A 72089-nucleotide genomic window follows, 5' to 3' on the forward strand; every position below is an offset into this window, starting at 1 on the left:
AACGAAGGTCTCAAAGAGCTCCAAATATCCACTTGCAGATTCTGCGAAAAGTCTCTTTCAAGACTGCTCCATCGAAAGGAAGGTTCAAGTCTCTGAGTTGAATACACACATCTTAAAGTAGTTTCAGAAAATGCTTCTGTCTAGATTTTATGTGAAGATATTTCCATTTCCACCATTGGCCTCAAAGCACAACGAATGAAAACTTGCAGATTCTATAAAAAAAAGTGTTTCAAAACTGCTGTATTAAAAGAAAGATTCAACTCTGTTAGTTGAATGTGTACAACACAAAGCAGGTTCAGAGAACACTTCTGTCTAGTTTTATGTGAAGATTGTACCATTTCCAACGAACGCCTCAAAAAGTTTCAAATATCCACACGCATATTCTGCAAAAACACTGTTTCAGAACTGCTCAAACAATGGAAGATTCAACTCTGTTAGTTAAATGCACACATCATAAAGGTGTTTCTTAGAATGCTTCCGTCATGTTTTTATGTGACATTGTTTCCTTTTCCACCGTGGGCTTCAATTCCCTCCAAATGAACACTTGCAAATTCTACCAAAAGAGTGTTTGAAAAGTGCTCTATCAAAAGAAAGGTTCAACTCTGTGTGTTGAGTGCACACAACACAAAGAAGTTTCTGAGAATACCTCTGTCTAGTATTTATGTGAAGATATTCACGTTTCCAACGAAGGCCTCAAAGAGCTCCAAATATCCACTTGCAGATAATATAAAAAGAATGTTTCAAAACTGCTCTTTCAAAAGGAAGGTTGAACTCTGTGTGTTGAAAGCACACATCATAAATAACTTTCAGAGAATGCTTCTGTCTGGATTTTATGTGAAGATACTTCCTTTTCCAACATAGGCCTCAAAGTGCTCCTAATGAACAATTGCACATTCTACAAAGAATATTTCAAAACTGCTCTTTCAGAAAAAGTTTTTCAACTCTGTGAGTTGGATTCACGCTACACAAACCAGTTTCACAGAACGCATCCATCTAGTTTTTATTTGAAGATGTTACCATTTCCAACGATGGCCTGTAAGTGCTCCAAATATCCACTTGCAGATTCTGGAAAAACACTGTTTCAAAACTGCTCTAAGAAAAAGAAGGTTCAACTCTGTGAGTTGAATGCACACATCAAAAAATTGTTTCTGAGAATGCTTCTGTCTAGTTTTTATATGAAGATATTTCCTTTTCCACGATAGACCTCAAAGCACACCCCATGAACACTTGCAGATTCTACAAAAAAAGAGTGTTTCAAAACTGCTCTATCAAAAGAAAGATTCAACATTGTGAGTTGAAGGCATACAACACGAAGCAGTTTCTGAGAACACTTCTGTCTAGTTTTTTTGTGTGAGATATTCTGGTTTCCAACGAAGGCCTCAAGAGATCCAAATGTCCACTTGCATATTCTGCAGAAACACTGTTTCAAAACTGCTCTATCAAAAGGAAGGATTATCTCTCTGAGTTCAATGCACACACCATAAAGGTGTTTCTGAGAAACCTTCTGTCTGGTTTTTATATGAAGATATTTCCTTTTCCACCATAGGCCACAAAGCCCTCCAAAAGAAAACTTGCAGATTCTACAAAAAGGGTGTTTCAAAACTGTTCTATCAAGGGAAATGTTCAATTCTGTGGGTTGAAGAAACACATCACAAAGCAGTTTCTGAGAATGCTGCTGTCCAGTATTTATGTGAAGATATTCCCGTTTCCAACGAAAGCCTGAAAGAGCTACAAATATCCACTTGCAGATTCTGCAAAATGACGCTTTGAAAACTGCTCCACGAAAAGGAAGTTTCAAGTCTGTGAGTTGAATGCACACATCGTAAAGAAGTTTCAGAGAATGCTTCTGTCTAGATTTTATGTGAAAGTATTTCCGTTTCCACCATTGGCCTCAAAGCATACCAAATGAACACTTGCAGATTCTACAAAAAGATTTTTTCAAAACTGTTCCATCAAAATACAGATTCAACTCTGGGTGACGAACGCATACAACAGAAAGTAGTTTCAGAGAACAATTCTGTCTGGTTTTTATGTGAAGATAGTCCCGTTTCCAACGAACGCTTCAAAGAGCTCCATATATATCCTTATGCAGATTCCGCAAAAATACTATTTCAAAACTGCTCTACCCAAACGAAGGTTGAACTCTGTTTGTTGAATGCACACATCATAAGGAAGTTTCAGAAAATGCTTCTGTCTAGTTTTTATGTGAAGTTGTTTCCTTTTCCACCGTAGGCTTCAAAGCGCTCCTAATGAACATTTGCAAATTCTACAAAAAGAGTGTTTCAAAAGTGCTCTATCAAAAGAAAGGTTCAACTCTGTGTGTTGCATGCACGCAACACAAAGCAGTTTCTGAGAACACTTCTGTCTAGTTTTTATGTGAAGATATTCACGTTTCCAACGAAGGTCTCAAAGAGCTCCAAATATCCACTGGCAGATTCTGCGAAAAGTCTCTTTCAAGACTGCTCCATCGAAAGGAAGGTTCAAGTCTCTGAGTTGAATACACACATCTTAAAGAAGTTTCAGAAAATGCTTCTGTCTAGATTTTATGTGAAGATATTTCCTTTTCCACCATTGGCCTCAAAGCACAACGAATGAAAACTTGCAGATTCTATAAAAAAAAGTGTTTCAAAACTGCTGTATTAAAAGAAAGATTCAACTCTGTTAGTTGAATGTGTACAACACAAAGCAGGTTCAGAGAACACTTCTGTCTAGTTTTATGTGAAGATTGTACCATTTCCAACGAACGCCTCAAAAAGCTCCAAATATCCACATGCATATTCTGCAAAAACACTGTTTCAGAACTGCTCAAACAATGGAAGATTCAACTCTGTTAGTTAAATGCACACGTCATAAAGGAGTTTCTTAGAATGCTTCCGTCATGTTTTTATGTGACATTGTTTCCTTTTCCACCGTGGGCTTCAATTCCCTCCAAATGAACACTTGCAAATTCTACCAAAAGAGTGTTTGAAAAGTGCTCTATCAAAAGAAAGGTTCAACTCTGTGTGTTGAGTGCACACAACACAAAGAAGTTTCTGAGAATACCTCTGTCTAGTATTTATGTGAAGATATTCACGTTTCCAACAAAGGCCTCAAAGAGCTCCAAATATCCACTTGCAGATAACATAAAAAGAATGTTTCAAAACTGCTCTTTCAAAAGGAAGGTTGAACTCTGTGAGTTGAAAGCACACATCATAAATAACTTTCACAGAATGCTTCTGTCTGGATTTTTTGTGAAGATACTTCCTTTTCCAACATAGGCCTCAAAGTGCTCCTAATGAACAATTGCACATTCTACAAAGAATATTTCAAAACTGCTCTTTCAGAAAAAGTTTTTCAACTCTGTGAGTTGGATTCACGCTACACAAACCAGTTTCACAGAATGCATCCATCTAGTTTTTATTTGAAGATGTTACCATTTCCAACGATGGCCTGTAAGTGCTCCAAATATCCACTTGCAGATTCTGGAAAAACACTGTTTCAAAACTGCTCTAAGAAAAAGAAGGTTCAACTCTGTGAGTTGAATGCACACATCAAAAAATTGTTTCTGAGAATGCTTCTGTCTAGTTTTTATATGAAGATATTTCCTTTTCCACGATAGACCTCAAAGCACACCCCATGAACACTTGCAGATTCTACAAAAAAAGAGTGTTTCAAAACTGCTCTATCAAAAGAAAGATTCAACATTGTGAGTTGAAGGCATACAACACGAAGCAGTTTCTGAGAACACTTCTGTCTAGTTTTTTTGTGTGAGATATTCTGGTTTCCAACGAAGGCCTCAAGGGATCCAAATGTCCACTTGCATATTCTGCAGAAACACTGTTTCAAAACTGCTCTATCAAAAGGAAGGATTATCTCTCTGAGTTCAATGCACACACCATAAAGGTGTTTCTGAGAAACCTTCTGTCTGGTTTTTATATGAAGATATTTCCTTTTCCACCATAGGCCACAAAGCCCTCCGAAAGAAAACTTGCAGATTCTACAAAAAGGGTGTTTCAAAACTGTTCTATCAAGGGAAATGTTCAATTCTGTGGGTTGAAGAAACACATCACAAAGCAGTTTCTGAGAATGCTGCTGTCCAGTATTTATGTGAAGATATTCCCGTTTCCAACGAAAGCCTGAAAGAGCTACAAATATCCACTTGCAGATTCTGCAAAATGACGCTTTGAAAACTGCTCCACGAAAAGGAAGTTTCAAGTCTGTGAGTTGAATGCACACATCGTAAAGAAGTTTCAGAGAATGCTTCTGTCTAGATTTTATGTGAAAGTATTTCCGTTTCCACCATTGGCCTCAAAGCATACCAAATGAACACTTGCAGATTCTACAAAAAGATTTTTTCAAAACTGTTCCATCAAAATACAGATTCAACTCTGGGTGACGAACGCATACAACAGAAAGTAGTTTCAGAGAACAATTCTGTCTGGTTTTTATGTGAAGATAGTCCCGTTTCCAACGAACGCTTCAAAGAGCTCCATATATATCCTTATGCAGATTCCGCAAAAATACTATTTCAAAACTGCTCTACCCAAACGAAGGTTGAACTCTGTTTGTTGAATGCACACATCATAAGGAAGTTTCAGAAAATGCTTCTGTCTAGTTTTTATGTGAAGTTGTTTCCTTTTCCACCGTAGGCTTCAAAGCGCTCCTAATGAACATTTGCAAATTCTACAAAAAGAGTGTTTCAAAAGTGCTCTATCAAAAGAAAGGTTCAACTCTGTGTGTTGCATGCACGCAACACAAAGCAGTTTCTGAGAACACTTCTGTCTAGTTTTTATGTGAAGATATTCACGTTTCCAACGAAGGTCTCAAAGAGCTCCAAATATCCACTGGCAGATTCTGCGAAAAGTCTCTTTCAAGACTGCTCCATCGAAAGGAAGGTTCAAGTCTCTGAGTTGAATACACACATCTTAAAGAAGTTTCAGAAAATGCTTCTGTCTAGATTTTATGTGAAGATATTTCCTTTTCCACCATTGGCCTCAAAGCACAACGAATGAAAACTTGCAGATTCTATAAAAAAAAGTGTTTCAAAACTGCTGTATTAAAAGAAAGATTCAACTCTGTTAGTTGAATGTGTACAACACAAAGCAGGTTCAGAGAACACTTCTGTCTAGTTTTATGTGAAGATTGTACCATTTCCAACGAACGCCTCAAAAAGCTCCAAATATCCACATGCATATTCTGCAAAAACACTGTTTCAGAACTGCTCAAACAATGGAAGATTCAACTCTGTTAGTTAAATGCACACGTCATAAAGGAGTTTCTTAGAATGCTTCCGTCATGTTTTTATGTGACATTGTTTCCTTTTCCACCGTGGGCTTCAATTCCCTCCAAATGAACACTTGCAAATTCTACCAAAAGAGTGTTTGAAAAGTGCTCTATCAAAAGAAAGGTTCAACTCTGTGTGTTGAGTGCACACAACACAAAGAAGTTTCTGAGAATACCTCTGTCTAGTATTTATGTGAAGATATTCACGTTTCCAACAAAGGCCTCAAAGAGCTCCAAATATCCACTTGCAGATAACATAAAAAGAATGTTTCAAAACTGCTCTTTCAAAAGGAAGGTTGAACTCTGTGAGTTGAAAGCACACATCATAAATAACTTTCACAGAATGCTTCTGTCTGGATTTTTTGTGAAGATACTTCCTTTTCCAACATAGGCCTCAAAGTGCTCCTAATGAACAATTGCACATTCTACAAAGAATATTTCAAAACTGCTCTTTCAGAAAAAGTTTTTCAACTCTGTGAGTTGGATTCACGCTTCACAAACCAGTTTCACAGAATGCATCCATCTAGTTTTTATTTGAAGATGTTACCATTTCCAACGATGGCCTGTAAGTGCTCCAAATATCCACTTGCAGATTCTGGAAAAACACTGTTTCAAAACTGCTCTAAGAAAAAGAAGGTTCAACTCTGTGAGTTGAATGCACACATCAAAAAATTGTTTCTGAGAATGCTTCTGTCTAGTTTTTATATGAAGATATTTCCTTTTCCACGATAGACCTCAAAGCACACCCCATGAACACTTGCAGATTCTACAAAAAAAGAGTGTTTCAAAACTGCTCTATCAAAAGAAAGATTCAACATTGTGAGTTGAAGGCATACAACACGAAGCAGTTTCTGAGAACACTTCTGTCTAGTTTTTTTGTGTGAGATATTCTGGTTTCCAACGAAGGCCTCAAGAGATCCAAATGTCCACTTGCATATTCTGCAGAAACACTGTTTCAAAACTGCTCTATCAAAAGGAAGGATTATCTCTCTGAGTTCAATGCACACACCATAAAGGTGTTTCTGAGAAACCTTCTGTCTGGTTTTTATATGAAGATATTTCCTTTTCCACCATAGGCCACAAAGCCCTCCAAAAGAAAACTTGCAGATTCTACAAAAAGGGTGTTTCAAAACTGTTCTATCAAGGGAAATGTTCAATTCTGTGGGTTGAAGAAACACATCACAAAGCAGTTTCTGAGAATGCTGCTGTCCAGTATTTATGTGAAGATATTCCCGTTTCCAACGAAAGCCTGAAAGAGCTACAAATATCCACTTGCAGATTCTGCAAAATGACGCTTTGAAAACTGCTCCACGAAAAGGAAGTTTCAAGTCTGTGAGTTGAATGCACACATCGTAAAGAAGTTTCAGAGAATGCTTCTGTCTAGATTTTATGTGAAAGTATTTCCGTTTCCACCATTGGCCTCAAAGCATACCAAATGAACACTTGCAGATTCTACAAAAAGACTTTTCCAAAACTGTTCTATCAAAATACAGATTCAACTCTGGGTGACGAACGCATACAACAGAAAGTAGTTTCAGAGAACAATTCTGTCTGGTTTTTATGTGAAGATAGTCCCGTTTCCAACGAATGCTTCAAAGAGCTCCATATATATCCTTATGCAGATTCCGCAAAAATACTATTTCAAAACTGCTCTACCCAAAGGAAGGTTGAACTCTGTTTGTTGAATGCACACATCATAAGGAAATTTCAGAAAATGCTTCTGTCTAGTTTTTCTGTGAAGTTGTTTCCTTTTCCACCATAGGCTTCAAAGCGCTCCTAATGAACATTTGCAAATTCTACAAAAAGAGTGTTTCAAAAGTGCTCTATCAAAAGAAAGGTTCAACTCTGTGTGTTGCATGCACGCAACACAAAGCAGTTTCTGAGAACACTTCTGTCTAGTTTTTATGTGAAGATATTCACGTTTCCAACGAAGGTCTCAAAGAGCTCCAAATATCCACTGGCAGATTCTGCGAAAAGTCTCTTTCAAGACTGCTCCATCGAAAGGAAGGTTCAAGTCTCTGAGTTGAATACACACATCTTAAAGAAGTTTCAGAAAATGCTTCTGTCTAGATTTTATGTGAAGATATTTCCTTTTCCACCATTGGCCTCAAAGCACAACGAATGAAAACTTGCAGATTCTATAAAAAAAAGTGTTTCAAAACTGCTGTATTAAAAGAAAGATTCAACTCTGTTAGTTGAATGTGTACAACACAAAGCAGGTTCAGAGAACACTTCTGTCTAGTTTTATGTGAAGATTGTACCATTTCCAACGAACGCCTCAAAAAGCTCCAAATATCCACATGCATATTCTGCAAAAACACTGTTTCAGAACTGCTCAAACAATGGAAGATTCAACTCTGTTAGTTAAATGCACACGTCATAAAGGAGTTTCTTAGAATGCTTCCGTCATGTTTTTATGTGACATTGTTTCCTTTTCCACCGTGGGCTTCAATTCCCTCCAAATGAACACTTGCAAATTCTACCAAAAGAGTGTTTGAAAAGTGCTCTATCAAAAGAAAGGTTCAACTCTGTGTGTTGAGTGCACACAACACAAAGAAGTTTCTGAGAATACCTCTGTCTAGTATTTATGTGAAGATATTCACGTTTCCAACAAAGGCCTCAAAGAGCTCCAAATATCCACTTGCAGATAACATAAAAAGAATGTTTCAAAACTGCTCTTTCAAAAGGAAGGTTGAACTCTGTGAGTTGAAAGCACACATCATAAATAACTTTCACAGAATGCTTCTGTCTGGATTTTTTGTGAAGATACTTCCTTTTCCAACATAGGCCTCAAAGTGCTCCTAATGAACAATTGCACATTCTACAAAGAATATTTCAAAACTGCTCTTTCAGAAAAAGTTTTTCAACTCTGTGAGTTGGATTCACGCTACACAAACCAGTTTCACAGAATGCATCCATCTAGTTTTTATTTGAAGATGTTACCATTTCCAACGATGGCCTGTAAGTGCTCCAAATATCCACTTGCAGATTCTGGAAAAACACTGTTTCAAAACTGCTCTAAGAAAAAGAAGGTTCAACTCTGTGAGTTGAATGCACACATCAAAAAATTGTTTCTGAGAATGCTTCTGTCTAGTTTTTATATGAAGATATTTCCTTTTCCACGATAGACCTCAAAGCACACCCCATGAACACTTGCAGATTCTACAAAAAAAGAGTGTTTCAAAACTGCTCTATCAAAAGAAAGATTCAACATTGTGAGTTGAAGGCATACAACACGAAGCAGTTTCTGAGAACACTTCTGTCTAGTTTTTTTGTGTGAGATATTCTGGTTTCCAACGAAGGCCTCAAGAGATCCAAATGTCCACTTGCATATTCTGCAGAAACACTGTTTCAAAACTGCTCTATCAAAAGGAAGGATTATCTCTCTGAGTTCAATGCACACACCATAAAGGTGTTTCTGAGAAACCTTCTGTCTGGTTTTTATATGAAGATATTTCCTTTTCCACCATAGGCCACAAAGCCCTCCAAAAGAAAACTTGCAGATTCTACAAAAAGGGTGTTTCAAAACTGTTCTATCAAGGGAAATGTTCAATTCTGTGGGTTGAAGAAACACATCACAAAGCAGTTTCTGAGAATGCTGCTGTCCAGTATTTATGTGAAGATATTCCCGTTTCCAACGAAAGCCTGAAAGAGCTACAAATATCCACTTGCAGATTCTGCAAAATGACGCTTTGAAAACTGCTCCACGAAAAGGAAGTTTCAAGTCTGTGAGTTGAATGCACACATCGTAAAGAAGTTTCAGAGAATGCTTCTGTCTAGATTTTATGTGAAAGTATTTCCGTTTCCACCATTGGCCTCAAAGCATACCAAATGAACACTTGCAGATTCTACAAAAAGACTTTTCCAAAACTGTTCTATCAAAATACAGATTCAACTCTGGGTGACGAACGCATACAACAGAAAGTAGTTTCAGAGAACAATTCTGTCTGGTTTTTATGTGAAGATAGTCCCGTTTCCAACGAACGCTTCAAAGAGCTCCATATATATCCTTATGCAGATTCCGCAAAAATACTATTTCAAAACTGCTCTACCCAAAGGAAGGTTGAACTCTGTTTGTTGAATGCACACATCATAAGGAAATTTCAGAAAATGCTTCTGTCTAGTTTTTCTGTGAAGTTGTTTCCTTTTCCACCATAGGCTTCAAAGCGCTCCTAATGAACATTTGCAAATTCTACAAAAAGAGTGTTTCAAAAGTGCTCTATCAAAAGAAAGGTTCAACTCTGTGTGTTGCATGCACGCAACACAAAGCAGTTTCTGAGAACACTTCTGTCTAGTTTTTATGTGAAGATATTCACGTTTCCAACGAAGGTCTCAAAGAGCTCCAAATATCCACTTGCAGATTCTGCGAAAAGTCTCTTTCAAGACTGCTCCATCGAAAGGAAGGTTCAAGTCTCTGAGTTGAATACACACATCTTAAAGAAGTTTCAGAAAATGCTTCTGTCTAGATTTTATGTGAAGATATTTCCTTTTCCACCATTGGCCTCAAAGCACAACGAATGAAAACTTGCAGATTCTATAAAAAAAAGTGTTTCAAAACTGCTGTATTAAAAGAAAGATTCAACTCTGTTAGTTGAATGTGTACAACACAAAGCAGGTTCAGAGAACACTTCTGTCTAGTTTTATGTGAAGATTGTACCATTTCCAACGAACGCCTCAAAAAGCTCCAAATATCCACATGCATATTCTGCAAAAACACTGTTTCAGAACTGCTCAAACAATGGAAGATTCAACTCTGTTAGTTAAATGCACACGTCATAAAGGAGTTTCTTAGAATGCTTCCGTCATGTTTTTATGTGACATTGTTTCCTTTTCCACCGTGGGCTTCAATTCCCTCCAAATGAACACTTGCAAATTCTACCAAAAGAGTGTTTGAAAAGTGCTCTATCAAAAGAAAGGTTCAACTCTGTGTGTTGAGTGCACACAACACAAAGAAGTTTCTGAGAATACCTCTGTCTAGTATTTATGTGAAGATATTCACGTTTCCAACAAAGGCCTCAAAGAGCTCCAAATATCCACTTGCAGATAACATAAAAAGAATGTTTCAAAACTGCTCTTTCAAAAGGAAGGTTGAACTCTGTGAGTTGAAAGCACACATCATAAATAACTTTCACAGAATGCTTCTGTCTGGATTTTTTGTGAAGATACTTCCTTTTCCAACATAGGCCTCAAAGTGCTCCTAATGAACAATTGCACATTCTACAAAGAATATTTCAAAACTGCTCTTTCAGAAAAAGTTTTTCAACTCTGTGAGTTGGATTCACGCTACACAAACCAGTTTCACAGAATGCATCCATCTAGTTTTTATTTGAAGATGTTACCATTTCCAACGATGGCCTGTAAGTGCTCCAAATATCCACTTGCAGATTCTGGAAAAACACTGTTTCAAAACTGCTCTAAGAAAAAGAAGGTTCAACTCTGTGAGTTGAATGCACACATCAAAAAATTGTTTCTGAGAATGCTTCTGTCTAGTTTTTATATGAAGATATTTCCTTTTCCACGATAGACCTCAAAGCACACCCCATGAACACTTGCAGATTCTACAAAAAAAGAGTGTTTCAAAACTGCTCTATCAAAAGAAAGATTCAACATTGTGAGTTGAAGGCATACAACACGAAGCAGTTTCTGAGAACACTTCTGTCTAGTTTTTTTGTGTGAGATATTCTGGTTTCCAACGAAGGCCTCAAGAGATCCAAATGTCCACTTGCATATTCTGCAGAAACACTGTTTCAAAACTGCTCTATCAAAAGGAAGGATTATCTCTCTGAGTTCAATGCACACACCATAAAGGTGTTTCTGAGAAACCTTCTGTCTGGTTTTTATATGAAGATATTTCCTTTTCCACCATAGGCCACAAAGCCCTCCAAAAGAAAACTTGCAGATTCTACAAAAAGGGTGTTTCAAAACTGTTCTATCAAGGGAAATGTTCAATTCTGTGGGTTGAAGAAACACATCACAAAGCAGTTTCTGAGAATGCTGCTGTCCAGTATTTATGTGAAGATATTCCCGTTTCCAACGAAAGCCTGAAAGAGCTACAAATATCCACTTGCAGATTCTGCAAAATGACGCTTTGAAAACTGCTCCACGAAAAGGAAGTTTCAAGTCTGTGAGTTGAATGCACACATCGTAAAGAAGTTTCAGAGAATGCTTCTGTCTAGATTTTATGTGAAAGTATTTCCGTTTCCACCATTGGCCTCAAAGCATACCAAATGAACACTTGCAGATTCTACAAAAAGACTTTTCCAAAACTGTTCTATCAAAATACAGATTCAACTCTGGGTGACGAACGCATACAACAGAAAGTAGTTTCAGAGAACAATTCTGTCTGGTTTTTATGTGAAGATAGTCCCGTTTCCAACGAACGCTTCAAAGAGCTCCATATATATCCTTATGCAGATTCCGCAAAAATACTATTTCAAAACTGCTCTACCCAAAGGAAGGTTGAACTCTGTTTGTTGAATGCACACATCATAAGGAAATTTCAGAAAATGCTTCTGTCTAGTTTTTCTGTGAAGTTGTTTCCTTTTCCACCATAGGCTTCAAAGCGCTCCTAATGAACATTTGCAAATTCTACAAAAAGAGTGTTTCAAAAGTGCTCTATCAAAAGAAAGGTTCAACTCTGTGTGTTGCATGCACGCAACACAAAGCAGTTTCTGAGAACACTTCTGTCTAGTTTTTATGTGAAGATATTCACGTTTCCAACGAAGGTCTCAAAGAGCTCCAAATATCCACTGGCAGATTCTGCGAAAAGTCTCTTTCAAGACTGCTCCATCGAAAGGAAGGTTCAAGTCTCTGAGTTGAATACACACATCTTAAAGAAGTTTCAGAAAATGCTTCTGTCTAGATTTTATGTGAAGATATTTCCTTTTCCACCATTGGCCTCAAAGCACAACGAATGAAAACTTGCAGATTCTATAAAAAAAAGTGTTTCAAAACTGCTGTATTAAAAGAAAGATTCAACTCTGTTAGTTGAATGTGTACAACACAAAGCAGGTTCAGAGAACACTTCTGTCTAGTTTTATGTGAAGATTGTACCATTTCCAACGAACGCCTCAAAAAGCTTCAAACATCCACATGCATATTCTGCAAAAACACTGTTTCAGAACTGCTCAAACAATGGAAGATTCAACTCTGTTAGTTAAATGCACACGTCATAAAGGAGTTTCTTAGAATGCTTCCGTCATGTTTTTATGTGACATTGTTTCCTTTTCCACCGTGGGCTTCAATTCCCTCCAAATGAACACTTGCAAATTCTACCAAAAGAGTGTTTGAAAAGTGCTCTATCAAAAGAAAGGTTCAACTCTGTGTGTTGAGTGCACACAACACAAAGAAGTTTCTGAGAATACCTCTGTCTAGTATTTATGTGAAGATATTCACGTTTCCAACAAAGGCCTCAAAGAGCTCCAAATATCCACTTGCAGATAACATAAAAAGAATGTTTCAAAACTGCTCTTTCAAAAGGAAGGTTGAACTCTGTGAGTTGAAAGCACACATCATAAATAACTTTCACAGAATGCTTCTGTCTGGATTTTTTGTGAAGATACTTCCTTTTCCAACATAGGCCTCAAAGTGCTCCTAATGAACAATTGCACATTCTACAAAGAATATTTCAAAACTGCTCTTTCAGAAAAAGTTTTTCAACTCTGTGAGTTGGATTCACGCTACACAAACCAGTTTCACAGAATGCATCCATCTAGTTTTTATTTGAAGATGTTACCATTTCCAACGATGGCCTGTAAGTGCTCCAAATATCCACTTGCAGATTCTGGAAAAACACTGTTTCAAAACTGCTCTAAGAAAAAGAAGGTTCAACTCTGTGAGTTGAATGCACACATCAAAAAATTGTTTCTGAGAATGCTTCTGTCTAGTTTTTATATGAAGATATTTCCTTTTCCACGATAGACCTCAAAGCACACCCCATGAACACTTGCAGATTCTACAAAAAAAGAGTGTTTCAAAACTGCTCTATCAAAAGAAAGATTCAACATTGTGAGTTGAAGGCATACAACACGAAGCAGTTTCTGAGAACACTTCTGTCTAGTTTTTTTGTGTGAGATATTCTGGTTTCCAACGAAGGCCTCAAGAGATCCAAATGTCCACTTGCATATTCTGCAGAAACACTGTTTCAAAACTGCTCTATCAAAAGGAAGGATTATCTCTCTGAGTTCAATGCACACACCATAAAGGTGTTTCTGAGAAACCTTCTGTCTGGTTTTTATATGAAGATATTTCCTTTTCCACCATAGGCCACAAAGCCCTCCAAAAGAAAACTTGCAGATTCTACAAAAAGGGTGTTTCAAAACTGTTCTATCAAGGGAAATGTTCAATTCTGTGGGTTGAAGAAACACATCACAAAGCAGTTTCTGAGAATGCTGCTGTCCAGTATTTATGTGAAGATATTCCCGTTTCCAACGAAAGCCTGAAAGAGCTACAAATATCCACTTGCAGATTCTGCAAAATGACGCTTTGAAAACTGCTCCACGAAAAGGAAGTTTCAAGTCTGTGAGTTGAATGCACACATCGTAAAGAAGTTTCAGAGAATGCTTCTGTCTAGATTTTATGTGAAAGTATTTCCGTTTCCACCATTGGCCTCAAAGCATACCAAATGAACACTTGCAGATTCTACAAAAAGACTTTTCCAAAACTGTTCTATCAAAATACAGATTCAACTCTGGGTGACGAACGCATACAACAGAAAGTAGTTTCAGAGAACAATTCTGTCTGGTTTTTATGTGAAGATAGTCCCGTTTCCAACGAACGCTTCAAAGAGCTCCATATATATCCTTATGCAGATTCCGCAAAAATACTATTTCAAAACTGCTCTACCCAAAGGAAGGTTGAACTCTGTTTGTTGAATGCACACATCATAAGGAAATTTCAGAAAATGCTTCTGTCTAGTTTTTCTGTGAAGTTGTTTCCTTTTCCACCATAGGCTTCAAAGCGCTCCTAATGAACATTTGCAAATTCTACAAAAAGAGTGTTTCAAAAGTGCTCTATCAAAAGAAAGGTTCAACTCTGTGTGTTGCATGCACGCAACACAAAGCAGTTTCTGAGAACACTTCTGTCTAGTTTTTATGTGAAGATATTCACGTTTCCAACGAAGGTCTCAAAGAGCTCCAAATATCCACTGGCAGATTCTGCGAAAAGTCTCTTTCAAGACTGCTCCATCGAAAGGAAGGTTCAAGTCTCTGAGTTGAATACACACATCTTAAAGAAGTTTCAGAAAATGCTTCTGTCTAGATTTTATGTGAAGATATTTCCTTTTCCACCATTGGCCTCAAAGCACAACGAATGAAAACTTGCAGATTCTATAAAAAAAAGTGTTTCAAAACTGCTGTATTAAAAGAAAGATTCAACTCTGTTAGTTGAATGTGTACAACACAAAGCAGGTTCAGAGAACACTTCTGTCTAGTTTTATGTGAAGATTGTACCATTTCCAACGAACGCCTCAAAAAGCTCCAAATATCCACATGCATATTCTGCAAAAACACTGTTTCAGAACTGCTCAAACAATGGAAGATTCAACTCTGTTAGTTAAATGCACACGTCATAAAGGAGTTTCTTAGAATGCTTCCGTCATGTTTTTATGTGACATTGTTTCCTTTTCCACCGTGGGCTTCAATTCCCTCCAAATGAACACTTGCAAATTCTACCAAAAGAGTGTTTGAAAAGTGCTCTATCAAAAGAAAGGTTCAACTCTGTGTGTTGAGTGCACACAACACAAAGAAGTTTCTGAGAATACCTCTGTCTAGTATTTATGTGAAGATATTCACGTTTCCAACAAAGGCCTCAAAGAGCTCCAAATATCCACTTGCAGATAACATAAAAAGAATGTTTCAAAACTGCTCTTTCAAAAGGAAGGTTGAACTCTGTGAGTTGAAAGCACACATCATAAATAACTTTCACAGAATGCTTCTGTCTGGATTTTTTGTGAAGATACTTCCTTTTCCAACATAGGCCTCAAAGTGCTCCTAATGAACAATTGCACATTCTACAAAGAATATTTCAAAACTGCTCTTTCAGAAAAAGTTTTTCAACTCTGTGAGTTGGATTCACGCTTCACAAACCAGTTTCACAGAATGCATCCATCTAGTTTTTATTTGAAGATGTTACCATTTCCAACGATGGCCTGTAAGTGCTCCAAATATCCACTTGCAGATTCTGGAAAAACACTGTTTCAAAACTGCTCTAAGAAAAAGAAGGTTCAACTCTGTGAGTTGAATGCACACATCAAAAAATTGTTTCTGAGAATGCTTCTGTCTAGTTTTTATATGAAGATATTTCCTTTTCCACGATAGACCTCAAAGCACACCCCATGAACACTTGCAGATTCTACAAAAAAAGAGTGTTTCAAAACTGCTCTATCAAAAGAAAGATTCAACATTGTGAGTTGAAGGCATACAACACGAAGCAGTTTCTGAGAACACTTCTGTCTAGTTTTTTTGTGTGAGATATTCTGGTTTCCAACGAAGGCCTCAAGAGATCCAAATGTCCACTTGCATATTCTGCAGAAACACTGTTTCAAAACTGCTCTATCAAAAGGAAGGATTATCTCTCTGAGTTCAATGCACACACCATAAAGGTGTTTCTGAGAAACCTTCTGTCTGGTTTTTATATGAAGATATTTCCTTTTCCACCATAGGCCACAAAGCCCTCCAAAAGAAAACTTGCAGATTCTACAAAAAGGGTGTTTCAAAACTGTTCTATCAAGGGAAATGTTCAATTCTGTGGGTTGAAGAAACACATCACAAAGCAGTTTCTGAGAATGCTGCTGTCCAGTATTTATGTGAAGATATTCCCGTTTCCAACGAAAGCCTGAAAGAGCTACAAATATCCACTTGCAGATTCTGCAAAATGACGCTTTGAAAACTGCTCCACGAAAAGGAAGTTTCAAGTCTGTGAGTTGAATGCACACATCGTAAAGAAGTTTCAGAGAATGCTTCTGTCTAGATTTTATGTGAAAGTATTTCCGTTTCCACCATTGGCCTCAAAGCATACCAAATGAACACTTGCAGATTCTACAAAAAGACTTTTCCAAAACTGTTCTATCAAAATACAGATTCAACTCTGGGTGACGAACGCATACAACAGAAAGTAGTTTCAGAGAACAATTCTGTCTGGTTTTTATGTGAAGATAGTCCCGTTTCCAACGAACGCTTCAAAGAGCTCCATATATATCCTTATGCAGATTCCGCAAAAATACTATTTCAAAACTGCTCTACCCAAAGGAAGGTTGAACTCTGTTTGTTGAATGCACACATCATAAGGAAATTTCAGAAAATGCTTCTGTCTAGTTTTTCTGTGAAGTTGTTTCCTTTTCCACCATAGGCTTCAAAGCGCTCCTAATGAACATTTGCAAATTCTACAAAAAGAGTGTTTCAAAAGTGCTCTATCAAAAGAAAGGTTCAACTCTGTGTGTTGCATGCACGCAACACAAAGCAGTTTCTGAGAACACTTCTGTCTAGTTTTTATGTGAAGATATTCACGTTTCCAACGAAGGTCTCAAAGAGCTCCAAATATCCACTGGCAGATTCTGCGAAAAGTCTCTTTCAAGACTGCTCCATCGAAAGGAAGGTTCAAGTCTCTGAGTTGAATACACACATCTTAAAGAAGTTTCAGAAAATGCTTCTGTCTAGATTTTATGTGAAGATATTTCCTTTTCCACCATTGGCCTCAAAGCACAACGAATGAAAACTTGCAGATTCTATAAAAAAAAGTGTTTCAAAACTGCTGTATTAAAAGAAAGATTCAACTCTGTTAGTTGAATGTGTACAACACAAAGCAGGTTCAGAGAACACTTCTGTCTAGTTTTATGTGAAGATTGTACCATTTCCAACGAACGCCTCAAAAAGCTCCAAATATCCACATGCATATTCTGCAAAAACACTGTTTCAGAACTGCTCAAACAATGGAAGATTCAACTCTGTTAGTTAAATGCACACGTCATAAAGGAGTTTCTTAGAATGCTTCCGTCATGTTTTTATGTGACATTGTTTCCTTTTCCACCGTGGGCTTCAATTCCCTCCAAATGAACACTTGCAAATTCTACCAAAAGAGTGTTTGAAAAGTGCTCTATCAAAAGAAAGGTTCAACTCTGTGTGTTGAGTGCACACAACACAAAGAAGTTTCTGAGAATACCTCTGTCTAGTATTTATGTGAAGATATTCACGTTTCCAACAAAGGCCTCAAAGAGCTCCAAATATCCACTTGCAGATAACATAAAAAGAATGTTTCAAAACTGCTCTTTCAAAAGGAAGGTTGAACTCTGTGAGTTGAAAGCACACATCATAAATAACTTTCACAGAATGCTTCTGTCTGGATTTTTTGTGAAGATACTTCCTTTTCCAACATAGGCCTCAAAGTGCTCCTAATGAACAATTGCACATTCTACAAAGAATATTTCAAAACTGCTCTTTCAGAAAAAGTTTTTCAACTCTGTGAGTTGGATTCACGCTTCACAAACCAGTTTCACAGAATGCATCCATCTAGTTTTTATTTGAAGATGTTACCATTTCCAACGATGGCCTGTAAGTGCTCCAAATATCCACTTGCAGATTCTGGAAAAACACTGTTTCAAAACTGCTCTAAGAAAAAGAAGGTTCAACTCTGTGAGTTGAATGCACACATCAAAAAATTGTTTCTGAGAATGCTTCTGTCTAGTTTTTATATGAAGATATTTCCTTTTCCACGATAGACCTCAAAGCACACCCCATGAACACTTGCAGATTCTACAAAAAAAGAGTGTTTCAAAACTGCTCTATCAAAAGAAAGATTCAACATTGTGAGTTGAAGGCATACAACACGAAGCAGTTTCTGAGAACACTTCTGTCTAGTTTTTTTGTGTGAGATATTCTGGTTTCCAACGAAGGCCTCAAGAGATCCAAATGTCCACTTGCATATTCTGCAGAAACACTGTTTCAAAACTGCTCTATCAAAAGGAAGGATTATCTCTCTGAGTTCAATGCACACACCATAAAGGTGTTTCTGAGAAACCTTCTGTCTGGTTTTTATATGAAGATATTTCCTTTTCCACCATAGGCCACAAAGCCCTCCAAAAGAAAACTTGCAGATTCTACAAAAAGGGTGTTTCAAAACTGTTCTATCAAGGGAAATGTTCAATTCTGTGGGTTGAAGAAACACATCACAAAGCAGTTTCTGAGAATGCTGCTGTCCAGTATTTATGTGAAGATATTCCCGTTTCCAACGAAAGCCTGAAAGAGCTACAAATATCCACTTGCAGATTCTGCAAAATGACGCTTTGAAAACTGCTCCACGAAAAGGAAGTTTCAAGTCTGTGAGTTGAATGCACACATCGTAAAGAAGTTTCAGAGAATGCTTCTGTCTAGATTTTATGTGAAAGTATTTCCGTTTCCACCATTGGCCTCAAAGCATACCAAATGAACACTTGCAGATTCTACAAAAAGACTTTTCCAAAACTGTTCTATCAAAATACAGATTCAACTCTGGGTGACGAACGCATACAACAGAAAGTAGTTTCAGAGAACAATTCTGTCTGGTTTTTATGTGAAGATAGTCCCGTTTCCAACGAATGCTTCAAAGAGCTCCATATATATCCTTATGCAGATTCCGCAAAAATACTATTTCAAAACTGCTCTACCCAAAGGAAGGTTGAACTCTGTTTGTTGAATGCACACATCATAAGGAAATTTCAGAAAATGCTTCTGTCTAGTTTTTCTGTGAAGTTGTTTCCTTTTCCACCATAGGCTTCAAAGCGCTCCTAATGAACATTTGCAAATTCTACAAAAAGAGTGTTTCAAAAGTGCTCTATCAAAAGAAAGGTTCAACTCTGTGTGTTGCATGCACGCAACACAAAGCAGTTTCTGAGAACACTTCTGTCTAGTTTTTATGTGAAGATATTCACGTTTCCAACGAAGGTCTCAAAGAGCTCCAAATATCCACTGGCAGATTCTGCGAAAAGTCTCTTTCAAGACTGCTCCATCGAAAGGAAGGTTCAAGTCTCTGAGTTGAATACACACATCTTAAAGAAGTTTCAGAAAATGCTTCTGTCTAGATTTTATGTGAAGATATTTCCTTTTCCACCATTGGCCTCAAAGCACAACGAATGAAAACTTGCAGATTCTATAAAAAAAAGTGTTTCAAAACTGCTGTATTAAAAGAAAGATTCAACTCTGTTAGTTGAATGTGTACAACACAAAGCAGGTTCAGAGAACACTTCTGTCTAGTTTTATGTGAAGATTGTACCATTTCCAATGAACGCCTCAAAAAGCTCCAAATATCCACATGCATATTCTGCAAAAACACTGTTTCAGAACTGCTCAAACAATGGAAGATTCAACTCTGTTAGTTAAATGCACACGTCATAAAGGAGTTTCTTAGAATGCTTCCGTCATGTTTTTATGTGACATTGTTTCCTTTTCCACCGTGGGCTTCAATTCCCTCCAAATGAACACTTGCAAATTCTACCAAAAGAGTGTTTGAAAAGTGCTCTATCAAAAGAAAGGTTCAACTCTGTGTGTTGAGTGCACACAACACAAAGAAGTTTCTGAGAATACCTCTGTCTAGTATTTATGTGAAGATATTCACGTTTCCAACAAAGGCCTCAAAGAGCTCCAAATATCCACTTGCAGATAACATAAAAAGAATGTTTCAAAACTGCTCTTTCAAAAGGAAGGTTGAACTCTGTGAGTTGAAAGCACACATCATAAATAACTTTCACAGAATGCTTCTGTCTGGATTTTTTGTGAAGATACTTCCTTTTCCAACATAGGCCTCAAAGTGCTCCTAATGAACAATTGCACATTCTACAAAGAATATTTCAAAACTGCTCTTTCAGAAAAAGTTTTTCAACTCTGTGAGTTGGATTCACGCTACACAAACCAGTTTCACAGAATGCATCCATCTAGTTTTTATTTGAAGATGTTACCATTTCCAACGATGGCCTGTAAGTGCTCCAAATATCCACTTGCAGATTCTGGAAAAACACTGTTTCAAAACTGCTCTAAGAAAAAGAAGGTTCAACTCTGTGAGTTGAATGCACACATCAAAAAATTGTTTCTGAGAATGCTTCTGTCTAGTTTTTATATGAAGATATTTCCTTTTCCACGATAGACCTCAAAGCACACCCCATGAACACTTGCAGATTCTACAAAAAAAGAGTGTTTCAAAACTGCTCTATCAAAAGAAAGATTCAACATTGTGAGTTGAAGGCATACAACACGAAGCAGTTTCTGAGAACACTTCTGTCTAGTTTTTTTGTGTGAGATATTCTGGTTTCCAACGAAGGCCTCAAGAGATCCAAATGTCCACTTGCATATTCTGCAGAAACACTGTTTCAAAACTGCTCTATCAAAAGGAAGGATTATCTCTCTGAGTTCAATGCACACACCATAAAGGTGTTTCTGAGAAACCTTCTGTCTGGTTTTTATATGAAGATATTTCCTTTTCCACCATAGGCCACAAAGCCCTCCAAAAGAAAACTTGCAGATTCTACAAAAAGGGTGTTTCAAAACTGTTCTATCAAGGGAAATGTTCAATTCTGTGGGTTGAAGAAACACATCACAAAGCAGTTTCTGAGAATGCTGCTGTCCAGTATTTATGTGAAGATATTCCCGTTTCCAACGAAAGCCTGAAAGAGCTACAAATATCCACTTGCAGATTCTGCAAAATGACGCTTTGAAAACTGCTCCACGAAAAGGAAGTTTCAAGTCTGTGAGTTGAATGCACACATCGTAAAGAAGTTTCAGAGAATGCTTCTGTCTAGATTTTATGTGAAAGTATTTCCGTTTCCACCATTGGCCTCAAAGCATACCAAATGAACACTTGCAGATTCTACAAAAAGACTTTTCCAAAACTGTTCTATCAAAATAGAGATTCAACTCTGGGTGACGAACGCATACAACAGAAAGTAGTTTCAGAGAACAATTCTGTCTGGTTTTTATGTGAAGATAGTCCCGTTTCCAACGAACGCTTCAAAGAGCTCCATATATATCCTTATGCAGATTCCGCAAAAATACTATTTCAAAACTGCTCTACCCAAAGGAAGGTTGAACTCTGTTTGTTGAATGCACACATCATAAGGAAATTTCAGAAAATGCTTCTGTCTAGTTTTTCTGTGAAGTTGTTTCCTTTTCCACCATAGGCTTCAAAGCGCTCCTAATGAACATTTGCAAATTCTACAAAAAGAGTGTTTCAAAAGTGCTCTATCAAAAGAAAGGTTCAACTCTGTGTGTTGCATGCACGCAACACAAAGCAGTTTCTGAGAACACTTCTGTCTAGTTTTTATGTGAAGATATTCACGTTTCCAACGAAGGTCTCAAAGAGCTCCAAATATCCACTGGCAGATTCTGCGAAAAGTCTCTTTCAAGACTGCTCCATCGAAAGGAAGGTTCAAGTCTCTGAGTTGAATACACACATCTTAAAGAAGTTTCAGAAAATGCTTCTGTCTAGATTTTATGTGAAGATATTTCCTTTTCCACCATTGGCCTCAAAGCACAACGAATGAAAACTTGCAGATTCTATAAAAAAAAGTGTTTCAAAACTGCTGTATTAAAAGAAAGATTCAACTCTGTTAGTTGAATGTGTACAACACAAAGCAGGTTCAGAGAACACTTCTGTCTAGTTTTATGTGAAGATTGTACCATTTCCAACGAACGCCTCAAAAAGCTCCAAATATCCACATGCATATTCTGCAAAAACACTGTTTCAGAACTGCTCAAACAATGGAAGATTCAACTCTGTTAGTTAAATGCACACGTCATAAAGGAGTTTCTTAGAATGCTTCCGTCATGTTTTTATGTGACATTGTTTCCTTTTCCACCGTGGGCTTCAATTCCCTCCAAATGAACACTTGCAAATTCTACCAAAAGAGTGTTTGAAAAGTGCTCTATCAAAAGAAAGGTTCAACTCTGTGTGTTGAGTGCACACAACACAAAGAAGTTTCTGAGAATACCTCTGTCTAGTATTTATGTGAAGATATTCACGTTTCCAACAAAGGCCTCAAAGAGCTCCAAATATCCACTTGCAGATAACATAAAAAGAATGTTTCAAAACTGCTCTTTCAAAAGGAAGGTTGAACTCTGTGAGTTGAAAGCACACATCATAAATAACTTTCACAGAATGCTTCTGTCTGGATTTTTTGTGAAGATACTTCCTTTTCCAACATAGGCCTCAAAGTGCTCCTAATGAACAATTGCACATTCTACAAAGAATATTTCAAAACTGCTCTTTCAGAAAAAGTTTTTCAACTCTGTGAGTTGGATTCACGCTTCACAAACCAGTTTCACAGAATGCATCCATCTAGTTTTTATTTGAAGATGTTACCATTTCCAACGATGGCCTGTAAGTGCTCCAAATATCCACTTGCAGATTCTGGAAAAACACTGTTTCAAAACTGCTCTAAGAAAAAGAAGGTTCAACTCTGTGAGTTGAATGCACACATCAAAAAATTGTTTCTGAGAATGCTTCTGTCTAGTTTTTATATGAAGATATTTCCTTTTCCACGATAGACCTCAAAGCACACCCCATGAACACTTGCAGATTCTACAAAAAAAGAGTGTTTCAAAACTGCTCTATCAAAAGAAAGATTCAACATTGTGAGTTGAAGGCATACAACACGAAGCAGTTTCTGAGAACACTTCTGTCTAGTTTTTTTGTGTGAGATATTCTGGTTTCCAACGAAGGCCTCAAGAGATCCAAATGTCCACTTGCATATTCTGCAGAAACACTGTTTCAAAACTGCTCTATCAAAAGGAAGGATTATCTCTCTGAGTTCAATGCACACACCATAAAGGTGTTTCTGAGAAACCTTCTGTCTGGTTTTTATATGAAGATATTTCCTTTTCCACCATAGGCCACAAAGCCCTCCAAAAGAAAACTTGCAGATTCTACAAAAAGGGTGTTTCAAAACTGTTCTATCAAGGGAAATGTTCAATTCTGTGGGTTGAAGAAACACATCACAAAGCAGTTTCTGAGAATGCTGCTGTCCAGTATTTATGTGAAGATATTCCCGTTTCCAACGAAAGCCTGAAAGAGCTACAAATATCCACTTGCAGATTCTGCAAAATGACGCTTTGAAAACTGCTCCACGAAAAGGAAGTTTCAAGTCTGTGAGTTGAATGCACACATCGTAAAGAAGTTTCAGAGAATGCTTCTGTCTAGATTTTATGTGAAAGTATTTCCGTTTCCACCATTGGCCTCAAAGCATACCAAATGAACACTTGCAGATTCTACAAAAAGACTTTTCCAAAACTGTTCTATCAAAATACAGATTCAACTCTGGGTGACGAACGCATACAACAGAAAGTAGTTTCAGAGAACAATTCTGTCTGGTTTTTATGTGAAGATAGTCCCGTTTCCAACGAATGCTTCAAAGAGCTCCATATATATCCTTATGCAGATTCCGCAAAAATACTATTTCAAAACTGCTCTACCCAAAGGAAGGTTGAACTCTGTTTGTTGAATGCACACATCATAAGGAAATTTCAGAAAATGCTTCTGTCTAGTTTTTCTGTGAAGTTGTTTCCTTTTCCACCATAGGCTTCAAAGCGCTCCTAATGAACATTTGCAAATTCTACAAAAAGAGTGTTTCAAAAGTGCTCTATCAAAAGAAAGGTTCAACTCTGTGTGTTGCATGCACGCAACACAAAGCAGTTTCTGAGAACACTTCTGTCTAGTTTTTATGTGAAGATATTCACGTTTCCAACGAAGGTCTCAAAGAGCTCCAAATATCCACTGGCAGATTCTGCGAAAAGTCTCTTTCAAGACTGCTCCATCGAAAGGAAGGTTCAAGTCTCTGAGTTGAATACACACATCTTAAAGAAGTTTCAGAAAATGCTTCTGTCTAGATTTTATGTGAAGATATTTCCTTTTCCACCATTGGCCTCAAAGCACAACGAATGAAAACTTGCAGATTCTATAAAAAAAAGTGTTTCAAAACTGCTGTATTAAAAGAAAGATTCAACTCTGTTAGTTGAATGTGTACAACACAAAGCAGGTTCAGAGAACACTTCTGTCTAGTTTTATGTGAAGATTGTACCATTTCCAATGAACGCCTCAAAAAGCTCCAAATATCCACATGCATATTCTGCAAAAACACTGTTTCAGAACTGCTCAAACAATGGAAGATTCAACTCTGTTAGTTAAATGCACACGTCATAAAGGAGTTTCTTAGAATGCTTCCGTCATGTTTTTATGTGACATTGTTTCCTTTTCCACCGTGGGCTTCAATTCCCTCCAAATGAACACTTGCAAATTCTACCAAAAGAGTGTTTGAAAAGTGCTCTATCAAAAGAAAGGTTCAACTCTGTGTGTTGAGTGCACACAACACAAAGAAGTTTCTGAGAATACCTCTGTCTAGTATTTATGTGAAGATATTCACGTTTCCAACAAAGGCCTCAAAGAGCTCCAAATATCCACTTGCAGATAACATAAAAAGAATGTTTCAAAACTGCTCTTTCAAAAGGAAGGTTGAACTCTGTGAGTTGAAAGCACACATCATAAATAACTTTCACAGAATGCTTCTGTCTGGATTTTTTGTGAAGATACTTCCTTTTCCAACATAGGCCTCAAAGTGCTCCTAATGAACAATTGCACATTCTACAAAGAATATTTCAAAACTGCTCTTTCAGAAAAAGTTTTTCAACTCTGTGAGTTGGATTCACGCTTCACAAACCAGTTTCACAGAATGCATCCATCTAGTTTTTATTTGAAGATGTTACCATTTCCAACGATGGCCTGTAAGTGCTCCAAATATCCACTTGCAGATTCTGGAAAAACACTGTTTCAAAACTGCTCTAAGAAAAAGAAGGTTCAACTCTGTGAGTTGAATGCACACATCAAAAAATTGTTTCTGAGAATGCTTCTGTCTAGTTTTTATATGAAGATATTTCCTTTTCCACGATAGACCTCAAAGCACACCCCATGAACACTTGCAGATTCTACAAAAAAAGAGTGTTTCAAAACTGCTCTATCAAAAGAAAGATTCAACATTGTGAGTTGAAGGCATACAACACGAAGCAGTTTCTGAGAACACTTCTGTCTAGTTTTTTTGTGTGAGATATTCTGGTTTCCAACGAAGGCCTCAAGAGATCCAAATGTCCACTTGCATATTCTGCAGAAACACTGTTTCAAAACTGCTCTATCAAAAGGAAGGATTATCTCTCTGAGTTCAATGCACACACCATAAAGGTGTTTCTGAGAAACCTTCTGTCTGGTTTTTATATGAAGATATTTCCTTTTCCACCATAGGCCACAAAGCCCTCCAAAAGAAAACTTGCAGATTCTACAAAAAGGGTGTTTCAAAACTGTTCTATCAAGGGAAATGTTCAATTCTGTGGGTTGAAGAAACACATCACAAAGCAGTTTCTGAGAATGCTGCTGTCCAGTATTTATGTGAAGATATTCCCGTTTCCAACGAAAGCCTGAAAGAGCTACAAATATCCACTTGCAGATTCTGCAAAATGACGCTTTGAAAACTGCTCCACGAAAAGGAAGTTTCAAGTCTGTGAGTTGAATGCACACATCGTAAAGAAGTTTCAGAGAATGCTTCTGTCTAGATTTTATGTGAAAGTATTTCCGTTTCCACCATTGGCCTCAAAGCATACCAAATGAACACTTGCAGATTCTACAAAAAGACTTTTCCAAAACTGTTCTATCAAAATACAGATTCAACTCTGGGTGACGAACGCATACAACAGAAAGTAGTTTCAGAGAACAATTCTGTCTGGTTTTTATGTGAAGATAGTCCCGTTTCCAACGAACGCTTCAAAGAGCTCCATATATATCCTTATGCAGATTCCGCAAAAATACTATTTCAAAACTGCTCTACCCAAAGGAAGGTTGAACTCTGTTTGTTGAATGCACACATCATAAGGAAATTTCAGAAAATGCTTCTGTCTAGTTTTTCTGTGAAGTTGTTTCCTTTTCCACCATAGGCTTCAAAGCGCTCCTAATGAACATTTGCAAATTCTACAAAAAGAGTGTTTCAAAAGTGCTCTATCAAAAGAAAGGTTCAACTCTGTGTGTTGCATGCACGCAACACAAAGCAGTTTCTGAGAACACTTCTGTCTAGTTTTTATGTGAAGATATTCACGTTTCCAACGAAGGTCTCAAAGAGCTCCAAATATCCACTGGCAGATTCTGCGAAAAGTCTCTTTCAAGACTGCTCCATCGAAAGGAAGGTTCAAGTCTCTGAGTTGAATACACACATCTTAAAGAAGTTTCAGAAAATGCTTCTGTCTAGATTTTATGTGAAGATATTTCCTTTTCCACCATTGGCCTCAAAGCACAACGAATGAAAACTTGCAGATTCTATAAAAAAAAGTGTTTCAAAACTGCTGTATTAAAAGAAAGATTCAACTCTGTTAGTTGAATGTGTACAACACAAAGCAGGTTCAGAGAACACTTCTGTCTAGTTTTATGTGAAGATTGTACCATTTCCAACGAACGCCTCAAAAAGCTCCAAATATCCACATGCATATTCTGCAAAAACACTGTTTCAGAACTGCTCAAACAATGGAAGATTCAACTCTGTTAGTTAAATGCACACGTCATAAAGGAGTTTCTTAGAATGCTTCCGTCATGTTTTTATGTGACATTGTTTCCTTTTCCACCGTGGGCTTCAATTCCCTCCAAATGAACACTTGCAAATTCTACCAAAAGAGTGTTTGAAAAGTGCTCTATCAAAAGAAAGGTTCAACTCTGTGTGTTGAGTGCACACAACACAAAGAAGTTTCTGAGAATACCTCTGTCTAGTATTTATGTGAAGATATTCACGTTTCCAACAAAGGCCTCAAAGAGCTCCAAATATCCACTTGCAGATAACATAAAAAGAATGTTTCAAAACTGCTCTTTCAAAAGGAAGGTTGAACTCTGTGAGTTGAAAGCACACATCATAAATAACTTTCACAGAATGCTTCTGTCTGGATTTTTTGTGAAGATACTTCCTTTTCCAACATAGGCCTCAAAGTGCTCCTAATGAACAATTGCACATTCTACAAAGAATATTTCAAAACTGCTCTTTCAGAAAAAGTTTTTCAACTCTGTGAGTTGGATTCACGCTACACAAACCAGTTTCACAGAATGCATCCATCTAGTTTTTATTTGAAGATGTTACCATTTCCAACGATGGCCTGTAAGTGCTCCAAATATCCACTTGCAGATTCTGGAAAAACACTGTTTCAAAACTGCTCTAAGAAAAAGAAGGTTCAACTCTGTGAGTTGAATGCACACATCAAAAAATTGTTTCTGAGAATGCTTCTGTCTAGTTTTTATATGAAGATATTTCCTTTTCCACGATAGACCTCAAAGCACACCCCATGAACACTTGCAGATTCTACAAAAAAAGAGTGTTTCAAAACTGCTCTATCAAAAGAAAGATTCAACATTGTGAGTTGAAGGCATACAACACGAAGCAGTTTCTGAGAACACTTCTGTCTAGTTTTTTTGTGTGAGATATTCTGGTTTCCAACGAAGGCCTCAAGAGATCCAAATGTCCACTTGCATATTCTGCAGAAACACTGTTTCAAAACTGCTCTATCAAAAGGAAGGATTATCTCTCTGAGTTCAATGCACACACCATAAAGGTGTTTCTGAGAAACCTTCTGTCTGGTTTTTATATGAAGATATTTCCTTTTCCACCATAGGCCACAAAGCCCTCCAAAAGAAAACTTGCAGATTCTACAAAAAGGGTGTTTCAAAACTGTTCTATCAAGGGAAATGTTCAATTCTGTGGGTTGAAGAAACACATCACAAAGCAGTTTCTGAGAATGCTGCTGTCCAGTATTTATGTGAAGATATTCCCGTTTCCAACGAAAGCCTGAAAGAGCTACAAATATCCACTTGCAGATTCTGCAAAATGACGCTTTGAAAACTGCTCCACGAAAAGGAAGTTTCAAGTCTGTGAGTTGAATGCACACATCGTAAAGAAGTTTCAGAGAATGCTTCTGTCTAGATTTTATGTGAAAGTATTTCCGTTTCCACCATTGGCCTCAAAGCATACCAAATGAACACTTGCAGATTCTACAAAAAGACTTTTCCAAAACTGTTCTATCAAAATACAGATTCAACTCTGGGTGACGAACGCATACAACAGAAAGTAGTTTCAGAGAACAATTCTGTCTGGTTTTTATGTGAAGATAGTCCCGTTTCCAACGAACGCTTCAAAGAGCTCCATATATATCCTTATGCAGATTCCGCAAAAATACTATTTCAAAACTGCTCTACCCAAAGGAAGGTTGAACTCTGTTTGTTGAATGCACACATCATAAGGAAATTTCAGAAAATGCTTTTGTCTAGTTTTTCTGTGAAGTTGTTTCCTTTTCCACCATAGGCTTCAAAGCGCTCCTAATGAACATTTGCAAATTCTACAAAAAGAGTGTTTCAAAAGTGCTCTATCAAAAGAAAGGTTCAACTCTGTGTGTTGCATGCACGCAACACAAAGCAGTTTCTGAGAACACTTCTGTCTAGTTTTTATGTGAAGATATTCACGTTTCCAACGAAGGTCTCAAAGAGCTCCAAATATCCACTGGCAGATTCTGCGAAAAGTCTCTTTCAAGACTGCTCCATCGAAAGGAAGGTTCAAGTCTCTGAGTTGAATACACACATCTTAAAGAAGTTTCAGAAAATGCTTCTGTCTAGATTTTATGTGAAGATATTTCCTTTTCCACCATTGGCCTCAAAGCACAACGAATGAAAACTTGCAGATTCTATAAAAAAAAGTGTTTCAAAACTGCTGTATTAAAAGAAAGATTCAACTCTGTTAGTTGAATGTGTACAACACAAAGCAGGTTCAGAGAACACTTCTGTCTAGTTTTATGTGAAGATTGTACCATTTCCAACGAACGCCTCAAAAAGCTCCAAATATCCACATGCATATTCTGCAAAAACACTGTTTCAGAACTGCTCAAACAATGGAAGATTCAACTCTGTTAGTTAAATGCACACGTCATAAAGGAGTTTCTTAGAATGCTTCCGTCATGTTTTTATGTGACATTGTTTCCTTTTCCACCGTGGGCTTCAATTCCCTCCAAATGAACACTTGCAAATTCTACCAAAAGAGTGTTTGAAAAGTGCTCTATCAAAAGAAAGGTTCAACTCTGTGTGTTGAGTGCACACAACACAAAGAAGTTTCTGAGAATACCTCTGTCTAGTATTTATGTGAAGATATTCACGTTTCCAACAAAGGCCTCAAAGAGCTCCAAATATCCACTTGCAGATAACATAAAAAGAATGTTTCAAAACTGCTCTTTCAAAAGGAAGGTTGAACTCTGTGAGTTGAAAGCACACATCATAAATAACTTTCACAGAATGCTTCTGTCTGGATTTTTTGTGAAGATACTTCCTTTTCCAACATAGGCCTCAAAGTGCTCCTAATGAACAATTGCACATTCTACAAAGAATATTTCAAAACTGCTCTTTCAGAAAAAGTTTTTCAACTCTGTGAGTTGGATTCACGCTTCACAAACCAGTTTCACAGAATGCATCCATCTAGTTTTTATTTGAAGATGTTACCATTTCCAACGATGGCCTGTAAGTGCTCCAAATATCCACTTGCAGATTCTGGAAAAACACTGTTTCAAAACTGCTCTAAGAAAAAGAAGGTTCAACTCTGTGAGTTGAATGCACACATCAAAAAATTGTTTCTGAGAATGCTTCTGTCTAGTTTTTATATGAAGATATTTCCTTTTCCACGATAGACCTCAAAGCACACCCCATGAACACTTGCAGATTCTACAAAAAAAGAGTGTTTCAAAACTGCTCTATCAAAAGAAAGATTCAACATTGTGAGTTGAAGGCATACAACACGAAGCAGTTTCTGAGAACACTTCTGTCTAGTTTTTTTGTGTGAGATACTCTGGTTTCCAACGAAGGCCTCAAGAGATCCAAATGTCCACTTGCATATTCTGCAGAAACACTGTTTCAAAACTGCTCTATCAAAAGGAAGGATTATCTCTCTGAGTTCAATGCACACACCATAAAGGTGTTTCTGAGAAACCTTCTGTCTGGTTTTTATATGAAGATATTTCCTTTTCCACCATAGGCCACAAAGCCCTCCAAAAGAAAACTTGCAGATTCTACAAAAAGGGTGTTTCAAAACTGTTCTATCAAGGGAAATGTTCAATTCTGTGGGTTGAAGAAACACATCACAAAGCAGTTTCTGAGAATGCTGCTGTCCAGTATTTATGTGAAGATATTCCCGTTTCCAACGAAAGCCTGAAAGAGCTACAAATATCCACTTGCAGATTCTGCAAAATGACGCTTTGAAAACTGCTCCACGAAAAGGAAGTTTCAAGTCTGTGAGTTGAATGCACACATCGTAAAGAAGTTTCAGAGAATGCTTCTGTCTAGATTTTATGTGAAAGTATTTCCGTTTCCACCATTGGCCTCAAAGCATACCAAATGAACACTTGCAGATTCTACAAAAAGACTTTTCCAAAACTGTTCTATCAAAATACAGATTCAACTCTGGGTGACGAACGCATACAACAGAAAGTAGTTTCAGAGAACAATTCTGTCTGGTTTTTATGTGAAGATAGTCCCGTTTCCAACGAACGCTTCAAAGAGCTCCATATATATCCTTATGCAGATTCTGCAAAAATACTATTTCAAAACTGCTCTACCCAAAGGAAGGTTGAACTCTGTTTGTTGAATGCACACATCATAAGGAAATTTCAGAAAATGCTTCTGTCTAGTTTTTCTGTGAAGTTGTTTCCTTTTCCACCATAGGCTTCAAAGCGCTCCTAATGAACATTTGCAAATTCTACAAAAAGAGTGTTTCAAAAGTGCTCTATCAAAAGAAAGGTTCAACTCTGTGTGTTGCATGCACGCAACACAAAGCAGTTTCTGAGAACACTTCTGTCTAGTTTTTATGTGAAGATATTCACGTTTCCAACGAAGGTCTCAAAGAGCTCCAAATATCCACTGGCAGATTCTGCGAAAAGTCTCTTTCAAGACTGCTCCATCGAAAGGAAGGTTCAAGTCTCTGAGTTGAATACACACATCTTAAAGAAGTTTCAGAAAATGCTTCTGTCTAGATTTTATGTGAAGATATTTCCTTTTCCACCATTGGCCTCAAAGCACAACGAATGAAAACTTGCAGATTCTATAAAAAAAAGTTTTTCAAAACTGCTGTATTAAAAGAAAGATTCAACTCTGTTAGTTGAATGTGTACAACACAAAGCAGGTTCAGAGAACACTTCTGTCTAGTTTTATGTGAAGATTGTACCATTTCCAACGAACGCCTCAAAAAGCTCCAAATATCCACATGCATATTCTGCAAAAACACTGTTTCAGAACTGCTCAAACAATGGAAGATTCAACTCTGTTAGTTAAATGCACACGTCATAAAGGAGTTTCTTAGAATGCTTCCGTCATGTTTTTATGTGACATTGTTTCCTTTTCCACCGTGGGCTTCAATTCCCTCCAAATGAACACTTGCAAATTCTACCAAAAGAGTGTTTGAAAAGTGCTCTATCAAAAGAAAGGTTCAACTCTGTGTGTTGAGTGCACACAACACAAAGAAGTTTCTGAGAATACCTCTGTCTAGTATTTATGTGAAGATATTCACGTTTCCAACAAAGGCCTCAAAGAGCTCCAAATATCCACTTGCAGATAACATAAAAAGAATGTTTCAAAACTGCTCTTTCAAAAGGAAGGTTGAACTCTGTGAGTTGAAAGCACACATCATAAATAACTTTCACAGAATGCTTCTGTCTGGATTTTTTGTGAAGATACTTCCTTTTCCAACATAGGCCTCAAAGTGCTCCTAATGAACAATTGCACATTCTACAAAGAATATTTCAAAACTGCTCTTTCAGAAAAAGTTTTTCAACTCTGTGAGTTGGATTCACGCTACACAAACCAGTTTCACAGAATGCATCCATCTAGTTTTTATTTGAAGATGTTACCATTTCCAACGATGGCCTGTAAGTGCTCCAAATATCCACTTGCAGATTCTGGAAAAACACTGTTTCAAAACTGCTCTAAGAAAAAGAAGGTTCAACTCTGTGAGTTGAATGCACACATCAAAAAATTGTTTCTGAGAATGCTTCTGTCTAGTTTTTATATGAAGATATTTCCTTTTCCACGATAGACCTCAAAGCACACCCCATGAACACTTGCAGATTCTACAAAAAAAGAGTGTTTCAAAACTGCTCTATCAAAAGAAAGATTCAACATTGTGAGTTGAAGGCATACAACACGAAGCAGTTTCTGAGAACACTTCTGTCTAGTTTTTTTGTGTGAGATATTCTGGTTTCCAACGAAGGCCTCAAGAGATCCAAATGTCCACTTGCATATTCTGCAGAAACACTGTTTCAAAACTGCTCTATCAAAAGGAAGGATTATCTCTCTGAGTTCAATGCACACACCATAAAGGTGTTTCTGAGAAACCTTCTGTCTGGTTTTTATATGAAGATATTTCCTTTTCCACCATAGGCCACAAAGCCCTCCAAAAGAAAACTTGCAGATTCTACAAAAAGGGTGTTTCAAAACTGTTCTATCAAGGGAAATGTTCAATTCTGTGGGTTGAAGAAACACATCACAAAGCAGTTTCTGAGAATGCTGCTGTCCAGTATTTATGTGAAGATATTCCCGTTTCCAACGAAAGCCTGAAAGAGCTACAAATATCCACTTGCAGATTCTGCAAAATGACGCTTTGAAAACTGCTCCACGAAAAGGAAGTTTCAAGTCTGTGAGTTGAATGCACACATCGTAAAGAAGTTTCAGAGAATGCTTCTGTCTAGATTTTATGTGAAAGTATTTCCGTTTCCACCATTGGCCTCAAAGCATACCAAATGAACACTTGCAGATTCTACAAAAAGACTTTTCCAAAACTGTTCTATCAAAATACAGATTCAACTCTGGGTGACGAACGCATACAACAGAAAGTAGTTTCAGAGAACAATTCTGTCTGGTTTTTATGTGAAGATAGTCCCGTTTCCAACGAACGCTTCAAAGAGCTCCATATATATCCTTATGCAGATTCTGCAAAAATACTATTTCAAAACTGCTCTACCCAAAGGAAGGTTGAACTCTGTTTGTTGAATGCACACATCATAAGGAAATTTCAGAAAATGCTTCTGTCTAGTTTTTCTGTGAAGTTGTTTCCTTTTCCACCATAGGCTTCAAAGCGCTCCTAATGAACATTTGCAAATTCTACAAAAAGAGTGTTTCAAAAGTGCTCTATCAAAAGAAAGGTTCAACTCTGTGTGTTGCATGCACGCAACACAAAGCAGTTTCTGAGAACACTTCTGTCTAGTTTTTATGTGAAGATATTCACGTTTCCAACGAAGGTCTCAAAGAGCTCCAAATATCCACTGGCAGATTCTGCGAAAAGTCTCTTTCAAGACTGCTCCATCGAAAGGAAGGTTCAAGTCTCTGAGTTGAATACACACATCTTAAAGAAGTTTCAGAAAATGCTTCTGTCTAGATTTTATGTGAAGATATTTCCTTTTCCACCATTGGCCTCAAAGCACAACGAATGAAAACTTGCAGATTCTATAAAAAAAAGTGTTTCAAAACTGCTGTATTAAAAGAAAGATTCAACTCTGTTAGTTGAATGTGTACAACACAAAGCAGGTTCAGAGAACACTTCTGTCTAGTTTTATGTGAAGATTGTACCATTTCCAACGAACGCCTCAAAAAGCTCCAAATATCCACATGCATATTCTGCAAAAACACTGTTTCAGAACTGCTCAAACAATGGAAGATTCAACTCTGTTAGTTAAATGCACACGTCATAAAGGAGTTTCTTAGAATGCTTCCGTCATGTTTTTATGTGACATTGTTTCCTTTTCCACCGTGGGCTTCAATTCCCTCCAAATGAACACTTGCAAATTCTACCAAAAGAGTGTTTGAAAAGTGCTCTATCAAAAGAAAGGTTCAACTCTGTGTGTTGAGTGCACACAACACAAAGAAGTTTCTGAGAATACCTCTGTCTAGTATTTATGTGAAGATATTCACGTTTCCAACAAAGGCCTCAAAGAGCTCCAAATATCCACTTGCAGATAACATAAAAAGAATGTTTCAAAACTGCTCTTTCAAAAGGAAGGTTGAACTCTGTGAGTTGAAAGCACACATCATAAATAACTTTCACAGAATGCTTCTGTCTGGATTTTTTGTGAAGATACTTCCTTTTCCAACATAGGCCTCAAAGTGCTCCTAATGAACAATTGCACATTCTACAAAGAATATTTCAAAACTGCTCTTTCAGAAAAAGTTTTTCAACTCTGTGAGTTGGATTCACGCTTCACAAACCAGTTTCACAGAATGCATCCATCTAGTTTTTATTTGAAGATGTTACCATTTCCAACGATGGCCTGTAAGTGCTCCAAATATCCACTTGCAGATTCTGGAAAAACACTGTTTCAAAACTGCTCTAAGAAAAAGAAGGTTCAACTCTGTGAGTTGAATGCACACATCAAAAAATTGTTTCTGAGAATGCTTCTGTCTAGTTTTTATATGAAGATATTTCCTTTTCCACGATAGACCTCAAAGCACACCCCATGAACACTTGCAGATTCTACAAAAAAAGAGTGTTTCAAAACTGCTCTATCAAAAGAAAGATTCAACATTGTGAGTTGAAGGCATACAACACGAAGCAGTTTCTGAGAACACTTCTGTCTAGTTTTTTTGTGTGAGATATTCTGGTTTCCAACGAAGGCCTCAAGAGATCCAAATGTCCACTTGCATATTCTGCAGAAACACTGTTTCAAAACTGCTCTATCAAAAGGAAGGATTATCTCTCTGAGTTCAATGCACACACCATAAAGGTGTTTCTGAGAAACCTTCTGTCTGGTTTTTATATGAAGATATTTCCTTTTCCACCATAGGCCACAAAGCCCTCCAAAAGAAAACTTGCAGATTCTACAAAAAGGGTGTTTCAAAACTGTTCTATCAAGGGAAATGTTCAATTCTGTGGGTTGAAGAAACACATCACAAAGCAGTTTCTGAGAATGCTGCTGTCCAGTATTTATGTGAAGATATTCCCGTTTCCAACGAAAGCCTGAAAGAGCTACAAATATCCACTTGCAGATTCTGCAAAATGACGCTTTGAAAACTGCTCCACGAAAAGGAAGTTTCAAGTCTGTGAGTTGAATGCACACATCGTAAAGAAGTTTCAGAGAATGCTTCTGTCTAGATTTTATGTGAAAGTATTTCCGTTTCCACCATTGGCCTCAAAGCATACCAAATGAACACTTGCAGATTCTACAAAAAGACTTTTCCAAAACTGTTCTATCAAAATACAGATTCAACTCTGGGTGACGAACGCATACAACAGAAAGTAGTTTCAGAGAACAATTCTGTCTGGTTTTTATGTGAAGATAGTCCCGTTTCCAACGAACGCTTCAAAGAGCTCCATATATATCCTTATGCAGATTCTGCAAAAATACTATTTCAAAACTGCTCTACCCAAAGGAAGGTTGAACTCTGTTTGTTGAATGCACACATCATAAGGAAATTTCAGAAAATGCTTCTGTCTAGTTTTTCTGTGAAGTTGTTTCCTTTTCCACCATAGGCTTCAAAGCGCTCCTAATGAACATTTGCAAATTCTACAAAAAGAGTGTTTCAAAAGTGCTCTATCAAAAGAAAGGTTCAACTCTGTGTGTTGCATGCACGCAACACAAAGCAGTTTCTGAGAACACTTCTGTCTAGTTTTTATGTGAAGATATTCACGTTTCCAACGAAGGTCTCAAAGAGCTCCAAATATCCACTGGCAGATTCTGCGAAAAGTCTCTTTCAAGACTGCTCCATCGAAAGGAAGGTTCAAGTCTCTGAGTTGAATACACACATCTTAAAGAAGTTTCAGAAAATGCTTCTGTCTAGATTTTATGTGAAGATATTTCCTTTTCCACCATTGGCCTCAAAGCACAACGAATGAAAACTTGCAGATTCTATAAAAAAAAGTGTTTCAAAACTGCTGTATTAAAAGAAAGATTCAACTCTGTTAGTTGAATGTGTACAACACAAAGCAGGTTCAGAGAACACTTCTGTCTAGTTTTATGTGAAGATTGTACCATTTCCAACGAACGCCTCAAAAAGCTCCAAATATCCACATGCATATTCTGCAAAAACACTGTTTCAGAACTGTTCAAACAATGGAAGATTCAACTCTGTTAGTTAAATGCACACGTCATAAAGGAGTTTCTTAGAATGCTTCCGTCATGTTTTTATGTGACATTGTTTCCTTTTCCACCGTGGGCTTCAATTCCCTCCAAATGAACACTTGCAAATTCTACCAAAAGAGTGTTTGAAAAGTGCTCTATCAAAAGAAAGGTTCAACTCTGTGTGTTGAGTGCACACAACACAAAGAAGTTTCTGAGAATACCTCTGTCTAGTATTTATGTGAAGATATTCACGTTTCCAACAAAGGCCTCAAAGAGCTCCAAATATCCACTTGCAGATAACATAAAAAGAATGTTTCAAAACTGCTCTTTCAAAAGGAAGGTTGAACTCTGTGAGTTGAAAGCACACATCATAAATAACTTTCACAGAATGCTTCTGTCTGGATTTTTTGTGAAGATACTTCCTTTTCCAACATAGGCCTCAAAGTGCTCCTAATGAACAATTGCACATTCTACAAAGAATATTTCAAAACTGCTCTTTCAGAAAAAGTTTTTCAACTCTGTGAGTTGGATTCACGCTTCACAAACCAGTTTCACAGAATGCATCCATCTAGTTTTTATTTGAAGGTGTTACCATTTCCAACGATGGCCTGTAAGTGCTCCAAATATCCACTTGCAGATTCTGGAAAAACACTGTTTCAAAACTGCTCTAAGAAAAAGAAGGTTCAACTCTGTGAGTTGAATGCACACATCAAAAAATTGTTTCTGAGAATGCTTCTGTCTAGTTTTTATATGAAGATATTTCCTTTTCCACGATAGACCTCAAAGCACACCCCATGAACACTTGCAGATTCTACAAAAAAAGAGTGTTTCAAAACTGCTCTATCAAAAGAAAGATTCAACATTGTGAGTTGAAGGCATACAACACGAAGCAGTTTCTGAGAACACTTCTGTCTAGTTTTTTTGTGTGAGATATTCTGGTTTCCAACGAAGGCCTCAAGAGATCCAAATGTCCACTTGCATATTCTGCAGAAACACTGTTTCAAAACTGCTCTATCAAAAGGAAGGATTATCTCTCTGAGTTCAATGCACACACCATAAAGGTGTTTCTGAGAAACCTTCTGTCTGGTTTTTATATGAAGATATTTCCTTTTCCACCATAGGCCACAAAGCCCTCCAAAAGAAAACTTGCAGATTCTACAAAAAGGGTGTTTCAAAACTGTTCTATCAAGGGAAATGTTCAATTCTGTGGGTTGAAGAAACACATCACAAAGCAGTTTCTGAGAATGCTGCTGTCCAGTATTTATGTGAAGATATTCCCGTTTCCAACGAAAGCCTGAAAGAGCTACAAATATCCACTTGCAGATTCTGCAAAATGACGCTTTGAAAACTGCTGCACGAAAAGGAAGTTTCAAGTCTGTGAGTTGAATGCACACATCGTAAAGAAGTTTCAGAGAATGCTTCTGTCTAGATTTTATGTGAAAGTATTTCCGTTTCCACCATTGGCCTCAAAGCATACCAAATGAACACTTGCAGATTCTACAAAAAGACTTTTCCAAAACTGTTCTATCAAAATACAGATTCAACTCTGGGTGACGAACGCATACAACAGAAAGTAGTTTCAGAGAACAATTCTGTCTGGTTTTTATGTGAAGATAGTCCCGTTTCCAACGAACGCTTCAAAGAGCTCCATATATATCCTTATGCAGATTCTGCAAAAATACTATTTCAAAACTGCTCTACCCAAAGGAAGGTTGAACTCTGTTTGTTGAATGCACACATCATAAGGAAATTTCAGAAAATGCTTCTGTCTAGTTTTTCTGTGAAGTTGTTTCCTTTTCCACCATAGGCTTCAAAGCGCTCCTAATGAACATTTGCAAATTCTACAAAAAGAGTGTTTCAAAAGTGCTCTATCAAAAGAAAGGTTCAACTCTGTGTGTTGCATGCACGCAACACAAAGCAGTTTCTGAGAACACTTCTGTCTAGTTTTTATGTGAAGATATTCACGTTTCCAACGAAGGTCTCAAAGAGCTCCAAATATCCACTGGCAGATTCTGCGAAAAGTCTCTTTCAAGACTGCTCCATCGAAAGGAAGGTTCAAGTCTCTGAGTTGAATACACACATCTTAAAGAAGTTTCAGAAAATGCTTCTGTCTAGATTTTATGTGAAGATATTTCCTTTTCCACCATTGGCCTCAAAGCACAACGAATGAAAACTTGCAGATTCTATAAAAAAAAGTGTTTCAAAACTGCTGTATTAAAAGAAAGATTCAACTCTGTTAGTTGAATGTGTACAACACAAAGCAGGTTCAGAGAACACTTCTGTCTAGTTTTATGTGAAGATTGTACCATTTCCAACGAACGCCTCAAAAAGCTCCAAATATCCACATGCATATTCTGCAAAAACACTGTTTCAGAACTGCTCAAACAATGGAAGATTCAACTCTGTTAGTTAAATGCACACGTCATAAAGGAGTTTCTTAGAATGCTTCCGTCATGTTTTTATGTGACATTGTTTCCTTTTCCACCGTGGGCTTCAATTCCCTCCAAATGAACACTTGCAAATTCTACCAAAAGAGTGTTTGAAAAGTGCTCTATCAAAAGAAAGGTTCAACTCTGTGTGTTGAGTGCACACAACACAAAGAAGTTTCTGAGAATACCTCTGTCTAGTATTTATGTGAAGATATTCACGTTTCCAACAAAGGCCTCAAAGAGCTCCAAATATCCACTTGCAGATAACATAAAAAGAATGTTTCAAAACTGCTCTTTCAAAAGGAAGGTTGAACTCTGTGAGTTGAAAGCACACATCATAAATAACTTTCACAGAATGCTTCTGTCTGGATTTTTTGTGAAGATACTTCCTTTTCCAACATAGGCCTCAAAGTGCTCCTAATGAACAATTGCACATTCTACAAAGAATATTTCAAAACTGCTCTTTCAGAAAAAGTTTTTCAACTCTGTGAGTTGGATTCACGCTACACAAACCAGTTTCACAGAATGCATCCATCTAGTTTTTATTTGAAGATGTTACCATTTCCAACGATGGCCTGTAAGTGCTCCAAATATCCACTTGCAGATTCTGGAAAAACACTGTTTCAAAACTGCTCTAAGAAAAAGAAGGTTCAACTCTGTGAGTTGAATGCACACATCAAAAAATTGTTTCTGAGAATGCTTCTGTCTAGTTTTTATATGAAGATATTTCCTTTTCCACGATAGACCTCAAAGCACACCCCATGAACACTTGCAGATTCTACAAAAAAAGAGTGTTTCAAAACTGCTCTATCAAAAGAAAGATTCAACATTGTGAGTTGAAGGCATACAACACGAAGCAGTTTCTGAGAACACTTCTGTCTAGTTTTTTTGTGTGAGATATTCTGGTTTCCAACGAAGGCCTCAAGAGATCCAAATGTCCACTTGCATATTCTGCAGAAACACTGTTTCAAAACTGCTCTATCAAAAGGAAGGATTATCTCTCTGAGTTCAATGCACACACCATAAAGGTGTTTCTGAGAAACCTTCTGTCTGGTTTTTATATGAAGATATTTCCTTTTCCACCATAGGCCACAAAGCCCTCCGAAAGAAAACTTGCAGATTCTACAAAAAGGGTGTTTCAAAACTGTTCTATCAAGGGAAATGTTCAATTCTGTGGGTTGAAGAAACACATCACAAAGCAGTTTCTGAGAATGCTGCTGTCCAGTATTTATGTGAAGATATTCCCGTTTCCAACGAAAGCCTGAAAGAGCTACAAATATCCACTTGCAGATTCTGCAAAATGACGCTTTGAAAACTGCTCCACGAAAAGGAAGTTTCAAGTCTGTGAGTTGAATGCACACATCGTAAAGAAGTTTCAGAGAATGCTTCTGTCTAGATTTTATGTGAAAGTATTTCCGTTTCCACCATTGGCCTCAAAGCATACCAAATGAACACTTGCAGATTCTACAAAAAGACTTTTCCAAAACTGTTCTATCAAAATACAGATTCAACTCTGGGTGACGAACGCATACAACAGAAAGTAGTTTCAGAGAACAATTCTGTCTGGTTTTTATGTGAAGATAGTCCCGTTTCCAACGAACGCTTCAAAGAGCTCCATATATATCCTTATGCAGATTCTGCAAAAATACTATTTCAAAACTGCTCTACCCAAAGGAAGGTTGAACTCTGTTTGTTGAATGCACACATCATAAGGAAATTTCAGAAAATGCTTCTGTCTAGTTTTTCTGTGAAGTTGTTTCCTTTTCCACCATAGGCTTCAAAGCGCTCCTAATGAACATTTGCAAATTCTACAAAAAGAGTGTTTCAAAAGTGCTCTATCAAAAGAAAGGTTCAACTCTGTGTGTTGCATGCACGCAACACAAAGCAGTTTCTGAGAACACTTCTGTCTAGTTTTTATGTGAAGATATTCACGTTTCCAACGAAGGTCTCAAAGAGCTCCAAATATCCACTGGCAGATTCTGCGAAAAGTCTCTTTCAAGACTGCTCCATCGAAAGGAAGGTTCAAGTCTCTGAGTTGAATACACACATCTTAAAGAAGTTTCAGAAAATGCTTCTGTCTAGATTTTATGTGAAGATATTTCCTTTTCCACCATTGGCCTCAAAGCACAACGAATGAAAACTTGCAGATTCTATAAAAAAAAGTGTTTCAAAACTGCTGTATTAAAAGAAAGATTCAACTCTGTTAGTTGAATGTGTACAACACAAAGCAGGTTCAGAGAACACTTCTGTCTAGTTTTATGTGAAGATTGTACCATTTCCAACGAACGCCTCAAAAAGCTCCAAATATCCACATGCATATTCTGCAAAAACACTGTTTCAGAACTGCTCAAACAATGGAAGATTCAACTCTGTTAGTTAAATGCACACGTCATAAAGGAGTTTCTTAGAATGCTTCCGTCATGTTTTTATGTGACATTGTTTCCTTTTCCACCGTGGGCTTCAATTCCCTCCAAATGAACACTTGCAAATTCTACCAAAAGAGTGTTTGAAAAGTGCTCTATCAAAAGAAAGGTTCAACTCTGTGTGTTGAGTGCACACAACACAAAGAAGTTTCTGAGAATACCTCTGTCTAGTATTTATGTGAAGATATTCACGTTTCCAACAAAGGCCTCAAAGAGCTCCAAATATCCACTTGCAGATAACATAAAAAGAATGTTTCAAAACTGCTCTTTCAAAAGGAAGGTTGAACTCTGTGAGTTGAAAGCACACATCATAAATAACTTTCACAGAATGCTTCTGTCTGGATTTTTTGTGAAGATACTTCCTTTTCCAACATAGGCCTCAAAGTGCTCCTAATGAACAATTGCACATTCTACAAAGAATATTTCAAAACTGCTCTTTCAGAAAAAGTTTTTCAACTCTGTGAGTTGGATTCACGCTACACAAACCAGTTTCACAGAATGCATCCATCTAGTTTTTATTTGAAGATGTTACCATTTCCAACGATGGCCTGTAAGTGCTCCAAATATCCACTTGCAGATTCTGGAAAAACACTGTTTCAAAACTGCTCTAAGAAAAAGAAGGTTCAACTCTGTGAGTTGAATGCACACATCAAAAAATTGTTTCTGAGAATGCTTCTGTCTAGTTTTTATATGAAGATATTTCCTTTTCCACGATAGACCTCAAAGCACACCCCATGAACACTTGCAGATTCTACAAAAAAAGAGTGTTTCAAAACTGCTCTATCAAAAGAAAGATTCAACATTGTGAGTTGAAGGCATACAACACGAAGCAGTTTCTGAGAACACTTCTGTCTAGTTTTTTTGTGTGAGATATTCTGGTTTCCAACGAAGGCCTCAAGAGATCCAAATGTCCACTTGCATATTCTGCAGAAACACTGTTTCAAAACTGCTCTATCAAAAGGAAGGATTATCTCTCTGAGTTCAATGCACACACCATAAAGGTGTTTCTGAGAAACCTTCTGTCTGGTTTTTATATGAAGATATTTCCTTTTCCACCATAGGCCACAAAGCCCTCCGAAAGGAAACTTGCAGATTCTACAAAAAGGGTGTTTCAAAACTGTTCTATCAAGGGAAATGTTCAATTCTGTGGGTTGAAGAAACACATCACAAAGCAGTTTCTGAGAATGCTGCTGTCCAGTATTTATGTGAAGATATTCCCGTTTCCAACGAAAGCCTGAAAGAGCTACAAATATCCACTTGCAGATTCTGCAAAATGACGCTTTGAAAACTGCTGCACGAAAAGGAAGTTTCAAGTCTGTGAGTTGAATGCACACATCGTAAAGAAGTTTCAGAGAATGCTTCTGTCTAGATTTTATGTGAAAGTATTTCCGTTTCCACCATTGGCCTCAAAGCATACCAAATGAACACTTGCAGATTCTACAAAAAGACTTTTCCAAAACTGTTCTATCAAAATACAGATTCAACTCTGGGTGACGAACGCATACAACAGAAAGTAGTTTCAGAGAACAATTCTGTCTGGTTTTTATGTGAAGATAGTCCCGTTTCCAACGAACGCTTCAAAGAGCTCCATATATATCCTTATGCAGATTCTGCAAAAATACTATTTCAAAACTGCTCTACCCAAAGGAAGGTTGAACTCTGTTTGTTGAATGCACACATCATAAGGAAATTTCAGAAAATGCTTCTGTCTAGTTTTTCTGTGAAGTTGTTTCCTTTTCCACCATAGGCTTCAAAGCGCTCCTAATGAACATTTGCAAATTCTACAAAAAGAGTGTTTCAAAAGTGCTCTATCAAAAGAAAGGTTCAACTCTCTGTGTTGCATGCACGCAACACAAAGCAGTTTCTGAGAACACTTCTGTCTAGTTTTTATGTGAAGATATTCACGTTTCCAACGAAGGTCTCAAAGAGCTCCAAATATCCACTGGCAGATTCTGCGAAAAGTCTCTTTCAAGACTGCTCCATCGAAAGGAAGGTTCAAGTCTCTGAGTTGAATACACACATCTTAAAGAAGTTTCAGAAAATGCTTCTGTCTAGATTTTATGTGAAGATATTTCCTTTTCCACCATTGGCCTCAAAGCACAACGAATGAAAACTTGCAGATTCTATAAAAAAAAGTGTTTCAAAACTGCTGTATTAAAAGAAAGATTCAACTCTGTTAGTTGAATGTGTACAACACAAAGCAGGTTCAGAGAACACTTCTGTCTAGTTTTATGTGAAGATTGTACCATTTCCAACGAACGCCTCAAAAAGCTCCAAATATCCACATGCATATTCTGCAAAAACACTGTTTCAGAACTGCTCAAACAATGGAAGATTCAACTCTGTTAGTTAAATGCACACGTCATAAAGGAGTTTCTTAGAATGCTTCCGTCATGTTTTTATGTGACATTGTTTCCTTTTCCACCGTGGGCTTCAATTCCCTCCAAATGAACACTTGCAAATTCTACCAAAAGAGTGTTTGAAAAGTGCTCTATCAAAAGAAAGGTTCAACTCTGTGTGTTGAGTGCACACAACACAAAGAAGTTTCTGAGAATACCTCTGTCTAGTATTTATGTGAAGATATTCACGTTTCCAACAAAGGCCTCAAAGAGCTCCAAATATCCACTTGCAGATAACATAAAAAGAATGTTTCAAAACTGCTCTTTCAAAAGGAAGGTTGAACTCTGTGAGTTGAAAGCACACATCATAAATAACTTTCACAGAATGCTTCTGTCTGGATTTTTTGTGAAGATACTTCCTTTTCCAACATAGGCCTCAAAGTGCTCCTAATGAACAATTGCACATTCTACAAAGAATATTTCAAAACTGCTCTTTCAGAAAAAGTTTTTCAACTCTGTGAGTTGGATTCACGCTACACAAACCAGTTTCACAGAATGCATCCATCTAGTTTTTATTTGAAGATGTTACCATTTCCAACGATGGCCTGTAAGTGCTCCAAATATCCACTTGCAGATTCTGGAAAAACACTGTTTCAAAACTGCTCTAAGAAAAAGAAGGTTCAACTCTGTGAGTTGAATGCACACATCAAAAAATTGTTTCTGAGAATGCTTCTGTCTAGTTTTTATATGAAGATATTTCCTTTTCCACGATAGACCTCAAAGCACACCCCATGAACACTTGCAGATTCTACAAAAAAAGAGTGTTTCAAAACTGCTCTATCAAAAGAAAGATTCAACATTGTGAGTTGAAGGCATACAACACGAAGCAGTTTCTGAGAACACTTCTGTCTAGTTTTTTTGTGTGAGATATTCTGGTTTCCAACGAAGGCCTCAAGAGATCCAAATGTCCACTTGCATATTCTGCAGAAACACTGTTTCAAAACTGCTCTATCAAAAGGAAGGATTATCTCTCTGAGTTCAATGCACACACCATAAAGGTGTTTCTGAGAAACCTTCTGTCTGGTTTTTATATGAAGATATTTCCTTTTCCACCATAGGCCACAAAGCCCTCCGAAAGAAAACTTGAAGATTCTACAAAAAGGGTGTTTCAAAACTGTTCTATCAAGGGAAATGTTCAATTCTGTGGGTTGAAGAAACACATCACAAAGCAGTTTCTGAGAATGCTGCTGTCCAGTATTTATGTGAAGATATTCCCGTTTCCAACGAAAGCCTGAAAGAGCTACAAATATCCACTTGCAGATTCTGCAAAATGACGCTTTGAAAACTGCTCCACGAAAAGGAAGTTTCAAGTCTGTGAGTTGAATGCACACATCGTAAAGAAGTTTCAGAGAATGCTTCTGTCTAGATTTTATGTGAAAGTATTTCCGTTTCCACCATTGGCCTCAAAGCATACCAAATGAACACTTGCAGATTCTACAAAAAGACTTTTCCAAAACTGTTCTATCAAAATACAGATTCAACTCTGGGTGACGAACGCATACAACAGAAAGTAGTTTCAGAGAACAATTCTGTCTGGTTTTTATGTGAAGATAGTCCCGTTTCCAACGAACGCTTCAAAGAGCTCCATATATATCCTTATGCAGATTCTGCAAAAATACTATTTCAAAACTGCTCTACCCAAAGGAAGGTTGAACTCTGTTTGTTGAATGCACACATCATAAGGAAATTTCAGAAAATGCTTCTGTCTAGTTTTTCTGTGAAGTTGTTTCCTTTTCCACCATAGGCTTCAAAGCGCTCCTAATGAACATTTGCAAATTCTACAAAAAGAGTGTTTCAAAAGTGCTCTATCAAAAGAAAGGTTCAACTCTGTGTGTTGCATGCACGCAACACAAAGCAGTTTCTGAGAACACTTCTGTCTAGTTTTTATGTGAAGATATTCACGTTTCCAACGAAGGTCTCAAAGAGCTCCAAATATCCACTGGCAGATTCTGCGAAAAGTCTCTTTCAAGACTGCTCCATCGAAAGGAAGGTTCAAGTCTCTGAGTTGAATACACACATCTTAAAGAAGTTTCAGAAAATGCTTCTGTCTAGATTTTATGTGAAGATATTTCCTTTTCCACCATTGGCCTCAAAGCACAACGAATGAAAACTTGCAGATTCTATAAAAAAAAGTGTTTCAAAACTGCTGTATTAAAAGAAAGATTCAACTCTGTTAGTTGAATGTGTACAACACAAAGCAGGTTCAGAGAACACTTCTGTCTAGTTTTATGTGAAGATTGTACCATTTCCAACGAACGCCTCAAAAAGCTCCAAATATCCACATGCATATTCTGCAAAAACACTGTTTCAGAACTGCTCAAACAATGGAAGATTCAACTCTGTTAGTTAAATGCACACGTCATAAAGGAGTTTCTTAGAATGCTTCCGTCATGTTTTTATGTGACATTGTTTCCTTTTCCACCGTGGGCTTCAATTCCCTCCAAATGAACACTTGCAAATTCTACCAAAAGAGTGTTTGAAAAGTGCTCTATCAAAAGAAAGGTTCAACTCTGTGTGTTGAGTGCACACAACACAAAGAAGTTTCTGAGAATACCTCTGTCTAGTATTTATGTGAAGATATTCACGTTTCCAACAAAGGCCTCAAAGAGCTCCAAATATCCACTTGCAGATAACATAAAAAGAATGTTTCAAAACTGCTCTTTCAAAAGGAAGGTTGAACTCTGTGAGTTGAAAGCACACATCATAAATAACTTTCACAGAATGCTTCTGTCTGGATTTTTTGTGAAGATACTTCCTTTTCCAACATAGGCCTCAAAGTGCTCCTAATGAACAATTGCACATTCTACAAAGAATATTTCAAAACTGCTCTTTCAGAAAAAGTTTTTCAACTCTGTGAGTTGGATTCACGCTACACAAACCAGTTTCACAGAATGCATCCATCTAGTTTTTATTTGAAGATGTTACCATTTCCAACGATGGCCTGTAAGTGCTCCAAATATCCACTTGCAGATTCTGGAAAAACACTGTTTCAAAACTGCTCTAAGAAAAAGAAGGTTCAACTCTGTGAGTTGAATGCACACATCAAAAAATTGTTTCTGAGAATGCTTCTGTCTAGTTTTTATATGAAGATATTTCCTTTTCCACGATAGACCTCAAAGCACACCCCATGAACACTTGCAGATTCTACAAAAAAAGAGTGTTTCAAAACTGCTCTATCAAAAGAAAGATTCAACATTGTGAGTTGAAGGCATACAACACGAAGCAGTTTCTGAGAACACTTCTGTCTAGTTTTTTTGTGTGAGATATTCTGGTTTCCAACGAAGGCCTCAAGAGATCCAAATGTCCACTTGCATATTCTGCAGAAACACTGTTTCAAAACTGCTCTATCAAAAGGAAGGATTATCTCTCTGAGTTCAATGCACACACCATAAAGGTGTTTCTGAGAAACCTTCTGTCTGGTTTTTATATGAAGATATTTCCTTTTCCACCATAGGCCACAAAGCCCTCCGAAAGGAAACTTGCAGATTCTACAAAAAGGGTGTTTCAAAACTGTTCTATCAAGGGAAATGTTCAATTCTGTGGGTTGAAGAAACACATCACAAAGCAGTTTCTGAGAATGCTGCTGTCCAGTATTTATGTGAAGATATTCCCGTTTCCAACGAAAGCCTGAAAGAGCTACAAATATCCACTTGCAGATTCTGCAAAATGACGCTTTGAAAACTGCTGCACGAAAAGGAAGTTTCAAGTCTGTGAGTTGAATGCACACATCGTAAAGAAGTTTCAGAGAATGCTTCTGTCTAGATTTTATGTGAAAGTATTTCCGTTTCCACCATTGGCCTCAAAGCATACCAAATGAACACTTGCAGATTCTACAAAAAGACTTTTCCAAAACTGTTCTATCAAAATACAGATTCAACTCTGGGTGACGAACGCATACAACAGAAAGTAGTTTCAGAGAACAATTCTGTCTGGTTTTTATGTGAAGATAGTCCCGTTTCCAACGAACGCTTCAAAGAGCTCCATATATATCCTTATGCAGATTCTGCAAAAATACTATTTCAAAACTGCTCTACCCAAAGGAAGGTTGAACTCTGTTTGTTGAATGCACACATCATAAGGAAATTTCAGAAAATGCTTCTGTCTAGTTTTTCTGTGAAGTTGTTTCCTTTTCCACCATAGGCTTCAAAGCGCTCCTAATGAACATTTGCAAATTCTACAAAAAGAGTGTTTCAAAAGTGCTCTATCAAAAGAAAGGTTCAACTCTCTGTGTTGCATGCACGCAACACAAAGCAGTTTCTGAGAACACTTCTGTCTAGTTTTTATGTGAAGATATTCACGTTTCCAACGAAGGTCTCAAAGAGCTCCAAATATCCACTGGCAGATTCTGCGAAAAGTCTCTTTCAAGACTGCTCCATCGAAAGGAAGGTTCAAGTCTCTGAGTTGAATACACACATCTTAAAGAAGTTTCAGAAAATGCTTCTGTCTAGATTTTATGTGAAGATATTTCCTTTTCCACCATTGGCCTCAAAGCACAACGAATGAAAACTTGCAGATTCTATAAAAAAAAGTGTTTCAAAACTGCTGTATTAAAAGAAAGATTCAACTCTGTTAGTTGAATGTGTACAACACAAAGCAGGTTCAGAGAACACTTCTGTCTAGTTTTATGTGAAGATTGTACCATTTCCAACGAACGCCTCAAAAAGCTCCAAATATCCACATGCATATTCTGCAAAAACACTGTTTCAGAACTGCTCAAACAATGGAAGATTCAACTCTGTTAGTTAAATGCACACGTCATAAAGGAGTTTCTTAGAATGCTTCCGTCATGTTTTTATGTGACATTGTTTCCTTTTCCACCGTGGGCTTCAATTCCCTCCAAATGAACACTTGCAAATTCTACCAAAAGAGTGTTTGAAAAGTGCTCTATCAAAAGAAAGGTTCAACTCTGTGTGTTGAGTGCACACAACACAAAGAAGTTTCTGAGAATACCTCTGTCTAGTATTTATGTGAAGATATTCACGTTTCCAACAAAGGCCTCAAAGAGCTCCAAATATCCACTTGCAGATAACATAAAAAGAATGTTTCAAAACTGCTCTTTCAAAAGGAAGGTTGAACTCTGTGAGTTGAAAGCACACATCATAAATAACTTTCACAGAATGCTTCTGTCTGGATTTTTTGTGAAGATACTTCCTTTTCCAACATAGGCCTCAAAGTGCTCCTAATGAACAATTGCACATTCTACAAAGAATATTTCAAAACTGCTCTTTCAGAAAAAGTTTTTCAACTCTGTGAGTTGGATTCACGCTACACAAACCAGTTTCACAGAATGCATCCATCTAGTTTTTATTTGAAGATGTTACCATTTCCAACGATGGCCTGTAAGTGCTCCAAATATCCACTTGCAGATTCTGGAAAAACACTGTTTCAAAACTGCTCTAAGAAAAAGAAGGTTCAACTCTGTGAGTTGAATGCACACATCAAAAAATTGTTTCTGAGAATGCTTCTGTCTAGTTTTTATATGAAGATATTTCCTTTTCCACGATAGACCTCAAAGCACACCCCATGAACACTTGCAGATTCTACAAAAAAAGAGTGTTTCAAAACTGCTCTATCAAAAGAAAGATTCAACATTGTGAGTTGAAGGCATACAACACGAAGCAGTTTCTGAGAACACTTCTGTCTAGTTTTTTTGTGTGAGATATTCTGGTTTCCAACGAAGGCCTCAAGAGATCCAAATGTCCACTTGCATATTCTGCAGAAACACTGTTTCAAAACTGCTCTATCAAAAGGAAGGATTATCTCTCTGAGTTCAATGCACACACCATAAAGGTGTTTCTGAGAAACCTTCTGTCTGGTTTTTATATGAAGATATTTCCTTTTCCACCATAGGCCACAAAGCCCTCCGAAAGAAAACTTGAAGATTCTACAAAAAGGGTGTTTCAAAACTGTTCTATCAAGGGAAATGTTCAATTCTGTGGGTTGAAGAAACACATCACAAAGCAGTTTCTGAGAATGCTGCTGTCCAGTATTTATGTGAAGATATTCCCGTTTCCAACGAAAGCCTGAAAGAGCTACAAATATCCACTTGCAGATTCTGCAAAATGACGCTTTGAAAACTGCTCCACGAAAAGGAAGTTTCAAGTCTGTGAGTTGAATGCACACATCGTAAAGAAGTTTCAGAGAATGCTTCTGTCTAGATTTTATGTGAAAGTATTTCCGTTTCCACCATTGGCCTCAAAGCATACCAAATGAACACTTGCAGATTCTACAAAAAGACTTTTCCAAAACTGTTCTATCAAAATACAGATTCAACTCTGGGTGACGAACGCATACAACAGAAAGTAGTTTCAGAGAACAATTCTGTCTGGTTTTTATGTGAAGATAGTCCCGTTTCCAACGAACGCTTCAAAGAGCTCCATATATATCCTTATGCAGATTCTGCAAAAATACTATTTCAAAACTGCTCTACCCAAAGGAAGGTTGAACTCTGTTTGTTGAATGCACACATCATAAGGAAATTTCAGAAAATGCTTCTGTCTAGTTTTTCTGTGAAGTTGTTTCCTTTTCCACCATAGGCTTCAAAGCGCTCCTAATGAACATTTGCAAATTCTACAAAAAGAGTGTTTCAAAAGTGCTCTATCAAAAGAAAGGTTCAACTCTGTGTGTTGCATGCACGCAACACAAAGCAGTTTCTGAGAACACTTCTGTCTAGTTTTTATGTGAAGATATTCACGTTTCCAACGAAGGTCTCAAAGAGCTCCAAATATCCACTGGCAGATTCTGCGAAAAGTCTCTTTCAAGACTGCTCCATCGAAAGGAAGGTTCAAGTCTCTGAGTTGAATACACACATCTTAAAGAAGTTTCAGAAAATGCTTCTGTCTAGATTTTATGTGAAGATATTTCCTTTTCCACCATTGGCCTCAAAGCACAACGAATGAAAACTTGCAGATTCTATAAAAAAAAGTGTTTCAAAACTGCTGTATTAAAAGAAAGATTCAACTCTGTTAGTTGAATGTGTACAACACAAAGCAGGTTCAGAGAACACTTCTGTCTAGTTTTATGTGAAGATTGTACCATTTCCAACGAACGCCTCAAAAAGCTCCAAATATCCACATGCATATTCTGCAAAAACACTGTTTCAGAACTGCTCAAACAATGGAAGATTCAACTCTGTTAGTTAAATGCACACGTCATAAAGGAGTTTCTTAGAATGCTTCCGTCATGTTTTTATGTGACATTGTTTCCTTTTCCACCGTGGGCTTCAATTCCCTCCAAATGAACACTTGCAAATTCTACCAAAAGAGTGTTTGAAAAGTGCTCTATCAAAAGAAAGGTTCAACTCTGTGTGTTGAGTGCACACAACACAAAGAAGTTTCTGAGAATACCTCTGTCTAGTATTTATGTGAAGATATTCACGTTTCCAACAAAGGCCTCAAAGAGCTCCAAATATCCACTTGCAGATAACATAAAAAGAATGTTTCAAAACTGCTCTTTCAAAAGGAAGGTTGAACTCTGTGAGTTGAAAGCACACATCATAAATAACTTTCACAGAATGCTTCTGTCTGGATTTTTTGTGAAGATACTTCCTTTTCCAACATAGGCCTCAAAGTGCTCCTAATGAACAATTGCACATTCTACAAAGAATATTTCAAAACTGCTCTTTCAGAAAAAGTTTTTCAACTCTGTGAGTTGGATTCACGCTACACAAACCAGTTTCACAGAATGCATCCATCTAGTTTTTATTTGAAGATGTTACCATTTCCAACGATGGCCTGTAAGTGCTCCAAATATCCACTTGCAGATTCTGGAAAAACACTGTTTCAAAACTGCTCTAAGAAAAAGAAGGTTCAACTCTGTGAGTTGAATGCACACATCAAAAAATTGTTTCTGAGAATGCTTCTGTCTAGTTTTTATATGAAGATATTTCCTTTTCCACGATAGACCTCAAAGCACACCCCATGAACACTTGCAGATTCTACAAAAAAAGAGTGTTTCAAAACTGCTCTATCAAAAGAAAGATTCAACATTGTGAGTTGAAGGCATACAACACGAAGCAGTTTCTGAGAACACTTCTGTCTAGTTTTTTTGTGTGAGATATTCTGGTTTCCAACGAAGGCCTCAAGAGATCCAAATGTCCACTTGCATATTCTGCAGAAACACTGTTTCAAAACTGCTCTATCAAAAGGAAGGATTATCTCTCTGAGTTCAATGCACACACCATAAAGGTGTTTCTGAGAAACCTTCTGTCTGGTTTTTATATGAAGATATTTCCTTTTCCACCATAGGCCACAAAGCCCTCCGAAAGGAAACTTGCAGATTCTACAAAAAGGGTGTTTCAAAACTGTTCTATCAAGGGAAATGTTCAATTCTGTGGGTTGAAGAAACACATCACAAAGCAGTTTCTGAGAATGCTGCTGTCCAGTATTTATGTGAAGATATTCCCGTTTCCAACGAAAGCCTGAAAGAGCTACAAATATCCACTTGCAGATTCTGCAAAATGACGCTTTGAAAACTGCTGCACGAAAAGGAAGTTTCAAGTCTGTGAGTTGAATGCACACATCGTAAAGAAGTTTCAGAGAATGCTTCTGTCTAGATTTTATGTGAAAGTATTTCCGTTTCCACCATTGGCCTCAAAGCATACCAAATGAACACTTGCAGATTCTACAAAAAGACTTTTCCAAAACTGTTCTATCAAAATACAGATTCAACTCTGGGTGACGAACGCATACAACAGAAAGTAGTTTCAGAGAACAATTCTGTCTGGTTTTTATGTGAAGATAGTCCCGTTTCCAACGAACGCTTCAAAGAGCTCCATATATATCCTTATGCAGATTCTGCAAAAATACTATTTCAAAACTGCTCTACCCAAAGGAAGGTTGAACTCTGTTTGTTGAATGCACACATCATAAGGAAATTTCAGAAAATGCTTCTGTCTAGTTTTTCTGTGAAGTTGTTTCCTTTTCCACCATAGGCTTCAAAGCGCTCCTAATGAACATTTGCAAATTCTACAAAAAGAGTGTTTCAAAAGTGCTCTATCAAAAGAAAGGTTCAACTCTGTGTGTTGCATGCACGCAACACAAAGCAGTTTCTGAGAACACTTCTGTCTAGTTTTTATGTGAAGATATTCACGTTTCCAACGAAGGTCTCAAAGAGCTCCAAATATCCACTGGCAGATTCTGCGAAAAGTCTCTTTCAAGACTGCTCCATCGAAAGGAAGGTTCAAGTCTCTGAGTTGAATACACACATCTTAAAGAAGTTTCAGAAAATGCTTCTGTCTAGATTTTATGTGAAGATATTTCCTTTTCCACCATTGGCCTCAAAGCACAACGAATGAAAACTTGCAGATTCTATAAAAAAAAGTGTTTCAAAACTGCTGTATTAAAAGAAAGATTCAACTCTGTTAGTTGAATGTGTACAACACAAAGCAGGTTCAGAGAACACTTCTGTCTAGTTTTATGTGAAGATTGTACCATTTCCAACGAACGCCTCAAAAAGCTCCAAATATCCACATGCATATTCTGCAAAAACACTGTTTCAGAACTGCTCAAACAATGGAAGATTCAACTCTGTTAGTTAAATGCACACGTCATAAAGGAGTTTCTTAGAATGCTTCCGTCATGTTTTTATGTGACATTGTTTCCTTTTCCACCGTGGGCTTCAATTCCCTCCAAATGAACACTTGCAAATTCTACCAAAAGAGTGTTTGAAAAGTGCTCTATCAAAAGAAAGGTTCAACTCTGTGTGTTGAGTGCACACAACACAAAGAAGTTTCTGAGAATACCTCTGTCTAGTATTTATGTGAAGATATTCACGTTTCCAACAAAGGCCTCAAAGAGCTCCAAATATCCACTTGCAGATAACATAAAAAGAATGTTTCAAAACTGCTCTTTCAAAAGGAAGGTTGAACTCTGTGAGTTGAAAGCACACATCATAAATAACTTTCACAGAATGCTTCTGTCTGGATTTTTTGTGAAGATACTTCCTTTTCCAACATAGGCCTCAAAGTGCTCCTAATGAACAATTGCACATTCTACAAAGAATATTTCAAAACTGCTCTTTCAGAAAAAGTTTTTCAACTCTGTGAGTTGGATTCACGCTACACAAACCAGTTTCACAGAATGCATCCATCTAGTTTTTATTTGAAGATGTTACCATTTCCAACGATGGCCTGTAAGTGCTCCAAATATCCACTTGCAGATTCTGGAAAAACACTGTTTCAAAACTGCTCTAAGAAAAAGAAGGTTCAACTCTGTGAGTTGAATGCACACATCAAAAAATTGTTTCTGAGAATGCTTCTGTCTAGTTTTTATATGAAGATATTTCCTTTTCCACGATAGACCTCAAAGCACACCCCATGAACACTTGCAGATTCTACAAAAAAAGAGTGTTTCAAAACTGCTCTATCAAAAGAAAGATTCAACATTGTGAGTTGAAGGCATACAACACGAAGCAGTTTCTGAGAACACTTCTGTCTAGTTTTTTTGTGTGAGATATTCTGGTTTCCAACGAAGGCCTCAAGAGATCCAAATGTCCACTTGCATATTCTGCAGAAACACTGTTTCAAAACTGCTCTATCAAAAGGAAGGATTATCTCTCTGAGTTCAATGCACACACCATAAAGGTGTTTCTGAGAAACCTTCTGTCTGGTTTTTATATGAAGATATTTCCTTTTCCACCATAGGCCACAAAGCCCTCCGAAAGGAAACTTGCAGATTCTACAAAAAGGGTGTTTCAAAACTGTTCTATCAAGGGAAATGTTCAATTCTGTGGGTTGAAGAAACACATCACAAAGCAGTTTCTGAGAATGCTGCTGTCCAGTATTTATGTGAAGATATTCCCGTTTCCAACGAAAGCCTGAAAGAGCTACAAATATCCACTTGCAGATTCTGCAAAATGACGCTTTGAAAACTGCTGCACGAAAAGGAAGTTTCAAGTCTGTGAGTTGAATGCACACATCGTAAAGAAGTTTCAGAGAATGCTTCTGTCTAGATTTTATGTGAAAGTATTTCCGTTTCCACCATTGGCCTCAAAGCATACCAAATGAACACTTGCAGATTCTACAAAAAGACTTTTCCAAAACTGTTCTATCAAAATACAGATTCAACTCTGGGTGACGAACGCATACAACAGAAAGTAGTTTCAGAGAACAATTCTGTCTGGTTTTTATGTGAAGATAGTCCCGTTTCCAACGAACGCTTCAAAGAGCTCCATATATATCCTTATGCAGATTCTGCAAAAATACTATTTCAAAACTGCTCTACCCAAAGGAAGGTTGAACTCTGTTTGTTGAATGCACACATCATAAGGAAATTTCAGAAAATGCTTCTGTCTAGTTTTTCTGTGAAGTTGTTTCCTTTTCCACCATAGGCTTCAAAGCGCTCCTAATGAACATTTGCAAATTCTACAAAAAGAGTGTTTCAAAAGTGCTCTATCAAAAGAAAGGTTCAACTCTGTGTGTTGCATGCACGCAACACAAAGCAGTTTCTGAGAACACTTCTGTCTAGTTTTTATGTGAAGATATTCACGTTTCCAACGAAGGTCTCAAAGAGCTCCAAATATCCACTGGCAGATTCTGCGAAAAGTCTCTTTCAAGACTGCTCCATCGAAAGGAAGGTTCAAGTCTCTGAGTTGAATACACACATCTTAAAGAAGTTTCAGAAAATGCTTCTGTCTAGATTTTATGTGAAGATATTTCCTTTTCCACCATTGGCCTCAAAGCACAACGAATGAAAACTTGCAGATTCTATAAAAAAAAGTGTTTCAAAACTGCTGTATTAAAAGAAAGATTCAACTCTGTTAGTTGAATGTGTACAACACAAAGCAGGTTCAGAGAACACTTCTGTCTAGTTTTATGTGAAGATTGTACCATTTCCAACGAACGCCTCAAAAAGCTCCAAATATCCACATGCATATTCTGCAAAAACACTGTTTCAGAACTGCTCAAACAATGGAAGATTCAACTCTGTTAGTTAAATGCACACGTCATAAAGGAGTTTCTTAGAATGCTTCCGTCATGTTTTTATGTGACATTGTTTCCTTTTCCACCGTGGGCTTCAATTCCCTCCAAATGAACACTTGCAAATTCTACCAAAAGAGTGTTTGAAAAGTGCTCTATCAAAAGAAAGGTTCAACTCTGTGTGTTGAGTGCACACAACACAAAGAAGTTTCTGAGAATACCTCTGTCTAGTATTTATGTGAAGATATTCACGTTTCCAACAAAGGCCTCAAAGAGCTCCAAATATCCACTTGCAGATAACATAAAAAGAATGTTTCAAAACTGCTCTTTCAAAAGGAAGGTTGAACTCTGTGAGTTGAAAGCACACATCATAAATAACTTTCACAGAATGCTTCTGTCTGGATTTTTTGTGAAGATACTTCCTTTTCCAACATAGGCCTCAAAGTGCTCCTAATGAACAATTGCACATTCTACAAAGAATATTTCAAAACTGCTCTTTCAGAAAAAGTTTTTCAACTCTGTGAGTTGGATTCACGCTACACAAACCAGTTTCACAGAATGCATCCATCTAGTTTTTATTTGAAGATGTTACCATTTCCAACGATGGCCTGTAAGTGCTCCAAATATCCACTTGCAGATTCTGGAAAAACACTGTTTCAAAACTGCTCTAAGAAAAAGAAGGTTCAACTCTGTGAGTTGAATGCACACATCAAAAAATTGTTTCTGAGAATGCTTCTGTCTAGTTTTTATATGAAGATATTTCCTTTTCCACGATAGACCTCAAAGCACACCCCATGAACACTTGCAGATTCTACAAAAAAAGAGTGTTTCAAAACTGCTCTATCAAAAGAAAGATTCAACATTGTGAGTTGAAGGCATACAACACGAAGCAGTTTCTGAGAACACTTCTGTCTAGTTTTTTTGTGTGAGATATTCTGGTTTCCAACGAAGGCCTCAAGAGATCCAAATGTCCACTTGCATATTCTGCAGAAACACTGTTTCAAAACTGCTCTATCAAAAGGAAGGATTATCTCTCTGAGTTCAATGCACACACCATAAAGGTGTTTCTGAGAAACCTTCTGTCTGGTTTTTATATGAAGATATTTCCTTTTCCACCATAGGCCACAAAGCCCTCCGAAAGAAAACTTGCAGATTCTACAAAAAGGGTGTTTCAAAACTGTTCTATCAAGGGAAATGTTCAATTCTGTGGGTTGAAGAAACACATCACAAAGCAGTTTCTGAGAATGCTGCTGTCCAGTATTTATGTGAAGATATTCCCGTTTCCAACGAAAGCCTGAAAGAGCTACAAATATCCACTTGCAGATTCTGCAAAATGACGCTTTGAAAACTGCTCCACGAAAAGGAAGTTTCAAGTCTGTGAGTTGAATGCACACATCGTAAAGAAGTTTCAGAGAATGCTTCTGTCTAGATTTTATGTGAAAGTATTTCCGTTTCCACCATTGGCCTCAAAGCATACCAAATGAACACTTGCAGATTCTACAAAAAGACTTTTCCAAAACTGTTCTATCAAAATACAGATTCAACTCTGGGTGACGAACGCATACAACAGAAAGTAGTTTCAGAGAACAATTCTGTCTGGTTTTTATGTGAAGATAGTCCCGTTTCCAACGAACGCTTCAAAGAGCTCCATATATATCCTTATGCAGATTCTGCAAAAATACTATTTCAAAACTGCTCTACCCAAAGGAAGGTTGAACTCTGTTTGTTGAATGCACACATCATAAGGAAATTTCAGAAAATGCTTCTGTCTAGTTTTTCTGTGAAGTTGTTTCCTTTTCCACCATAGGCTTCAAAGCGCTCCTAATGAACATTTGCAAATTCTACAAAAAGAGTGTTTCAAAAGTGCTCTATCAAAAGAAAGGTTCAACTCTGTGTGTTGCATGCACGCAACACAAAGCAGTTTCTGAGAACACTTCTGTCTAGTTTTTATGTGAAGATATTCACGTTTCCAACGAAGGTCTCAAAGAGCTCCAAATATCCACTGGCAGATTCTGCGAAAAGTCTCTTTCAAGACTGCTCCATCGAAAGGAAGGTTCAAGTCTCTGAGTTGAATACACACATCTTAAAGAAGTTTCAGAAAATGCTTCTGTCTAGATTTTATGTGAAGATATTTCCTTTTCCACCATTGGCCTCAAAGCACAACGAATGAAAACTTGCAGATTCTATAAAAAAAAGTGTTTCAAAACTGCTGTATTAAAAGAAAGATTCAACTCTGTTAGTTGAATGTGTACAACACAAAGCAGGTTCAGAGAACACTTCTGTCTAGTTTTATGTGAAGATTGTACCATTTCCAACGAACGCCTCAAAAAGCTCCAAATATCCACATGCATATTCTGCAAAAACACTGTTTCAGAACTGCTCAAACAATGGAAGATTCAACTCTGTTAGTTAAATGCACACGTCATAAAGGAGTTTCTTAGAATGCTTCCGTCATGTTTTTATGTGACATTGTTTCCTTTTCCACCGTGGGCTTCAATTCCCTCCAAATGAACACTTGCAAATTCTACCAAAAGAGTGTTTGAAAAGTGCTCTATCAAAAGAAAGGTTCAACTCTGTGTGTTGAGTGCACACAACACAAAGAAGTTTCTGAGAATACCTCTGTCTAGTATTTATGTGAAGATATTCACGTTTCCAACAAAGGCCTCAAAGAGCTCCAAATATCCACTTGCAGATAACATAAAAAGAATGTTTCAAAACTGCTCTTTCAAAAGGAAGGTTGAACTCTGTGAGTTGAAAGCACACATCATAAATAACTTTCACAGAATGCTTCTGTCTGGATTTTTTGTGAAGATACTTCCTTTTCCAACATAGGCCTCAAAGTGCTCCTAATGAACAATTGCACATTCTACAAAGAATATTTCAAAACTGCTCTTTCAGAAAAAGTTTTTCAACTCTGTGAGTTGGATTCACGCTACACAAACCAGTTTCACAGAATGCATCCATCTAGTTTTTATTTGAAGATGTTACCATTTCCAACGATGGCCTGTAAGTGCTCCAAATATCCACTTGCAGATTCTGGAAAAACACTGTTTCAAAACTGCTCTAAGAAAAAGAAGGTTCAACTCTGTGAGTTGAATGCACACATCAAAAAATTGTTTCTGAGAATGCTTCTGTCTAGTTTTTATATGAAGATATTTCCTTTTCCACGATAGACCTCAAAGCACACCCCATGAACACTTGCAGATTCTACAAAAAAAGAGTGTTTCAAAACTGCTCTATCAAAAGAAAGATTCAACATTGTGAGTTGAAGGCATACAACACGAAGCAGTTTCTGAGAACACTTCTGTCTAGTTTTTTTGTGTGAGATATTCTGGTTTCCAACGAAGGCCTCAAGAGATCCAAATGTCCACTTGCATATTCTGCAGAAACACTGTTTCAAAACTGCTCTATCAAAAGGAAGGATTATCTCTCTGAGTTCAATGCACACACCATAAAGGTGTTTCTGAGAAACCTTCTGTCTGGTTTTTATATGAAGATATTTCCTTTTCCACCATAGGCCACAAAGCCCTCCGAAAGGAAACTTGCAGATTCTACAAAAAGGGTGTTTCAAAACTGTTCTATCAAGGGAAATGTTCAATTCTGTGGGTTGAAGAAACACATCACAAAGCAGTTTCTGAGAATGCTGCTGTCCAGTATTTATGTGAAGATATTCCCGTTTCCAACGAAAGCCTGAAAGAGCTACAAATATCCACTTGCAGATTCTGCAAAATGACGCTTTGAAAACTGCTGCACGAAAAGGAAGTTTCAAGTCTGTGAGTTGAATGCACACATCGTAAAGAAGTTTCAGAGAATGCTTCTGTCTAGATTTTATGTGAAAGTATTTCCGTTTCCACCATTGGCCTCAAAGCATACCAAATGAACACTTGCAGATTCTACAAAAAGACTTTTCCAAAACTGTTCTATCAAAATACAGATTCAACTCTGGGTGACGAACGCATACAACAGAAAGTAGTTTCAGAGAACAATTCTGTCTGGTTTTTATGTGAAGATAGTCCCGTTTCCAACGAACGCTTCAAAGAGCTCCATATATATCCTTATGCAGATTCTGCAAAAATACTATTTCAAAACTGCTCTACCCAAAGGAAGGTTGAACTCTGTTTGTTGAATGCACACATCATAAGGAAATTTCAGAAAATGCTTCTGTCTAGTTTTTCTGTGAAGTTGTTTCCTTTTCCACCATAGGCTTCAAAGCGCTCCTAATGAACATTTGCAAATTCTACAAAAAGAGTGTTTCAAAAGTGCTCTATCAAAAGAAAGGTTCAACTCTGTGTGTTGCATGCACGCAACACAAAGCAGTTTCTGAGAACACTTCTGTCTAGTTTTTATGTGAAGATATTCACGTTTCCAACGAAGGTCTCAAAGAGCTCCAAATATCCACTGGCAGATTCTGCGAAAAGTCTCTTTCAAGACTGCTCCATCGAAAGGAAGGTTCAAGTCTCTGAGTTGAATACACACATCTTAAAGAAGTTTCAGAAAATGCTTCTGTCTAGATTTTATGTGAAGATATTTCCTTTTCCACCATTGGCCTCAAAGCACAACGAATGAAAACTTGCAGATTCTATAAAAAAAAGTGTTTCAAAACTGCTGTATTAAAAGAAAGATTCAACTCTGTTAGTTGAATGTGTACAACACAAAGCAGGTTCAGAGAACACTTCTGTCTAGTTTTATGTGAAGATTGTACCATTTCCAACGAACGCCTCAAAAAGCTCCAAATATCCACATGCATATTCTGCAAAAACACTGTTTCAGAACTGCTCAAACAATGGAAGATTCAACTCTGTTAGTTAAATGCACACGTCATAAAGGAGTTTCTTAGAATGCTTCCGTCATGTTTTTATGTGACATTGTTTCCTTTTCCACCGTGGGCTTCAATTCCCTCCAAATGAACACTTGCAAATTCTACCAAAAGAGTGTTTGAAAAGTGCTCTATCAAAAGAAAGGTTCAACTCTGTGTGTTGAGTGCACACAACACAAAGAAGTTTCTGAGAATACCTCTGTCTAGTATTTATGTGAAGATATTCACGTTTCCAACAAAGGCCTCAAAGAGCTCCAAATATCCACTTGCAGATAACATAAAAAGAATGTTTCAAAACTGCTCTTTCAAAAGGAAGGTTGAACTCTGTGAGTTGAAAGCACACATCATAAATAACTTTCACAGAATGCTTCTGTCTGGATTTTTTGTGAAGATACTTCCTTTTCCAACATAGGCCTCAAAGTGCTCCTAATGAACAATTGCACATTCTACAAAGAATATTTCAAAACTGCTCTTTCAGAAAAAGTTTTTCAACTCTGTGAGTTGGATTCACGCTACACAAACCAGTTTCACAGAATGCATCCATCTAGTTTTTATTTGAAGATGTTACCATTTCCAACGATGGCCTGTAAGTGCTCCAAATATCCACTTGCAGATTCTGGAAAAACACTGTTTCAAAACTGCTCTAAGAAAAAGAAGGTTCAACTCTGTGAGTTGAATGCACACATCAAAAAATTGTTTCTGAGAATGCTTCTGTCTAGTTTTTATATGAAGATATTTCCTTTTCCACGATAGACCTCAAAGCACACCCCATGAACACTTGCAGATTCTACAAAAAAAGAGTGTTTCAAAACTGCTCTATCAAAAGAAAGATTCAACATTGTGAGTTGAAGGCATACAACACGAAGCAGTTTCTGAGAACACTTCTGTCTAGTTTTTTTGTGTGAGATATTCTGGTTTCCAACGAAGGCCTCAAGAGATCCAAATGTCCACTTGCATATTCTGCAGAAACACTGTTTCAAAACTGCTCTATCAAAAGGAAGGATTATCTCTCTGAGTTCAATGCACACACCATAAAGGTGTTTCTGAGAAACCTTCTGTCTGGTTTTTATATGAAGATATTTCCTTTTCCACCATAGGCCACAAAGCCCTCCGAAAGAAAACTTGCAGATTCTACAAAAAGGGTGTTTCAAAACTGTTCTATCAAGGGAAATGTTCAATTCTGTGGGTTGAAGAAACACATCACAAAGCAGTTTCTGAGAATGCTGCTGTCCAGTATTTATGTGAAGATATTCCCGTTTCCAACGAAAGCCTGAAAGAGCTACAAATATCCACTTGCAGATTCTGCAAAATGACGCTTTGAAAACTGCTGCACGAAAAGGAAGTTTCAAGTCTGTGAGTTGAATGCACACATCGTAAAGAAGTTTCAGAGAATGCTTCTGTCTAGATTTTATGTGAAAGTATTTCCGTTTCCACCATTGGCCTCAAAGCATACCAAATGAACACTTGCAGATTCTACAAAAAGACTTTTCCAAAACTGTTCTATCAAAATACAGATTCAACTCTGGGTGACGAACGCATACAACAGAAAGTAGTTTCAGAGAACAATTCTGTCTGGTTTTTATGTGAAGATAGTCCCGTTTCCAACGAACGCTTCAAAGAGCTCCATATATATCCTTATGCAGATTCTGCAAAAATACTATTTCAAAACTGCTCTACCCAAACGAAGGTTGAACTCTGTTTGTTGAATGCACACATCATAAGGAAATTTCAGAAAATGCTTCTGTCTAGTTTTTCTGTGAAGTTGTTTCCTTTTCCACCATAGGCTTCAAAGCGCTCCTAATGAACATTTGCAAATTCTACAAAAAGAGTGTTTCAAAAGTGCTCTATCAAAAGAAAGGTTCAACTCTCTGTGTTGCATGCACGCAACACAAAGCAGTTTCTGAGAACACTTCTGTCTAGTTTTTATGTGAAGATATTCACGTTTCCAACGAAGGTCTCAAAGAGCTCCAAATATCCACTGGCAGATTCTGCGAAAAGTCTCTTTCAAGACTGCTCCATCGAAAGGAAGGTTCAAGTCTCTGAGTTGAATACACACATCTTAAAGAAGTTTCAGAAAATGCTTCTGTCTAGATTTTATGTGAAGATATTTCCTTTTCCACCATTGGCCTCAAAGCACAACGAATGAAAACTTGCAGATTCTATAAAAAAAAGTGTTTCAAAACTGCTGTATTAAAAGAAAGATTCAACTCTGTTAGTTGAATGTGTACAACACAAAGCAGGTTCAGAGAACACTTCTGTCTAGTTTTATGTGAAGATTGTACCATTTCCAACGAACGCCTCAAAAAGCTCCAAATATCCACATGCATATTCTGCAAAAACACTGTTTCAGAACTGCTCAAACAATGGAAGATTCAACTCTGTTAGTTAAATGCACACGTCATAAAGGAGTTTCTTAGAATGCTTCCGTCATGTTTTTATGTGACATTGTTTCCTTTTCCACCGTGGGCTTCAATTCCCTCCAAATGAACACTTGCAAATTCTACCAAAAGAGTGTTTGAAAAGTGCTCTATCAAAAGAAAGGTTCAACTCTGTGTGTTGAGTGCACACAACACAAAGAAGTTTCTGAGAATACCTCTGTCTAGTATTTATGTGAAGATATTCACGTTTCCAACAAAGGCCTCAAAGAGCTCCAAATATCCACTTGCAGATAACATAAAAAGAATGTTTCAAAACTGCTCTTTCAAAAGGAAGGTTGAACTCTGTGAGTTGAAAGCACACATCATAAATAACTTTCACAGAATGCTTCTGTCTGGATTTTTTGTGAAGATACTTCCTTTTCCAACATAGGCCTCAAAGTGCTCCTAATGAACAATTGCACATTCTACAAAGAATATTTCAAAACTGCTCTTTCAGAAAAAGTTTTTCAACTCTGTGAGTTGGATTCACGCTACACAAACCAGTTTCACAGAATGCATCCATCTAGTTTTTATTTGAAGATGTTACCATTTCCAACGATGGCCTGTAAGTGCTCCAAATATCCACTTGCAGATTCTGGAAAAACACTGTTTCAAAACTGCTCTAAGAAAAAGAAGGTTCAACTCTGTGAGTTGAATGCACACATCAAAAAATTGTTTCTGAGAATGCTTCTGTCTAGTTTTTATATGAAGATATTTCCTTTTCCACGATAGACCTCAAAGCACACCCCATGAACACTTGCAGATTCTACAAAAAAAGAGTGTTTCAAAACTGCTCTATCAAAAGAAAGATTCAACATTGTGAGTTGAAGGCATACAACACGAAGCAGTTTCTGAGAACACTTCTGTCTAGTTTTTTTGTGTGAGATATTCTGGTTTCCAACGAAGGCCTCAAGAGATCCAAATGTCCACTTGCATATTCTGCAGAAACACTGTTTCAAAACTGCTCTATCAAAAGGAAGGATTATCTCTCTGAGTTCAATGCACACACCATAAAGGTGTTTCTGAGAAACCTTCTGTCTGGTTTTTATATGAAGATATTTCCTTTTCCACCATAGGCCACAAAGCCCTCCGAAAGAAAACTTGCAGATTCTACAAAAAGGGTGTTTCAAAACTGTTCTATCAAGGGAAATGTTCAATTCTGTGGGTTGAAGAAACACATCACAAAGCAGTTTCTGAGAATGCTGCTGTCCAGTATTTATGTGAAGATATTCCCGTTTCCAACGAAAGCCTGAAAGAGCTACAAATATCCACTTGCAGATTCTGCAAAATGACGCTTTGAAAACTGCTCCACGAAAAGGAAGTTTCAAGTCTGTGAGTTGAATGCACACATCGTAAAGAAGTTTCAGAGAATGCTTCTGTCTAGATTTTATGTGAAAGTATTTCCGTTTCCACCATTGGCCTCAAAGCATACCAAATGAACACTTGCAGATTCTACAAAAAGACTTTTCCAAAACTGTTCTATCAAAATACAGATTCAACTCTGGGTGACGAACGCATACAACAGAAAGTAGTTTCAGAGAACAATTCTGTCTGGTTTTTATGTGAAGATAGTCCCGTTTCCAACGAACGCTTCAAAGAGCTCCATATATATCCTTATGCAGATTCTGCAAAAATACTATTTCAAAACTGCTCTACCCAAAGGAAGGTTGAACTCTGTTTGTTGAATGCACACATCATAAGGAAATTTCAGAAAATGCTTCTGTCTAGTTTTTCTGTGAAGTTGTTTCCTTTTCCACCATAGGCTTCAAAGCGCTCCTAATGAACATTTGCAAATTCTACAAAAAGAGTGTTTCAAAAGTGCTCTATCAAAAGAAAGGTTCAACTCTGTGTGTTGCATGCACGCAACACAAAGCAGTTTCTGAGAACACTTCTGTCTAGTTTTTATGTGAAGATATTCACGTTTCCAACGAAGGTCTCAAAGAGCTCCAAATATCCACTGGCAGATTCTGCGAAAAGTCTCTTTCAAGACTGCTCCATCGAAAGGAAGGTTCAAGTCTCTGAGTTGAATACACACATCTTAAAGAAGTTTCAGAAAATGCTTCTGTCTAGATTTTATGTGAAGATATTTCCTTTTCCACCATTGGCCTCAAAGCACAACGAATGAAAACTTGCAGATTCTATAAAAAAAAGTGTTTCAAAACTGCTGTATTAAAAGAAAGATTCAACTCTGTTAGTTGAATGTGTACAACACAAAGCAGGTTCAGAGAACACTTCTGTCTAGTTTTATGTGAAGATTGTACCATTTCCAACGAACGCCTCAAAAAGCTCCAAATATCCACATGCATATTCTGCAAAAACACTGTTTCAGAACTGCTCAAACAATGGAAGATTCAACTCTGTTAGTTAAATGCACACGTCATAAAGGAGTTTCTTAGAATGCTTCCGTCATGTTTTTATGTGACATTGTTTCCTTTTCCACCGTGGGCTTCAATTCCCTCCAAATGAACACTTGCAAATTCTACCAAAAGAGTGTTTGAAAAGTGCTCTATCAAAAGAAAGGTTCAACTCTGTGTGTTGAGTGCACACAACACAAAGAAGTTTCTGAGAATACCTCTGTCTAGTATTTATGTGAAGATATTCACGTTTCCAACAAAGGCCTCAAAGAGCTCCAAATATCCACTTGCAGATAACATAAAAAGAATGTTTCAAAACTGCTCTTTCAAAAGGAAGGTTGAACTCTGTGAGTTGAAAGCACACATCATAAATAACTTTCACAGAATGCTTCTGTCTGGATTTTTTGTGAAGATACTTCCTTTTCCAACATAGGCCTCAAAGTGCTCCTAATGAACAATTGCACATTCTACAAAGAATATTTCAAAACTGCTCTTTCAGAAAAAGTTTTTCAACTCTGTGAGTTGGATTCACGCTACACAAACCAGTTTCACAGAATGCATCCATCTAGTTTTTATTTGAAGATGTTACCATTTCCAACGATGGCCTGTAAGTGCTCCAAATATCCACTTGCAGATTCTGGAAAAACACTGTTTCAAAACTGCTCTAAGAAAAAGAAGGTTCAACTCTGTGAGTTGAATGCACACATCAAAAAATTGTTTCTGAGAATGCTTCTGTCTAGTTTTTATATGAAGATATTTCCTTTTCCACGATAGACCTCAAAGCACACCCCATGAACACTTGCAGATTCTACAAAAAAAGAGTGTTTCAAAACTGCTCTATCAAAAGAAAGATTCAACATTGTGAGTTGAAGGCATACAACACGAAGCAGTTTCTGAGAACACTTCTGTCTAGTTTTTTTGTGTGAGATATTCTGGTTTCCAACGAAGGCCTCAAGAGATCCAAATGTCCACTTGCATATTCTGCAGAAACACTGTTTCAAAACTGCTCTATCAAAAGGAAGGATTATCTCTCTGAGTTCAATGCACACACCATAAAGGTGTTTCTGAGAAACCTTCTGTCTGGTTTTTATATGAAGATATTTCCTTTTCCACCATAGGCCACAAAGCCCTCCGAAAGAAAACTTGCAGATTCTACAAAAAGGGTGTTTCAAAACTGTTCTATCAAGGGAAATGTTCAATTCTGTGGGTTGAAGAAACACATCACAAAGCAGTTTCTGAGAATGCTGCTGTCCAGTATTTATGTGAAGATATTCCCGTTTCCAACGAAAGCCTGAAAGAGCTACAAATATCCACTTGCAGATTCTGCAAAATGACGCTTTGAAAACTGCTCCACGAAAAGGAAGTTTCAAGTCTGTGAGTTGAATGCACACATCGTAAAGAAGTTTCAGAGAATGCTTCTGTCTAGATTTTATGTGAAAGTATTTCCGTTTCCACCATTGGCCTCAAAGCATACCAAATGAACACTTGCAGATTCTACAAAAAGACTTTTCCAAAACTGTTCTATCAAAATACAGATTCAACTCTGGGTGACGAACGCATACAACAGAAAGTAGTTTCAGAGAACAATTCTGTCTGGTTTTTATGTGAAGATAGTCCCGTTTCCAACGAACGCTTCAAAGAGCTCCATATATATCCTTATGCAGATTCTGCAAAAATACTATTTCAAAACTGCTCTACCCAAAGGAAGGTTGAACTCTGTTTGTTGAATGCACACATCATAAGGAAATTTCAGAAAATGCTTCTGTCTAGTTTTTCTGTGAAGTTGTTTCCTTTTCCACCATAGGCTTCAAAGCGCTCCTAATGAACATTTGCAAATTCTACAAAAAGAGTGTTTCAAAAGTGCTCTATCAAAAGAAAGGTTCAACTCTGTGTGTTGCATGCACGCAACACAAAGCAGTTTCTGAGAACACTTCTGTCTAGTTTTTATGTGAAGATATTCACGTTTCCAACGAAGGTCTCAAAGAGCTCCAAATATCCACTGGCAGATTCTGCGAAAAGTCTCTTTCAAGACTGCTCCATCGAAAGGAAGGTTCAAGTCTCTGAGTTGAATACACACATCTTAAAGAAGTTTCAGAAAATGCTTCTGTCTAGATTTTATGTGAAGATATTTCCTTTTCCACCATTGGCCTCAAAGCACAACGAATGAAAACTTGCAGATTCTATAAAAAAAAGTGTTTCAAAACTGCTGTATTAAAAGAAAGATTCAACTCTGTTAGTTGAATGTGTACAACACAAAGCAGGTTCAGAGAACACTTCTGTCTAGTTTTATGTGAAGATTGTACCATTTCCAACGAACGCCTCAAAAAGCTCCAAATATCCACATGCATATTCTGCAAAAACACTGTTTCAGAACTGCTCAAACAATGGAAGATTCAACTCTGTTAGTTAAATGCACACGTCATAAAGGAGTTTCTTAGAATGCTTCCGTCATGTTTTTATGTGACATTGTTTCCTTTTCCACCGTGGGCTTCAATTCCCTCCAAATGAACACTTGCAAATTCTACCAAAAGAGTGTTTGAAAAGTGCTCTATCAAAAGAAAGGTTCAACTCTGTGTGTTGAGTGCACACAACACAAAGAAGTTTCTGAGAATACCTCTGTCTAGTATTTATGTGAAGATATTCACGTTTCCAACAAAGGCCTCAAAGAGCTCCAAATATCCACTTGCAGATAACATAAAAAGAATGTTTCAAAACTGCTCTTTCAAAAGGAAGGTTGAACTCTGTGAGTTGAAAGCACACATCATAAATAACTTTCACAGAATGCTTCTGTCTGGATTTTTTGTGAAGATACTTCCTTTTCCAACATAGGCCTCAAAGTGCTCCTAATGAACAATTGCACATTCTACAAAGAATATTTCAAAACTGCTCTTTCAGAAAAAGTTTTTCAACTCTGTGAGTTGGATTCACGCTTCACAAACCAGTTTCACAGAATGCATCCATCTAGTTTTTATTTGAAGATGTTACCATTTCCAACGATGGCCTGTAAGTGCTCCAAATATCCACTTGCAGATTCTGGAAAAACACTGTTTCAAAACTGCTCTAAGAAAAAGAAGGTTCAACTCTGTGAGTTGAATGCACACATCAAAAAATTGTTTCTGAGAATGCTTCTGTCTAGTTTTTATATGAAGATATTTCCTTTTCCACGATAGACCTCAAAGCACACCCCATGAACACTTGCAGATTCTACAAAAAAAGAGTGTTTCAAAACTGCTCTATCAAAAGAAAGATTCAACATTGTGAGTTGAAGGCATACAACACGAAGCAGTTTCTGAGAACACTTCTGTCTAGTTTTTTTGTGTGAGATATTCTGGTTTCCAACGAAGGCCTCAAGAGATCCAAATGTCCACTTGCATATTCTGCAGAAACACTGTTTCAAAACTGCTCTATCAAAAGGAAGGATTATCTCTCTGAGTTCAATGCACACACCATAAAGGTGTTTCTGAGAAACCTTCTGTCTGGTTTTTATATGAAGATATTTCCTTTTCCACCATAGGCCACAAAGCCCTCCGAAAGAAAACTTGCAGATTCTACAAAAAGGGTGTTTCAAAACTGTTCTATCAAGGGAAATGTTCAATTCTGTGGGTTGAAGAAACACATCACAAAGCAGTTTCTGAGAATGCTGCTGTCCAGTATTTATGTGAAGATATTCCCGTTTCCAACGAAAGCCTGAAAGAGCTACAAATATCCACTTGCAGATTCTGCAAAATGACGCTTTGAAAACTGCTCCACGAAAAGGAAGTTTCAAGTCTGTGAGTTGAATGCACACATCGTAAAGAAGTTTCAGAGAATGCTTCTGTCTAGATTTTATGTGAAAGTATTTCCGTTTCCACCATTGGCCTCAAAGCATACCAAATGAACACTTGCAGATTCTACAAAAAGACTTTTCCAAAACTGTTCTATCAAAATACAGATTCAACTCTGGGTGACGAACGCATACAACAGAAAGTAGTTTCAGAGAACAATTCTGTCTGGTTTTTATGTGAAGATAGTCCCGTTTCCAACGAACGCTTCAAAGAGCTCCATATATATCCTTATGCAGATTCTGCAAAAATACTATTTCAAAACTGCTCTACCCAAAGGAAGGTTGAACTCTGTTTGTTGAATGCACACATCATAAGGAAATTTCAGAAAATGCTTCTGTCTAGTTTTTCTGTGAAGTTGTTTCCTTTTCCACCATAGGCTTCAAAGCGCTCCTAATGAACATTTGCAAATTCTACAAAAAGAGTGTTTCAAAAGTGCTCTATCAAAAGAAAGGTTCAACTCTGTGTGTTGCATGCACGCAACACAAAGCAGTTTCTGAGAACACTTCTGTCTAGTTTTTATGTGAAGATATTCACGTTTCCAACGAAGGTCTCAAAGAGCTCCAAATATCCACTGGCAGATTCTGCGAAAAGTCTCTTTCAAGACTGCTCCATCGAAAGGAAGGTTCAAGTCTCTGAGTTGAATACACACATCTGAAAGAAGTTTCAGAAAATGCTTCTGTCTAGATTTTATGTGAAGATATTTCCTTTTCCACCATTGGCCTCAAAGCACAACGAATGAAAACTTGCAGATTCTATAAAAAAAAGTGTTTCAAAACTGCTGTATTAAAAGAAAGATTCAACTCTGTTAGTTGAATGTGTACAACACAAAGCAGGTTCAGAGAACACTTCTGTCTAGTTTTATGTGAAGATTGTACCATTTCCAACGAACGCCTCAAAAAGCTCCAAATATCCACATGCATATTCTGCAAAAACACTGTTTCAGAACTGCTCAAACAATGGAAGATTCAACTCTGTTAGTTAAATGCACACGTCATAAAGGAGTTTCTTAGAATGCTTCCGTCATGTTTTTATGTGACATTGTTTCCTTTTCCACCGTGGGCTTCAATTCCCTCCAAATGAACACTTGCAAATTCTACCAAAAGAGTGTTTGAAAAGTGCTCTATCAAAAGAAAGGTTCAACTCTGTGTGTTGAGTGCACACAACACAAAGAAGTTTCTGAGAATACCTCTGTCTAGTATTTATGTGAAGATATTCACGTTTCCAACAAAGGCCTCAAAGAGCTCCAAATATCCACTTGCAGATAACATAAAAAGAATGTTTCAAAACTGCTCTTTCAAAAGGAAGGTTGAACTCTGTGAGTTGAAAGCACACATCATAAATAACTTTCACAGAATGCTTCTGTCTGGATTTTTTGTGAAGATACTTCCTTTTCCAACATAGGCCTCAAAGTGCTCCTAATGAACAATTGCACATTCTACAAAGAATATTTCAAAACTGCTCTTTCAGAAAAAGTTTTTCAACTCTGTGAGTTGGATTCACGCTACACAAACCAGTTTCACAGAATGCATCCATCTAGTTTTTATTTGAAGATGTTACCATTTCCAACGATGGCCTGTAAGTGCTCCAAATATCCACTTGCAGATTCTGGAAAAACACTGTTTCAAAACTGCTCTAAGAAAAAGAAGGTTCAACTCTGTGAGTTGAATGCACACATCAAAAAATTGTTTCTGAGAATGCTTCTGTCTAGTTTTTATATGAAGATATTTCCTTTTCCACGATAGACCTCAAAGCACACCCCATGAACACTTGCAGATTCTACAAAAAAAGAGTGTTTCAAAACTGCTCTATCAAAAGAAAGATTCAACATTGTGAGTTGAAGGCATACAACACGAAGCAGTTTCTGAGAACACTTCTGTCTAGTTTTTTTGTGTGAGATATTCTGGTTTCCAACGAAGGCCTCAAGAGATCCAAATGTCCACTTGCATATTCTGCAGAAACACTGTTTCAAAACTGCTCTATCAAAAGGAAGGATTATCTCTCTGAGTTCAATGCACACACCATAAAGGTGTTTCTGAGAAACCTTCTGTCTGGTTTTTATATGAAGATATTTCCTTTTCCACCATAGGCCACAAAGCCCTCCGAAAGAAAACTTGCAGATTCTACAAAAAGGGTGTTTCAAAACTGTTCTATCAAGGGAAATGTTCAATTCTGTGGGTTGAAGAAACACATCACAAAGCAGTTTCTGAGAATGCTGCTGTCCAGTATTTATGTGAAGATATTCCCGTTTCCAACGAAAGCCTGAAAGAGCTACAAATATCCACTTGCAGATTCTGCAAAATGACGCTTTGAAAACTGCTCCACGAAAAGGAAGTTTCAAGTCTGTGAGTTGAATGCACACATCGTAAAGAAGTTTCAGAGAATGCTTCTGTCTAGATTTTATGTGAAAGTATTTCCGTTTCCACCATTGGCCTCAAAGCATACCAAATGAACACTTGCAGATTCTACAAAAAGACTTTTCCAAAACTGTTCTATCAAAATACAGATTCAACTCTGGGTGACGAACGCATACAACAGAAAGTAGTTTCAGAGAACAATTCTGTCTGGTTTTTATGTGAAGATAGTCCCGTTTCCAACGAACGCTTCAAAGAGCTCCATATATATCCTTATGCAGATTCTGCAAAAATACTATTTCAAAACTGCTCTACCCAAAGGAAGGTTGAACTCTGTTTGTTGAATGCACACATCATAAGGAAATTTCAGAAAATGCTTCTGTCTAGTTTTTCTGTGAAGTTGTTTCCTTTTCCACCATAGGCTTCAAAGCGCTCCTAATGAACATTTGCAAATTCTACAAAAAGAGTGTTTCAAAAGTGCTCTATCAAAAGAAAGGTTCAACTCTGTGTGTTGCATGCACGCAACACAAAGCAGTTTCTGAGAACACTTCTGTCTAGTTTTTATGTGAAGATATTCACGTTTCCAACGAAGGTCTCAAAGAGCTCCAAATATCCACTGGCAGATTCTGCGAAAAGTCTCTTTCAAGACTGCTCCATCGAAAGGAAGGTTCAAGTCTCTGAGTTGAATACACACATCTTAAAGAAGTTTCAGAAAATGCTTCTGTCTAGATTTTATGTGAAGATATTTCCTTTTCCACCATTGGCCTCAAAGCACAACGAATGAAAACTTGCAG

This window comes from Pongo abelii, chromosome 13, assembly GCF_028885655.2.
Source record: "Pongo abelii isolate AG06213 chromosome 13, NHGRI_mPonAbe1-v2.0_pri, whole genome shotgun sequence".
NCBI lineage: Eukaryota > Metazoa > Chordata > Mammalia > Primates > Hominidae > Pongo > Pongo abelii.